The sequence below is a fragment of the Hermetia illucens genome, chromosome 4 (genome assembly GCF_905115235.1).
Source record: "Hermetia illucens chromosome 4, iHerIll2.2.curated.20191125, whole genome shotgun sequence".
Taxonomy (NCBI): domain Eukaryota; kingdom Metazoa; phylum Arthropoda; class Insecta; order Diptera; family Stratiomyidae; genus Hermetia; species Hermetia illucens.
The window spans coordinates 22,624,543-22,696,631 of NC_051852.1; positions in this window are offsets into that span (position 1 = coordinate 22,624,543).

Below are 72,089 nucleotides of genomic sequence, written 5' to 3' on the forward strand. Positions count from 1 at the left end.
GGGACGAAACGGAAATGGGAAGATCGCAGGAGCCATAAGGATGAGTAGAACTTCCTCCAAATTTTTAAAGTAGCCCTTTAAAGCTTTGTTGAAAATACAACCTGATTAAAATTGGTGTAGTGTCTGCCTGTCCATCTGCCTTGTTTATTCTTTTATAGAGGTGGGAAGCATCGAAAGCCACAGAGTGGAACTTTAACCTGGTATAAGTGCCTCTCCTCATCCGCTATGCCCCACGGAACTATTATAGCTAAGGACATTATATAGTGAAGCGGGTTAAAGCGTCACCGGCTCACTTCTACGGTAAAAGGTTGTGAGAATTGTTCATTTCCTGCCGTTTTTCGTAAGCGCTAAAACCTTCGGTGCTTCTCCTGAATACAACTTATCATACCATTAACTGAATTTCACACTTCTAGGGAAGCGCATTGCTGGTCTCTACTTGTGAGGGTCTCATCAAGAAAAGTTTAGCAAATTTTGGGCACACGAAGAGTATGTGCTTCGGATCCTCGTATTCGTTTGGACATTCAGGATAGAAGGGAGAATCGTCATGTCCAAAACGATGTAAATACCTGCGATATCCTCCGTATCCAGTCAGAAACTGAATCGTTATAGTGGCTAAGTGTAATTCAAAGTTGGGTGTTCAGAATCAGCCTATGCGTTTATCCCCCTTTGTGAGAATTATTCCAACGTTCCTGGTACACCCTCACTTTGTGAATTCTCTATCTTCTCTCTCGCTGTCGACTTCGTCATTATGCTCACTGCGTGCTTTCCAGTTGTATAATCTACTCATCTGCTCAGCTAAAATATTAATGGGCACCATTTCCGGGACTACAAAAACTGCTTCGTTTGACGTTGTTCGGTATGCGTTAACGAGCTCAGACGATATGCTCCTATACGTCTGAACATTAAGGACCTTCGTACTGCATAAAGCAAAATGGAAGAACACACCTCGCGTACAGCAAAATGGATGAACGCACTTTGGCGAGCAACATCCTCCTCGGTGGATTGGGTCCTACATTATTATTGGCCATAATTCCAGTTAACGCAGCTACAACGTTCATTGCTTTCTCACCCGCGTAGCTCAAGTGTCTCTTGAAAGTCAGTCGATGATCCATTCTAACATCGAAGTATTTGATGATGGACTTAAACTCTCTTACATGCTGTCCCGAACGGAATCCTGGAATTTCTTACAGTTTTGTGTTCCCCTAATTCTAATCCATGTGATGCCAGTAAATCCGGGTCTGGTCTGACCGATGGCTCACATGTCCAGACAGCATCGTCCAGATGGTTGTCTACTACGACAATTCCAATGTCGTCAGCATAACCAATAATGGTTGCTTCTCGCGGGAGTTTGATTCGTAGCACACTGTCATACACGTTCCAGAGTAGTGAGCCCAGCCTTGATCCTTGAGGCACTCCGCCGGTTACTATGGTGTTATAGAGGAGCGCTCTATCCACGAATTAGTCTCTGATTATTAGCTGAATATATATGGGGAACCATTCAGTTTACTTAGTGATTTTATTATATGATGCTACCTTATACTAGCAATTGCCACCTTTGCTAGATTGACCATTGCATTATTGGATCCTGGATTGTTCCGAAAGTTCATCTTCATTGCTTTTGCAAGCACGGTCTAGAAGCCGTCTGGTTGATTTTCTGAGTCTCTGCGGTTCTCGGTTCCACCATGGAACAGTTTTACCACGTTGGCCTCTGGAAATAGGAGAAGCCTCTTAAAAGCACTCTAAAAGTGCGATTCAGAGTTTTCATTTGCTCTTCTATCGACTGTTAGTCGCCTAGGGAGCCCAACTTTGCCGCTAAGAAGTTCATTGATCTTCGTCCAATCCGCTTTCCTAGTCTTCCGTCTTTGTAATTACAAGCTGTTCCCCTGCAATAGTTAGACTAAATTCTAAGTAATCATGATCTGAGAGTGAGACTTCATCTAGCACTTACCAGTTTGTAATCAACTATAACAACTTTGAAGTGCAGATTGTTAGGTCAATTACTTTACTTCTTCTTGGCCTTTTGGTCGTGATTTCCAAAATATCCTTCCTGAACTTTTACGGTTAATGCTAGGCAGAACAAAGTTTCACGTTGTCTGCTTAGTTATAGTTGGGATCAATTGCTACACAATTTTAATTTAGTTCTAAGTCTGCTTATTTTCTCGATTTAAATAAAACGATACACCGAATTTAGCTAGTCACTAATTTTAATTGAATTTTATTTAGTTACACGGTGAAGGTTGAAAGTTATTTTAATTAATCGGCCGCGTGAGAAAACGCGTATACTTCTTGGTGGTTGAGACAGAGGAGACCGGCTTATTTCCATGCAGTCTTTTCCTGTCCCAACCAACGGCACTTTCTCACCGCTAGTCCTCCACTCCCGTGGCGAGTTCTAAAAAGTGGAGAGTTCCGCGCCATCTATTTGTTCGCATTCGCAACATTCGAAATAAATTTAGAATGCTGCGAATCCTGCCGCGCCACAGCCCCACGAACGTAGGGGCGCATCCTATGTTTTCTCCTCTAGAATTGCATTTGCTACTGCCCCAACAAATATACTGAGCGTTCGCATCACAACCTATTAAAAGTTCAAGGCCACTTGATTCTGCATACACTACCAGATCCCTTAATTCTTACGTTGGCGGAGGGCACAAGGAATCATAGTTACCCTATGTAAGTAAGAAGATGCAGCTATGACGTTTCTCCTCTTACCATTAGCCTGGTATTGTAAGTTTACCCCAATAAACTCCTGGGAACAGAATTGTCTCAGCGTGGTTGCCTCTAACAATGTTGACATCAGAACGCAGGCCCTCGATTTCGAGGATGTTTCATCGAAGAAGATCCTAGTCCCTTGACTGATAGATAGGAAGAAGCTTTGGCATGCTGCAGGTTGATTTTACTAACTCTTATGTTTGTAGCCATAAGTGCAGTCTAATATGAAAAGCGCCGCTAACTGAAAAGTCTGCTGCGTTCAGTATGGATCTCACCGTGGTTACCAGCTTGTTTTCACCTTCCGCTGAAAGTTCCGCTTTTTTGCGTCCGATTTCTCTGGATATCGCCACACTTGTCCTCATTCCGTCTTTCTCTCGCCTTCTTTGGGCAGCATGTATCTGTTTTCACATACCGCGTAAGATCAGTTGTGCCCACATTACCAGCTTCCCTTTCCCTTTCTTCCGTTTTTCCGGGTACAGGCGGAGGAGGAGTTTCTGACAGGTAAGCCTGTAGTCCCTTTTCCTTTCCGGGTTAAGTTTCTTTCTAACGAGCCTTTGCTTCCTGTACTTTTCGAGTTCAGAGACCTGTTGGTTCTCCCAGGCTTCTTTTTTCCGTCTGTGAAGTCGCTTCTCCGCGCGACGGAGTTCCTGATAAGTCTCTGCGCGTGCTCGCGTTCTTTGAGGATGCAACATTTCTCGGTAAGCGACATTCTTCCGTTCCGCTACTAGCCTACATTCGTTGTCGAACCAGCCGTTCGGTTTTTTTTGGGATTGGGACCGTACCAATGATAATGTTCTTCAGGTGATTGCGAAGATCATTTGTCGATGCTTCATCTCCAAGAACTCTGTTGACTGCAGATATTGCAACATCCACTTTCCCTTTGTATGCGTTACGAAGGGCTTCAGTGTTGACTCTCACCTGATTGTCAAAGGGGGTTCTGGGTGATGTTCTTATTCGAACTCGGCGCACCATGCTAACGAGATAGTTGTTGGAGCCTATATTGCCCCCCCCCCCCCCTTTATGTTCTGGCGATCGTCAAGCCTGAAAGGCGGCGGCGTTCAATCAACACGTGGTCAATTTGTATGAAAGTGGTTCGTCTGGAGAGGCCCATGGTTGTTTATGGACCGCTTTCGGCGCAAACCTAGTATTTCCAACAACCATTTTGTGTGTCACTAATAATTGAATAATCCGCAGTCCGTTATCATTGATTTGCTTGTACAAGTCCCTGCTTGTCTGTTAAAATTACCACACCTGGGACCGGCTTCGAGGCTTCATTCTCGTGCCTCGTAGACTCTACAGTGTCGTCTGTAAGTGTGAAACTTGTATTTCTTAACTTGCCTCCCAAGCGCCCAAGCGCAGAGTGCATAGCCGATAACAGCAATTTTCATTTTTTGGCTGACTAGGAGCACATGGGTTATTGGATGGCCACCATAATATATGGTGTAGCGACTCTTTTTCAGGAAACCGGTCCCTGCCCAACGCATCTCCTGCAATGCCGTTACATCAGCCTTATACTGGGATAGGGTACCGGCTAGCTGCTAGACAGCTCCATCTCTTTATGGAGGGAGTGCACGTTTCTTGAGAAAATACGTAAATCGTTATTCTGGTTTCGTTGTCGTGTTGTTTCGTGTTCGTCGTTGTGTAGTCAATCCAGTTCGAGACTCCTTTTGTAGCTTCATAACAAGTTGTCGGCTCTATCCATCCCCCAGTCTGGAGGACCAGTTGGTACAATTTTTCCCGTTTTTAGGCGGAGGATATTCGCTTTCATCCTTTTCTGTGTGCAGGTCTTCATTGAGAAAGAGCTCCCAGTAGTCATCATGTGAAGGTGGAAATAGGGTATGACAATAGAGCGGTTGGTGTTCGCTCAGTAGCCGTTTCGCATGTTTTAGGCTCCATCGTGGGTACCAATACACGTTTCGCCCTGGGATCTATACTACCCTTTGACCACCTAATAAGAATGGAGCTAAAAATATGAAGCTTTTCTTCCATTTTGAAAAGCCAACTCTAAATCTATTTCGATTTACGGTAATCTGTCAAATAGATGGATTGTTAATTTTCATACTTTGAACTGTTCGAACTCCTTGAGACCTTTTCATTGTTGTATCGAATTGAAGTGCCATTTAATAATCCTCGTCGTTGAACCAATTTGTCCCGTAACGAATTCGATCCTAGATTTATGCATAAATAAGAGATAAAAGCTATTTATATCTCAGCCTGTTCAGATTCCTATCATCAAATCCTTTTTCCATCATTCAATTTCTTACTATTTCCATTTTAGTTTTCGCATGATTGCTTCCACCTTGAACCCAATCCGTTTGAAGTGGGCCCAACTTCTGTATTGTTGTACTATAGAGGCGAAAACAATGTACATATCTACGTGAAGGCATATATACGCAACCCTGCTTGAGTCTTGACCACTTCCCACTTACCCGGTTGGCTAGGCAGAAGGACGACGTGCCCTCAAGACATCAGTGCAGAAAGGACTATTGTTTTAGCTAAGTGGTGTCGATAATGATGCCATTAAGACGAAACTAACTCGAGCGTGAAAGAGGTTTACATTGATCCACGGCCACGATAGTTCCCGGAATGTTGGGATCCTTGTCTCATTTTTTTGTGTTGTTCATCACATCCATTTCCTTCCTGTCCGCGTGTCCTTCAAGCTTTGTACTTGTGTATGTGCGGAAGTATGTCAGATGGTGGTGATATCTGAAACGATACGAATCGATATCTCCTTGACCAACACTATGGTAAGTGCTATTCATCCCCTATTCCAATAAGTCGGGTTGTTGGCGTTAGCAATTCTGCGATGAATATTAGATTTGTTCGTTTAATTTTCACAGAAAATAAGCCAACATGGTGGGAATGTAACTGAGCGTGGGGCGTATGTGGAGACAAGGACTATCATTTGGATTCCGCAAGTACTAATCCCCTTAGGAATGGACTATTGGTTTTTATAGTAAGTGAATGGCGTGGTTCAGTAAACAGGGTCTTATTTTCATAGATTACTTTCTGGAAGCATCCTTTCAAGGACTATGAGAATATTGTTGAGAATGTACTTTGAAAGGAACTACTTCCTTTGAATGCAAGAGGGATGATTTCCCACCTTTCAATTAAAGAAATTAAGAACGATTTGATAATTTTCCACGTGAATAGGAAAATATTCGAAAGTATGCATGCAAGATTCAATAGGTTTGGGGGTGCATGAGGGATGTTTTTGGTAATACATGCACATTAATGGCGCTTTTAGTTGTAGACTTTCAGGATGTCTCCAATTGAGTTCTTTTCCATTTTAAACCTCTATAGATGGAGTCCTATTTCCTCATGAAGGCCTAATTGGAGGCGCAAAAGGCCTTTTTAAGCCTAAGTTCTGTATTCTTTACTTCCCAATTTGGATCCAGGATGACATACTTGGAAAAAATGAAAATCTTTGTCCATTTAGCCGCCGGGAATAGAATTTGGCTAACCTTGTCTTGGTGGTAAATTGCATCGAGTACCTTTTGTTTTCATTGAGTAACGTATTCTCTGTAATCTCACTCATAACAGATCTAAGCATCCCTGGTGCCAATACCACCAACTCTTTGGCATTTGCCTCCACTGTCACCTCATTCTTGTCCTGAATCCATAGAATTTCATCTATCACTACCAACCATGCCACTGGAAAGCCATCCTGGGAGTCGCTCTACTCATAGCTCTAGTCAAGGAGATACCTCCCAGATTAAATTGGATTATCTTGTTCCTCAGCATAAATACTATCCACTGCGTAAGATCTTATTGAGGTTAGACCCCCATTGATGACTTTGGTACTCTATATCCAGGAAGGCAGCTAAAGTTATATACTGTTTGTAGGATAACAGCCACTCAACCATTATCATTGGTAGCTCCTAAATTGCTAAATGCTGTAATTCTTCTGAAGAAGCTGAAGGGTTGTGAGTGAGGTTGGCCAAAGAAATATATACATTTTCCGCTCATACCTGCTCTCGTTTTACCACAGTTAAGTCGCTAGAACTCAGGTTTACACACATAAACACGTGCAGGCTACTCCTGGTAAGGATACTTGCTCAAGGACTCTCCCAATCGGTGCCCCCTGTGCTGTGGAATAAATTGTATTATTTGCTCAGAAGCCTTTTGATGGTTCCGCTTCCTCCGATCCACGACTCCTCTATTAATGGGATTTTGATGCCTTCGTCCCGAATGAAGGTCAGCCTAGGCAGACCAGGAGTAATGCTTGCATGGGGATATTGTGGGCTCCCGTCAGACCGTTGGTCTTCATTTCCCCTGACAGCTCATTGGCAACCTCGAGTGAGCTCAATTCGTCCTCTGTTTTCGCGGAGTACAACATTTTGATCTTTTCGTGCCTAACTCTTAACCCTACTCCGCAGTCCACCTGTTCCAGTTCCTCCTGGCACTCTCCATTTATGCAGGATAGGAAAGGTTTGGCTGTTCCCACAGGGCTCCTTCTCTCTGATCACTACACAGTCGTCCATAGAGGTCATGTGAAGTAGCGGCGATTGGACGAGCTTTTCCTTTTGAATGCGCATCATAGCAACCCGTTGGGGACAGTAGGTCTGTGGGAATTTCGTTATATAGAGTAATTTTAAGCATCAAGCCTTTCCAAGCCTTTCCTTGGTGACCTTAACGACCCATGAAAGAAAAAGAATCGGTGATATCCAAGGACCACGTGGAAAGAATCAAAACAAGGGTTACATACCCTCTATCCCTCCTTGCTGTCCAGGAGGTTCTCGATAATCATCATCAACACCCTGGCCTCAACGATGGTCGACACATTTGGCTTTAGTTTGTTATCCGATGAAGGGCTTTGCTGAACCTGTTATGTCAATGACTGCTCCTTTGTCTACAGAGGTTGATTGCCTTTCCAGTCCTTACAAACACTGCTCCTTGTCCTATCACATCGCGATCAACGGGAAATTGTATGCGGTATTCGAATGAGATCATCACTTAATAGTTACTTGCCCCGCGGTACTGTAGCTGAATTCTGTCCGATAAGAAAAATACGACAGTCATCGGTGCTCGACTTTTCAGTCCCCGATCAAGTCGTTTGTATTCTTCAATGGACACATGAGATCCTAACCCGAGTTATTCCTGCGTACTTATGCCGTATATTCTTTGATAAGTACCATCTCTACGTATACATCTCAAGAGGATTAGTAACTCTGGATCCGAAAAGACTAGCCAGGAAGCGGAAGTTAGGAATCTCTATTGGGCGTTGTTAAGTACCATTCGAACCAAAAAACCTCTAAGATATTTTGCTCTGAAAAGGTTATTTTCTACAAGACATACATTTAGCCACATGATAATAAAGTAAGTCACATTTCAAGTACTAGTGCACTGTCACAATGACCTTAATTAACACACGACAGGAGGTACAGTATTGTAGGATGGGAAATGAAATACGAAGCAAACTTTGTGAAGTTCCCACCCAGCACAGGCAACTCAGTTTCCGAGGTTTATAGTCTGCAACTATTTCTAACCGCCATATACAGTGTGCGGCAGCATAACTTCCTTTTTTAAAATGCGCGCCACTCAGTTACTTGATGTCATAGCGGAGCGCTAATGGTCTCGTTCAAGAGGGGATACTGTAAAGTTTTGTTCCGACACGGTTCAGTCGCCATCATGCGTTGGAATAGTGAGGAGCGTGCCTTTGCCGTTGAGATTTACTTTTCAAGCGGATGTTCGGTTATTGCAAAACAGCGTGCATTTCGTCGTGTGGGTCGGTTAACAAACAAAACATGCGCTACTGGGCTGACACCAACCCTCGAGAATTGCATCAAAAGTCTTTGCATTCACCCAAAGTCACAGTGTGGTGTGCAATTTCCTCAGCTGGAATTATTGGTCCCTGGTTTTTGAGGAAAATGAGGTTACAGTGACAGTGAATTCGGACCGGTATGTAAACATGCTACAGAATTTTTTTTCCCACGGCTAGAAAATTTGGATTTGGGGGACACTTGGTTCCAACAAGACGGTGCAACAGCACACACTTCAAGAGCATCGATGGCTGTTTTCAGGGAACACTTTCTAGAGCGCCTTATCTCAATTAGAGGCGATTTGTAATGGCCAGCACGCTCTCCCGATCTGTCCCCTTGTGATTTTTTTCTATGGGGTTTTTTGAAATCCCGTGTTTATGTGAACCGTCCAAAAACCCTACAAGATTTGAAGACCAACATCTAAGAAGAAATTGCCAACATAACACCTGCTATGCTAACAAGAGTCATGACAAACGACAAATGGGGGACGTCACCTAACAGATTTGATCTTCAAAACAATGTAAATAAAAACTTTAGACATGTACCTACATTATAAAAAATAAATAAATATTTTCCGATGCATACAATAGTTTTTATTGAGTTTTGAAAAAAGGAAGTTATGCTGCCGCACCCTGTACCATCTGAGGTAAAATAATGAGTGTAGGAGGAGCTATGGTCAAAAAAGTCAAATTCACTTTACCAAGAAGATGCTAGATGCATCTTGATAGTATAACTGCAGGGCAAGTTCAAGCGCATATTGTTTTTCGCAAACCTTAGCACCTTATTTAGCAAGACCATGTGATAAGCTACATTTTGTATGAGAGGACCGTATTCTAACGAAAATATAGACCGGGGAGTTGAAAAATGTGCACAACTCCGCGCTTCTTAGACAGTTTACTATAAAAAATTGCATGTATTCGAATGGAACCATGCTTATATCTGCCAAATCCAGTGAGTAAGTTTGACATTACCATGTTTTAGAGAGCTATATGTCGATCCACAAACTCATAGCAGCAAGATGAATAACAACGAAGCTAAGAATAGAAAAAAGGTAAAATAACAAACACGCACGACTGCATACTGAACTCAAACTAGATATGTCAAACAAACAGGAGGCTTGACGGTAAGACAGTAGCGCCCAGTCGAACAATGATCCACCGTGAGGACCATAACTGATGGAGAACGACAAACAAGAGCATAGATGAGAAAAAGCACGTTTCAGTTAGAGGTAATCGAGTTAGGAGAAAGACCCAACTCAATGGCACAAAACATGCAGATGTCAGATTCGCCCGGCGACCCTCATTGGCGGGATCACACCGTGGCGGCAAACCGGCATCTGAAAACGACCTTAAAGCGAACGGGGGTCCTAAGAGACTTAAGGAACAACATAAGACTTCACAAGCCAAGTTAACAAAGCGAATGCAGTGGAAGTCTGATTTCAAGGCGAGAATTCCTCTAGGGAACGTAAGTTATCCAAGGGTGAAAAAGACTCGGGTAGCTTAAGAGTACAGGCAGGAGGTATCTCTTGAGTTGGTACTTAAGAAAGCACTCAAAGTCTTCCCTGTTGATCATAAGAGGCGACTAAAAGAGATAGAATTTGGGAACTAGCCGCCTGAAAATTGCGAAACTTTATTGCTACCATAACATGAAGCCTGTCCCAGATATGATACCAAAATCATACTTGGAGATGAAGCATCAACAAATGATCCTCACAATCACCTGAAGAACGTTATCATTGATACGGCCACAAACATACTTGGCCCCAGCCGCAAAAGGAGTCAGAACGGTTTGACCATGAGTGTAAGCTAGCTAAGAAACGAAAGAATGGTGCGTACCGAGTCATGTTTCATTCTCAAAGAATGCGGGCACGCGCAGAGACTTATCACGAACTCCGTCGAGCGAAGAAGCGACTTCACAGACGGAACAAGGAACCCTGGGAGAACCAACAGGTCTGTGAACTTGAAAAGTACCGGGAGCAACCGCACCAGGCGCGGAAGTTTTACCAACAAGTTAGCAGGATGAAGCCTTATACACCTCGATGCTCATTCTGACAAAGAGGGAAATCTGATTTCCGACGGAATGGGCATATTGGAACGACAGGTTGAGTACTTTCATGAGCTACTGAACAACCAGAACATCGGCGAGTTGGAGGTCCCGCCAACTGAAGACGACGGACAAATACTGCCACCACCAAGTATAGAAGAAACAGTCCGTGCTATTCATCAGCTAAAAAATCATAAGTCGCCAGGAGCCGATGAAATTACAGCTGAATTAGTTAAACATGGAGGCGACCAGTTACACTAAGTGGTTCATCAACTTGTGCCCAAGGTAAAGGACTGCGAATCAATGCCTGACGACTGGCAACGAGGCATTATTTGTCTCATACATAAAAAGGGAGATATGACACAGAGCAGCAGTTATGCAGGTATCACGTCGCTGAATACCGTCTATAAGATATTCTCCGCTATCTTGCTAGGCCAGATAGCCTCATACGCCCAGAACATCATTGGCCCATACCAAAGAGGCTTCACTCCAGGCAAATTAGCAACAGATCAGACTTTCTCTGTGCAGCAAGCGATGGAAAAACTGTTGGAATATGGACATCAGTTGCACCACCTTTTCAGCGACTTTGAAGCCGTCTATGATAGCATAGCCAGGGTGAAACTGTACACGGCCATGAGAGAATTCGGTATCCCGACGAAATTGATAAGACTGACTAGGCTGACCCTGACTAATGTGTGAAGCCAGATAAAAGTAGCAGGATCACTCTCAAGGGTCGAGTTCATTTGTAAGTGATTGAAAGAAACAAGCAGCTTTGCAAATGAAGCTCTACATTGCCCAGCTCCACCGCGTAAATGAAACAATTCGATTGAAGGGGCCCGATCGACAAGGTGTATTCATATTGCTTCACGTAAATGCTAAGTCCTATGTTGTAGAAGTTGTCAAAGGGGTTTGGAAATGGCAATTCACGTTTCCTAGCGCTCTGTAATCGTTTGCTATCAAATGTACAACCCTTTATTTTTTTGATGGCTTACGCCGCGGGTTCAATCGAGGGCGAAGGAGGTTTGTGTGCTAGGTTTCGTGCCAGGTCGCCACCCGTGGCAGCGGCAGTACAACACGGCAATGCAGTCGTGGGTCATGCCTCTGATGTGTCACCACATCACTCCGCCTCCAACTGAAACTACGCGGGTTCAGCGGAGGAATCCGGGACGTGATCCCACCAATAGGGTTACCGGGCGAAGCTGACGCTTCCCATCCGCGTTTTTGGAGCATCCACTGGTTCGGAGAAGGGGTTTAGCCTCGACAAGGGGACTCATTTGGGTCCGCCCCAAACGTCGAGTTTGAAAGGGTGCAGTCAACAAAGGAGGAACGGAAGTATTTGCTGGAGAGGTTCGCGGCGAGCAGTTCACGATCTTGGACGAGTTATGTTGAGCTGCGTTGAGGTGTTCCGAAATGAAGCTCAACTGTAAGCAAGTTTGATGCACTATCTGGTGAAGAGCGGCATCTACCGTTATTTCTGAGGCATCGACGAATACAACTAAGGGTGCATCTGGCCGAGGAAATGCCAATGGTGTAGCATCAACAAGCTGTTGTTTGATCGTTTCAATCGCCTGGACGGCCTCAGTAGACCACGCAACCTCGCGGGAATTTTATGTTTTGGGCCCACACAAGTAAGCGTCGAGGATCGCTTTGTGATGGGCGCCCTTGAGCAAGAAACGACGATAGAAGTTTAACATGCCCAAGAACCACCGCGGGTCCGTCACTGTGGTTGGCAAGGGAAAGTTTTTTATCGCTTCAATCTTGTCTGGGTCTAGTTGAATTCTGTCAGGGGTAATAATGTGGCCGGGAAATGTCACCTGCTTTCGTAGGAATTCGCATTTTTCAACGTTTAGAACGAGTCCGGCCTCAAGGAGACGTTGAAAAATGCACTCGAGATGGTCCAAATATTCAAATTCGAAAGAAGAGGCGACCAAAACATCATCCATGTAAACGGTGTAGAAGTTTAAGTTCGCAGGACAGAGTGGATGAATCTCTGAAATGTCTGCGCAGCGTTACACAGAAATGTCATCCGGGTGAACTCGAAGAGTTCGAAAGGTCTGCAGATAGTTATTTTCGATATGTCTTCGGGCAGCAGGGATTCGCTGATACGCCTTGGCCAGATCCAAGGTCTTGAAAATACGGCAGTTTGTCAGCGAATGCGCGAAATCATGGATGAGTGTTCAGACGGATGGAATCTCCGCAACCAAACCAAACCAAATGGAGTGAAGATGACCAACCATTCTTGAAAGTCGTTTGGTTTCTCAGCATCTATCATACTCAGGCAATAGATTTCCATTTCTCTCAGATTTTGGGTTGAGCCAAATGAGAAGCATTACCTTTTACAAAGAAGAGGGCGTCAAATACTAACTCAACAACTTCGTTGACACCAAGCGGGCCAATTTTCATCGGAGAAGGATCAACAAATTGGTCGAAAGATGGGAGTGGGCCGTAAGCCGAATGGCTAATATATTATTAATTAAAATTTTTGGACTAACGGGGTCCCTTTTAGTCCATCTTAACGCCATTTACATTTTTATACTCCAAAGTCCTTTTCAACGTTATCTTATTTTTGGCAGCTAAGGTTTCGAAGTTTTACTGCCATTCCCATACCAGTTCAGCATGAATTTTAGCACAGTTCAGGGGAAGGCTGGGTATGTTTTTTTTTTTTTTATTTATTTATTTATTTAATGAGGACAATACACAGAAAGCAAATTTCTTATTACATATTGTCCTCAGAGGGAGGAGCAAGTAAATGGCATATTTTGCGCTTAAAGCTAGAGAGGGACATAGAGTCAAAGGAACCAAGCTGTAGGGTATTGTAGGACCGGCAAAATCTCGGGATCGGAGAGTGAAAGTAAATCTCGAGCTCGGCGAAGGGCACATCAAAAATGTCCGCATTACGTGTGTTATGAGACGAGGCGATACGGAAAGTAATATCCGAGTTGGCGGAGCAGTCCATCAAAACATTGCAGAGTTTGAAAAGAGTACACATATCAAGGAAGATACGGCGTTGCTGTAGGGAGGGGAGATTGAGGGTGCGGAGTCGTGACGGGTAATCAACCCGTGGAAGGTTCTTTTTATAAAAGAGGGACCGGGTGAATTTGCGTTGTACAGCTTCAAGAGCGCGGCCGTCACGGATGCGGCAGGGGGACCTGACTACACAGCAATATTCAAGGATGTTTCTGACAAGGGAATTGAAGAGTGTTAAGGAGGACTGGATTGAGGTAAAGTCCACCAGACAACCAACCAACCAGACATCTTGGAAGCTCTATTGATAATGTTAACGAAGTGGGAATTGAAACGAAGTTTATCGTTGAATATTACACCCAGGTCTTTGAAGGAGGTCAGTAGTGAAAGGGGTTGACCATTGAGAGAATAGGAAAAGAATGATGGATCCAGTGGCATTTGTTGACATTCAGTGTTAGCTTGTTGACCGAACACCAACGGGCTAAATTATCAAGGTTGGATTGTAAGAGAGCACAGTCCAATAGAGACGAAACAGAGGCAAACAATTTAAGGTCGTCTGCGTAAAGCAAATACGGACAGGTGAGGATGGAGGCGAGGCCATTGATAAACAACAGGAAGAGTAGGGGGCCAAGTATAGAGCCTTGCGGAGCACCAGAGCAAGGTGAGAAGGAACCAGATGAGTGACCATGAAAAGAAACTTTGCAGGAACGGTATGAGAGATAGGAGGAAAGCCAGGAGATAACTGAGGGAGGGAAGTCTGGCGAAGAAAGTTTAGAGAGGAGAATGTTATGGTCAACGGTGTCAAAGGCTTTGGAGAAATCAGTATAAACAGCATGTACCTCCTGTCGTGAATTCAAGTGTTTAGCAACAAAGTTGGTAAAGACCAGAAGATTTGAAGCCGTTGATCTATGTTTCACGAAACCATGCTGCTCTTTGACAATGAGGTGACCGAAGTGCGCGGTCAACCAGTCGTTGACGTATCTTTCTAGGATTTTGGAGCAAGAGGAGAGAAGAGAAATAGGGCGGTAGTTCACAGTAAGGGAAGGGTGTCCGCTCTTGAGGATAGGAATGATAAGGGCCTCTTTCCAGAGACGGGGAAAGTAGCATTCGTCTAGACTTTTGTTGTAGTTGGATTACGAGAGTTGCTTGCGGGAGACTAAAAGGGTTTTAAGTTAGTGCGGGCAAGGGCGGCTTCGACGCCCAAAAGGTACCTTTTACGCGCTTTTCTGACCATTGACTTCACAGTAGATCGTATAGCCTTAAAGTGAGCAAGGTCGGCGTCATTTTTAGAAGCCCGAAACTTCTTCCGCAGTGTATGTTTCAAGCGAATGTTAATATCAAGTTCCGTTGTGAAACAAGTTTGGTACGAACGTAGGCAGGGAGGGGAAGAAGGGACATAACAGGAGAGGAGATCAGAGAAGATATTGTAGTAGGTGTTAAGAGCTTGATCACACGATGAATTACTTAATATATGTACCCAGTTGAAAGACGCTTCATGATATCAGTACGGATAAATTTTGAGTTTGGCTCTTTGGTCGCCATCTGGTACTCCAGTGATGACTTTGGTTATCCAGTATGCCATACGTTGCTTCAATTCTTGTGCTTTTCCAACGGTCCTTTCTATACCGAAAACTCGTCCGCTAAAAAAGGGAATGTAAAGCTGAGCCCATACAGCTTTATCGTTTCGTTGAATGCCAGGAGATTAGTCTGAAGAATTTATCATAAGATTGTCCTAGTTTACTTTAGCTGGAAGTATCGCCTCTATGTCCACCCGAGCGAACGAAGGAATGGATTCTGAAAAGCATTCATATGAAGTACCCTTACTATCTTACTACCGTCTGTAAATCCAATGAACGCACCTCTTTTGTTCTGTTCTTGAAGAGGATGATCAGGTGACCTATCTGGACTCACTTCGACTACAAAGCTTTATCAGAGGTTCCATGATCAGGACAGCCCTACGAACATGGCATAAATTCGAGTTGGATTACCTTAATTAGGAGCTGTATCATTAGTATTTGTGCTGAGATTATAATTGGAAAGTTGGTTCTCCTCCGTGTTCGAAGATATCTACTTGGCAAGGATTCATGTTGAACTTTCGTGAAACTCCACAGATGCATAACTCAGGAAAAAAAGTTGTCTTTTCCATGTACTTTAAGAAGTGATTTCAACGTATATAATAAAACAGCAAATGCTACAAAATGAATAATCCTGTGAACCCTATCAGTTCCTCCAAATTTCAGCGAAAATTCCATTAATTAACATTAAATTTTGATAAGCACATGGCGGATTGGATAAATTTTTCAGTTTTCTATTCCAAATTCAATTCCCCCAAACCCGATTCAGTCCAACATAGCAACCAAAAATGCGCCAGCAAGAAACTCGGAAAAGTTGCTTGCTCCTTCCCCATGGGAATACTTCTTCCAAGAAAAACATTAATATAAAGGCAATAAATCAAAAATCTGGGAAATTATTGTTCATTGCCGCCGGCTAGTTTCGAAATATGTATTAAACTTTTCTTCCATCGCTATATCCTGCACAAGGTCATGAAAATCAAACAACAAGAAATCAACAAATAAATACACCACCTCCAACCCCAAACTCTATCTTTGTTCCATAGTCGGCAAAATATTAGAACCGCTATCACCCCCCACCTCTAGAGTCCTGCGAACATGACGGGGCTATAAATATATGAAGGAACCGTGCCGTTTGCCCTAAAAAGGATTATCCTCTCAACAAACTACAACATTAAATTTCCTGTTCGCAAATTGCTTGAAAATTCCGTTGAATTGTTGAAAAGAATCTTTTCGCAGTCTTTGCTGTGTTTTAGATTCGGTACTGTCTATGTCCTGGTTGTGCATGTGGGTTATCCTTATGTACATATATCATGCTGCCAGTGCACAAAAGGAAAATTCTTGAAATTGTTTCCGCATTGGAATACCGCACCGCAATTGCCTGTGTTCGGGTGTCTACGTGGAGGAACTTGGATCCTTTTCATTTTCAATCCTTTTAGGGTACCGAGCTCCAGAGTGTGTCGCTCTATGTTCGCCGCATTGGAAAAAAGATGTTACAGTCTAAGGAATCGCTTATTATTGAGGGGTGGTCTGTGGGAAATTTTTGATGGAATTTGCTTCGTCCAGCTCGTTTGGAATCCTTAGGAGTGGTCTGGAGAGGGTCTGATAGGGCAGTATAAATTCCAATTGCTAAATTATGAAGCTACGAAGATATGGCAGTTTATTTTGAAATAATGAAAGGATACAACAGTTCAGATAAAAAGGATTTATTTTCTGACTATCCTGTGCAGGACTTACTTCAGTCAGTTGGTTTGTATTTGATTGTGGATCGGGTTGAATAGTTTGGTGTCTTCTGTCGGGCTAGGGACTTTATAGTTCTATCGGTATCTCCACAAAACCTTCATCCATTGGCTCCCCTCTGCGACATCCGAAAAGAACACCAGAAAGGTAGGTATCATCTCGACATGTACACTTACGTATATCACCTGACATATTTCATACTGACTGCCTTCCTGAACGTCCCGAATAATTCCCCATCATAAACAAAGCAGCAAGTCAGCCAGAAACAAACGTTGCCCGAATGGAATTTATTACCCAGAACATCCAGAGGATGATCGAACTCTTCAGGAAATCCCACAATAAGGATTCACGAAATGAACCTACTTCATCCTGAAGCTTGCGTACAGTCTTTCCGCAACGCAGTGGAAGGACCACAATCGAAACACGAACGCTCATATGCACGAATGAAGAGCGGAAAGACATACCATCGCCCGGGAAAACAAAACGTTGAATGATTATCCTTAGAGCTGAATCAACAGAAATTTATTGCTTTAACCCTAAGCAGGATTTTAGGATTATCCTTGGTAAAGAGAAACGTGAATGGCAATCATCACTCTGACCGGCTGATAGTTTATCTTGTGTACAGTGGCTGGATCTTCCCAAGGGCTTTTGTGTGCAACCTCTCTATGATGTTCTTAAGTATCCTAAGCCCCGAGCCATCAACACCACTAGTTCTGCTCATCCTGTGGAAGCTTTTGACTTTTCAGCCGGAGTTAAAGTAGGAATTGTTCTTTAGTACGGACGAAAGTAACACTATTAGTGTAGCGTGCCGTGTGATGGGGGTACTAATGAGGAAAAGGATGCTCCCAGACTGAATGAATCTGACTCTCGTTACGAGCAAAGCACTCGCTTTTCTGGATGGCAAAGTAATGAAGGTAGTGTTCTGCCAACTTTCCGCATTCAAATGGAAGTTATCCTGTTATGGGCTATAGGAAGGAGATTGAATTCTTCTTTTAGGTGGAAATCCAAGAGAAGAGCAAAGGATGAAAAAGTTGAAATGTTGATTCTCTGATTTTGTCCTTACTCATAGGGAGGTTCGATAGTCAACAACCATATATAATTTCCAAACTCAAATTTTTATAATTAACACCATCAATTTCGTTGTTTTATATGTGATTACATTAAAACAGATGGCAAGGAGGCTGGTAATACCAACCTCAGGTTTGAAAACTTTCTTAAGTCCTTTATTTAAAAATTGTGGCTTTGAACCAAAAGGATCTTGCCATAATAGGTTTCACTATAGCGACTGTAACTATTTTACCAAAGTACACTACTACACTTACAGCAGAGTGACATATAGTACAGACATATAGTTTAAATTGAAGGCATCTGGCAGCACTATAACTTTTGACAGAACTGTCAAATCGACTAATCAAATACCGCGTTACAAACGTCAGTCTTAGGAGATTTTTCGCCATGGACAGATACACTCCAAAAGAACGTGCTGAAATTGTACAGCTATACATTCAAAATAACTTCTCAATTGTGCAAACACAACGTGAATATCGAAAAATAAAGAAAGTGAAAACTGCACCGACTGACGTTACCATACGACGTTTTTACGCGAAGTTTATTGATCACGGCAATCTTAATGATGCAAGCCACGCGTCCAGAATGCGCACATCACGCTCCGATGAAAACATCGCGCTCGTTCAAGCCAGTGTTGATACCACTCCAACAACTTCGACCAAACGCCGTTCTAAGGAATTGAAGTTATTTCCGTACAAAATTCAAATGGCACACAAATTAAACCCAGCCGACTATGTGCGTCGTGTCAATTATGGCAAATGGGTTGTGGAAATGGCTCGAAATCAAAGTGACTTTTGGCAAAAAATCATTATGTCGGATGAGGCACATTTCTCATTGTCTGGAGGTGTAAATAAACAGAATTGTCGATTCTATGCCACTGAAAACCCACAAATAATTCATGAAAAGCCTCTTTACGAACAAAAAGTCACAGTTTGGTGCGGCATTTGTGCAACAAGGATCATTGGGCCGCACTTTTTTGAAAATGGTGCTGGTGCTACCGAAACCGTCAATGGCGACCGTTATCGAGCTATGATAACCGATTTTATGATGCCGATTGTTCGTGAAAATGATCTGGAGGACTTCTGGTTCCAACCAGATGGCGCCACATGCCATACATCTCGTGCTACAATGGATTTATTGCGCCCATTGTTTCCTGGTCGCATAATATCGACAAATGGTGATTTTGACTGGCCACCGCGCTCTCCAGATTTAACGCCACCGGACTTTTATTTGTGGGGCTATTTAAAATCCAAAGTATACGTTGGAAAGCCTGAGACTCTGGCTCAACTTAAGGACAACATGCGAAACGAAATCGCCGCCATTACGCCTGAAACGTTGGCCAAAGTGATGCAAAACGCCGAAAAAAGGACCAATTTGTCCATCAAGTCCAAAGGCCAACATTTAAGCGATATCATCTTCAAAAAGTAGTTAAAACAAATCTCCCTGAAGCAAAAAAAATGACTACGTAAAAAAATTGAAAATATTTGGTCTTTTATTTATATTTTTTTTAAAAAAACATCCCTTCAATTTAAATGCCAGGGTTGCATCCTGATACGTCTGGAGAGAGATCCCCCGTGTTTAAATAAAGTTTTTGATGAATACCGTCCCACCATCCACAGACTGAAAACCTGAATGCTCACTTAGCTCACAGAGTTGGACGAGAAAACAGTGCCTCCCATCATGCTTACAATTCAGCCAATCAGCCGCGCAGTTTACCTCCCGTTTGTCTCATTTTCCTAAGATTGTTGCTACTTAGTAACGCAAGTTGCCGTTTTTCAGGGCAAATCACTTCCCTTCCGCTTGTATGCTTCTTAGCAAGAAGGGCGATTACCATCACAGCCAGTTCAGCGACAATGCGCTAGATAGGCTTCACCAGTAACGCTCCTCGCGTCTGTACTTGTGGAAGGTGCTTACGAGATACCTGCTTGTCAAGAGCAGCTAGCATTGTACTCATCAGAAGATGTCGCCTGTAGGGCCCACAAGGTTTTCCATTAGTCGACTTAAGGCCTAAACTTTAACTGCAATCTTCCTCGCTGCTACTTTGATTTGCTCGGAAAAGCTTATTTTTAAAGTCAAGTGTTGGTCTAAGATACTTAACTCGTCATCAATCGATACGGAATGCAGGGTCGGGATTCTCTTTTTAGTCAGGATGGCAACTTCCGATTTTTCCTGTGCAAAGTTGAAACCATGAACAGTTATCCACCCGCTTACACGTCGCATCAACGTTCACCTGGCCTGCTGGACAGTGAGTCCTCTGACAAGTGCTGCAACGTCGTCTACTTAGCCGACCAGGCGCGACTCTTTTGGCACGTAGGAAGCATTCCAGAGGTTTGGTCCTAGGATAGATCTCTGCGCTACTCCCTACGTGACCTCCATCCTCCTCTCACCCTCTAGCGTCTCATAGAGTATCGAGCTTTGTAAACGTCGGCTGTCGTTATAAGGTTTATAACCGAATTTACGACAGTGTCAGCTGCAGCGTCATTACTCCAGGAATGCTACCCTGCGTTGCCCCATATACTCCAAGAACTTCTACAAATCCCCCGGTGTCCACATTTGACACGCCCCACGCACAGAAAGAGCGCCGGGGTGGTGCATTAACCATTTCGAAGACAATAAATTGCTGGTCACTTGCCGAGAAGACTTCCAACTCCACCGGTGAGCAGTGATTCCCAGGCAAAGGTTACGTCGGGAATGTCCCCTCGCAGCTTGGCGCCAGAACGTTGGAGTGGATCCGGCGTTCAAAAATACGAGTCCTGTTTTTGCTATAATTTCAAGAATTTGTTTCCCTCTGGAGTCTGAGTGAGGCATGCACTATCCAGATGCCCTGGCGTTGAAGTCACCAACAAACAGGATCCGCTCCTCCTTGCCCAAGATAGTGTACTGTAGACCAACGAGCTTTCGTTGAAAATCTTGCAGCGTCTCATTCGGTATTAGATAGACGTTGAAAAACGTTGCTCCTAAACATCGAATCCGCACAAAACCGTTCCCTCAGCCTTGGGAAAGAAACTTAAGGAGGGTGTCGTCCCGAACCCAGATGACAGCGCTAATATTTCGGGGTGAAATGAAGCTGGGTTTTTGTTTCGGTTCTGTTCACTGATGAGTTCAAGGTTTTGATATAATGGGTCACACTCGCATATTCGCCTTTTGCGGATTTTCTCTTGACGGCCTACATGGCCGTATCTGCGGCATGTTGTGCTTCTGTCAGGACTCCGGCAGACGAAAGTTCATAATCCAAACCACTGCCACATTTGGCGGGGGCGCCCGAATTCCTGTCAAACATATTACCAAACCATTTCTGATTTTCCCTCCGTTAAGAAGTTTACTAGCGTATTGCTTGGCAACTTTCACCACAGCGAGTTTTTGGCCTAGCGGGTTCACAAAGGTGATACCAATTCTGGCATTGGTAACCTCCAGCCGTTCGCGCTCGATGGCTACTTCTCCCTTTTTTTTCTGTGAGGCAGTCAAGATTTCAAATTTATAGAGAGTACATAGGGTCTAGGCTAGAATCCAAATCTTTCTCTCCCAGTAACCTTTTGACCGGCTAACCTTTCTTTGTTGTCTTCGGGCCTCTTTAGACGTGGATTCTACCTCATTTCGTGTTCTGAATCGAAGACACTTCTGTTCCGTTAGATTTGGGCTTGATCCGAAAATGCATTTCGCCTAGGACTTCCGTAAGGTCTTGTCTTCCATCGGTTTAATAAGCAGAGCTGGCGGTCTAGTTCTCCTTCGACTTTCAGCCTTTTCTATTGATGCTCCTTCATTCGAGTCCGCATTAGTTTTGGACAGAGGTTTTTCTCACCCGGCGTATTGCTGGCACAATCCTTCTTTTTAGCCCCGGAGAGTACCTGGGTGAACAAGGGGCTGTCTGTGATCTGTTTTGCACGTGAGGTGCTCCGGGTGGGGGCGCGCAACACGGCGAGAATTTTTCAAATAGAGCCATTGTGCAAAGGCCATACCTTCAAACTTCCTAAAGTATTCGATCCCAATGAATAAGGAAGAAGCTCTTTAACAGCCGTTAACACTAATGGTGTAACTTTTAACTTTGCAGGAAGCGATCCATTCAGTATCTGAGAACTGAGGAAAAGAAATTATGTAAAGGAAGACTTCAATACCTTAAGGAATTTTAGTTTATCGAAAGACTCTCCGTACATGTAAAAGGGTTGTGTGCATTTTTGATCACCTATTGTCCCTTGGGCCATCAAATGACATTTGATATTTGTTGAAACGTGAAGTCGATTGTAAGTGACCAAAAAGCTGGCCGAAATAATAGTGGCTTGATTCACTTAAAACGGGGGGAGGAGAGGGATTTGAAAGCCTCGCTTGTGAACGGGAAAAAGGCTCCACAAAAAGGAAAATTGAGGGTTGAAATGTGCACAGTGAAGTCAAGGACCCATCCTCAAAGCCACTTAACTGAAAAATCTGAAAAAAGATCGCAATAAGGCATTAAAATATTGTCTAGTATCAGCGGTCTCTTAATTATGAGCTGTCTTTCCTCGAGTCAGTACCCAACTATCCTGTATTAGGCCTGTCGCCCGTCAGTGGATAATCCGTGGATCTTTAAATCCCTGCCTTGGAAAACCACCCAAAGCATACCGTATAAATATCAAAGGGGACTCCGAATTATTGTCCGGTACTGATTTGAAGTTACCCAGCAGTAAAGAAAGAATTGTGAGGGAGGTTTGCATAAAATGGCAATTATTTCCAAGGAATAGATTCTTCTTGCTGCCGAAATATATCGCAATTGTCAATAAATTTTTTTTCTTCAATAATTTACCCGTTCCAGTTTTCATTGTTCCATTGCTACGGATATATATGTGTTCCAATGCGGGTGCGATCCTATCGCACTATGTACACCCTTTAAATTTGTACATGTAACAGACTGAAGTGTCAAAAGGATCTTGTATATTCCTGGGCCTTCTTGGCACATTTGTTTGCAAGCGCGGTCGACGGTACTCTTCAGTGGATCTGCAAGGCCAAATTCTATCACTTTTTCTTTTGAATTTTGGGATAACTCCGCGCTTGTGGTTGACCATAGTCAACTTGGATGATCATTTAATCTATCCTCTATATCTTCTTTCTTCACAACCTTTTCCTCACCCCCGGGATTCGTTCAAATAAAGTAAATAATAAAATATTATTATGTCTTATAAATTTACTATAAACTCCCTTTAAATTTATCTTTGATGCGATACTGGAAACTTTGGTGCAAATCCCACCATTATTAATGAAGTTGTAGTGGTCAAAGTTTCGGGTAAGTTTATCATACTCTTAGGCCAAATCACATCATATAAAATGAATAGTGCCACATGCCTCATGCATGCACACTAGGAGCTATGAACATACAAATAGACGACGCCCAGATAGTGAACAAAAAAGCTTCAAGTGCTCACCTGAATGATGGACAATAATTCCATCCCTCTTCTCCAATAGGGCTTAAGATCGTCAAGAAATTGTCTTGTTACAGTTTCTAGAGATTAAGTTTCGCCTGAAGATGGACCTAAAAGTTAATCAGGGTGAATGCATGTGGCCTCAAAATTGCTTTCATAATCAAGCCAAAGACCAAAATTTTCTAAGATCAAACCCTTTAATTTCTTGAAGCAAAAATTTAATCTAAACGACAATAACTTTAAACCGCACTAAGGAGAAATCTGCTACCACCTTCAAAGAAAATGGCTAAACTGTATTCCCACTTTTCAAATTGCTGCACAATTCTTCCTTAATTGCATATTTATCAAGCATAAATGAAAGCACAGAACCCCAGGATATAACTTCATTATATTCTATGGACGAATGCAAATTGCGGTTGAAGTCTCCTGCTGGATCCCGATGGTTAGGACGCTGACATCAAAGCTGAGAAATGATAATGCAATTAAGTGTTTCAATTATCGCGAGTTATGTAAATTGATAGTCGGTGGCATTATGCATAGGTGTGCAATTTTCACTCGCTTTTGATCAGTGCAATTAGGCGAATCTGAAAACTAAATAACGGAAATTGGGATGCTTGCTTTCTCATAATAGACAGATGATGGTCAACCAGTTTTCGAGGCTCATCTTTGTTATGTATTATCTTCATTAACGCATTGCTAAATTATGATAAATAAATCAATCAGAAAGCAAATAGCACCCCCGGCGGGAAAGAATTCTCCGCTATCTTGGTAGACTGGATACGACCAAAACTTTATCGGCCTTTATCAAAGAGCGTTTCCCTCAATTAAATCAACAATTCATGTAGGGTTGTCAGCCCTACTCCCAACCTGAATGCCAGTGCTTGCAACATTTGGGCGTCCACGTGGGGTAGCAAAGAAGCAAGTTCAAGTAGCACAGCATGAGAGAAGTTTTTGCGCACTTGAAAATAGTTCTGACAAACGAAGGTGGGGTAAACACCTTCCGGAATAGGGAGTCTTGCCCAGATATAAACCTGACGTTTATCAGCCGTACACTGGCGTGCTGAATGTCCTAGTGCGTCGGCGAGGACCCACAGTGATTACCAGACATCTGGTTTGAACTACGAGAGGAGCCACAGGGTAGAGAACCACCATGATCAAAAACGGGAATATTTTGGATGAGCAGACCTTCATAGAAGCGTGGATAAATCAAAGCATTCGACGCGCACATGCCTAGTAGATGCATGTTCCCTAGCAGAAGGCTCCATTACTGGTGGAATGGTAAATTGGCCAACCTTCGATCAGTCTGCTACCGAAACCGTAGGAAAAAGCCTATAGAAACATGTTGAGGTCGGTCATCTTATAGGTAGTTGATGCGGCCTACCCTCTTGTTGAAAATCATCCAGAGATTATTTCTCTAGCAAGAGAGGAGCAGAAACAGCTTTCAGCGCGATGTGGAAAGGGTAGTACCAGCAAATATTACGTGGTGGTGTCCCCCAATTCGGTTAACCGAAACCTAATACGGAAATCCGTAGTAAAGATTGGTATTCTCGCCTATCTCACTATAATTGTGGATAGCTCTTTATATGAAAAGCAGTTCCGATAAGACTTCGGAGGCGGATTCCAGGAACAAGTTGTCCCCGCGAGTGTCTCAAAGGACTTCAAACTTAGCCCACCGCTATAGAACATCATGTATAAAGATGTACTTATTCTTATGGTTTCAGAGAGTACTATGGTGGTGGGTTACGCTACAGACATAGCATTCATAGCTAGTCTGGCTCTGTCAGAAATGATGGTGAAAGTGTAGGATGGCGACGGTATCCTTCTAAGTTGCTTGTGGGTTCGATCTTGCTTAATGCAGGTCCAGCTTGAGGAAAGGCATAGTATATCTCATGTAATGCCCATGAACTGAGTGGAGTGTTCGTCAAGGCAGTTCTGTCTTTAGAACTGTCTCAAATGATGTAACGTTCGTAATCCTAGATGTGATACCGGTTAACATCTTGGCAGATTAGAAGACAAGCAAATACAATGTTAAGCCAATCACTTTTTTATCACAGGCGAGTGTAAAAAGGTAGAGATGCACAGCTCTCGGGCATGTAAAAAGCAATGGGGATGGTCGGGAATGAGTCCGTGGAGATACACGTTGATCTTCACCATCAAGGAGTCGTTGCAGAGACGGCACCATGGGATTAATTGTAGTTTAAAGTGGGCACGTTACGTGATTGCCCAAACTGTTGTGGAGTCTCAGAGTTCCCAGAGCACGTATTCCTCCGCTCTTTAAGATTGATGGGGAAAAAGGAGGAACCTAGAGGAAACTCTAGAAGAAGTTCAGGTGCTGGTAGCAGAAAATCAGATCCACAGAATTCTAGCATGGTAGAAGGATTAGTATGAGATTGCGGGGATGTACGACCACTGGAGGAGGGAGGGTCCAGAAAATGCCAGTTGTGACAACAGATATCGTTCATCGCCACAGTACCCCTCTGCCAATGGTGGAACCATAGTCTGTGCTACGTGAAACTGGCTTCGTTGAGAGCCACGTCGCTATACATTGGGTGGGAGATTTTGGTTTTCCGTGCCAGCAGTAACCGTATTCAAATCTTCGATGTCAGGTGCTGGTCGCAACATTTTAAAATATCGACAAAGTTCTTGGCCGAAAGCAACTTCTTCGATTGGGTCGTTGGGCGAGAAGAACCACTCTGTAGTCTTCTCGGCGGTGTTGCGTACTAATCGATGTGACAGTCCGCACACGTACGTGAATTTGGGCGTGATGATAAGTGGATCTCTTCCGGTGGAAGCATTACAATGGACTTCGATGGTCACGCCTCATATTCGATTGAAACTCTCATGATTTCGAGGCTTGAAAAAGTGTCAGCAACGATGCTACCTCTGCTAGGGACATGTTGAATAGCCATCTTGAACTGGCCTACGTAGTCGAGATGCCAAGCTTGACGGGGTCAAGCCTTTTCGTGTTTTGGCTTGAAGGTGAATGTGAGCGACTAGTGGCGGATGAACATTGTAAATTCATGGGGTTCAACCATGCCTTCGCGGTCGAATGTGCTGTCATTTTGCTCTGCAGGCCTAAGTTTGCGTGATGAAAAACCTAGCGATTGCCAGGAGTTAACATTTTTCTATTCCATCGCCCGGTCGGACGTGTTGCACATGAGATAAAAACGAGCGCCAGCACGTGGGTCTAAAGGGAGCTAAAATCCTCGCACAGTGGGGTTTGCATTTCCTAAAAGGTGAGTATACCGACGAACTGGCGTAGTTGCTTCGCCATCTTGCATTCCACCTTATTATTATACCTTATTTTTTGATGGAGTGAGGAAGATGTTACCGAGGAAGAACACTTTGTCCTGACCAAACTCGCACTTTGAAGGATTCTCGACGACGATATACTTCTGGAGGTTTTTGAATACGATTTTGAGGTGTTTGAGGCGTTGCTTTTCATCCTTCTATGCAATCATAATATTATCTACATAAGCGTAGATCTCCTCCTCGTCGTTCATCACCACAAGATCAATAGCATAATCGGATCTATCTAGAACAAACTGCGTAAAATAGAGGAGACCAGAAAAATGAAGTTATGGATGCTCCATATAGAAGAAATATAATAATAAAGAGAATGAGCTAACTGCCCCGCGATGTACGAGTTGGAGGTTTTAATGGGTAAAGTCCCGCACACTAGCCTGTCCAGGCAAATGTATTTTAAAGATTTTTACCTTTACCTCGAAAATATAGATAGGTGGACCGACAGACAGACAGTAAGCTGATCTTGTTTAACACGCAAGCTTGAAAAGCTTAATATGGCATATTGTAGCTTGAAATTTTGTTTCTGGTTTACTGGATAAATAGATCAGTTAGGTCTCCTCACACACAAACTACCTTCTAAAACATCCCCTGAAATATCTAGGATTCTAGCCCGGAGCCGTTTGACACATTACCTCGAACCAGGCCTATTCAGTATAGGAGCAAATCCTCGTGGATTCAAGGAGCCTCAGTTAGCCTGGTATCTCTTCTATCCGTCTTCCTCTTCGTCGCCTTAAAAATGCCTTCAGTGTAACGTACCGCCCGACTTCTCGCTCTGTAGCCTGGTCTCAGATATGATGTCTGGGAATGCAAGACAACCTTGCATCGAGGGGTGATGGTGATGGCGCTACCACTTTCTGCACAAGAAAAAGGTGTGGCAGGCATCTTCCATCATATCCTAGTAATAAAAGCAGTCGGATGTCCGCAATTTCCCCATTGTGTGCAAGTAAGATTGAAAATACTCATGTCCGCTAAGCAGTTGGGTTGGGTAATAGTCAACTTCACCGTACTATTGATTAAGCTACTACCACAGATCCGACATTGGACATTAGCTAACAAGTCGAAAACATGCAAACCGCAGCCTTGTTTGCAGTGTGGGGAATCTGCTCGAAGAAGCTCATGTTCGTGCCTATGATTATGCCGAGGATTTCACCACCAGCTTTGACAAGACCATGGTTTCACCAACTGAAGATGGAGGACTGTGGGAAGCATCTCTTTGGTCAAAACAACGACTTTGGCTTTTTCCAGAGCTAGGAAGAATCCATGTTCAGTCATCCAATCGCTTACTCGCCGCATCAACATTCAAAGTGTGCGCTGAGTTTGCTCAACCGTGGGTGCGATAACCAGTGCCGGAACGTCATCCGCGTATTCAGCCAGATGTGATTCTTCACGCATCTCGAGTTGTAAAAGTCTTTCGTATAAGGCTTTCCGAAGGTCCGGACTAAGGATAGATCCCACATCCGACCCGCTGTCACCTCCATTCTGCGCTGTCCCTCCTGGGTCTCGTAGAGTAGGGTACGATCCTTTGAATAGACCTTCAATATCCGCAACAGGTAGCCTGGAGTACGGAAACGACTTTCTGGTGCCTCAAGCATGTGGCACCACCACACGGAATTGAAAGCGTTTCTTGCGTCTACGGTCTCAAGGAGTACTGTGGTGGCGGTACCAGAGTAGCGTAATTCATCCACAAGCGAAATTCATCCGCCTGAGTGGCTCACCTACCTGTTGGTAGCGAGTTGACGACCACGAGGTCGGAAGAGCAACCAAAGAGGATTAGTTTGTGGTGACAAGAAGAAAAAAGTTGAATGTCGATTGAATAACTTTTTGTTTTGGAAATATAAATATTGATGTTTTTGGAAATTGGATTGATTGTGAATGTGAAAGGATTAATATGAATAGTAGTGTGTTATTTCAGCAAACTAAGTAGCACCACAATTGATGACCTCGGACGACGAAACCAATCCAACGGTACAGAACCCAGATACTACAAATCTGATCCTCAGTCCTTCCGAGAAAACCACAGTACCAGGAATTAATGTGATTGCATTTGTTGCTGAAGCTACATTGAACCAAGAGGCAGCACCAGTTTCAACATCAAATTCCTTGCCCTTAAGTACGGCTGCTCTTTCCATGCCCAGTCCAGCGAGCTCCACTACTGCAAGTAATTTTGTTCAAACAAATAACAATAACCTCAACCTCAAAGTTCAGACCATACCACCAATCCCAGCTAGTGTGCTTACACCATTCTTCCAGCAGATTACAAAGTTAAGTGTAAATTCCTTCAAAAGTAGGTGAATTTATTAGGCCACATGATTTCCCTTGAGGGAATTCAACCAGATCCAGATAAGGTTCAGGCTATTACCGACTTCCCACAATATATAACGGTCAAGGATCTGCAAAGGTTTTTGGGCATATTAAACTTCTTCCGTCGTATCTTGCCAAAAGTCGCACAACATCGAGCGACCTACCTACCTACTTGCCTAGACCCGAAGACCAAAGACTCACGTGTTATTGCGTGATTTACGGAGGCCGTTTAGGCTTTTGAGCTAGACAGCTAGCTGACGCTATACTCCTGTCATTTCCTCAAACAGATGCACCCTTAGCCGTATTTGTCAATGCATTCATCAAAAGGTGAACCAGATCTGGCAGCCGTTGAGCTTCTTTTCCAAGAAATTGAATACAGCTTAATAGAACTACAGCACCTAAGATCGGCTATTAGCCGCGTGCATGGCAATAAATTACTTTCGATGCTCCCTAAAAAGTAGGCCGTTCACAGTGTTCACGGACCACAAGAGAAGCCCGTCAAAGCGTCCCATCGCCAACTCCAGCACCTGAGCTTGATAAACCAGTTTTCTTCGGACATTCAGCACGTTTTTGGCAAAGATAATGTAGTTGCAGACGCTTTGCCACGCGTTTAAGAGCTTAAGATCACTGCTACGGTCGATTTTTCGGCAATCGCCGAGGCACAGAAGGATGATGCAGTGCTTCAGAGCCTCAGAGACATCTCCAAATACAAATTTCGATTATTTCCCCTTTTCGGCAATACCAGTAGGGGGTACCATTCGTTGACAGCAGCGACTGCGTACCTGAGCCAGTTTCACTGCTTGGATCACCTTCTTAATGGCATTAATTGCACTTTTGGAAAGACATTTCGGTCTAAGTTTCCTTCTAATACCTTTCTGACCTCACAAATTATGGCCTGTGGATGTTGACGCAAGGGGGAGACCCTCAATCTTATTGGCACTTGAAGGAAAAGAACTACCGAATAAAGGGGCGATCCGTGGTGGATCTTCCATCCGACAATTAAGTTAGGAGCTGAGTTTTCCGGTTCCACAAGCGCAGTGGAGCCGTTCAGGTTTTCAACTCACCATGATAACTTCGCGTTCGCTGTCATGATGTTTCACGATTTCCCAGACATTCACAGACAGGTCCACTCTGGTACTGGTCCAAATGCACCAGGCTCTAAAGATAAGTCAATTTTGGAGATATACCTTTCGTAAGGCTAATATGAGACTATCCCTCAACTTATACAGTGTATTTCCTCGTCCCAGGACTATTTTCAAAATTGTTCTGGCAGATTCTCTGTAGAATATGGGCCGGGCCGTATACTGCATTTAAGGAAGAAATCTAATGAACTGAAGAACGGTAAAAGGAAAGCCACCTATGATTGTGACAAAAAAGGCCATTTTTTAAAGGATCCTCCAAGGATTAAATTCACTCCAAATTCGTCTGCTTTCTTTCAAAGTTCCATTTTTGTAGAAACGTTGGATACCTTGGTAACTAGAAATGGCATTTTTTCACTACCTAGTGTTTACTATTTCACAGCAAAACAGGATGATAAAAATAGGATCATTTTTGGAAGATGAAACGAAAAGCCTACATGTCTATTCTGGTATACATAGCTTCGTTGAAAACCCACTTAGAAATCAGCAGGATACACTACACTTGCAAACCTGTATCTAGCGGAACGTGATTCCAAATCTACCAAGAAACTTCCAAAAATAAAACCACCCAATTTAAAAAATACAACCAATTTCAAAAAGAAATCCTGGAAGAATCTGAAAATTCAAACAGAATTCCAACTTCAATAAAATTCCCAAACATAAAAATAAAGGACGAGTGAGTGTATTCGGTGAAAAGTTACACTTTATTCGGAGAAACGTGAAAAGATTCCCAAACCATTTCACTTTTTTCTGTCTGTGGGGGTAGCACCAATTTTCCAACTATGGCACGGCGTAGTTCAGAAGTTTAGTTTCTTTGATGTTTTTCCGGTGAAAACGAACTAATGTCTTCATGCATTTCAAATAACATTTTCTTTACCAGGAAATACCCAATTCAGTTTTATTTCGAATAAGAAATTCAAGATTTTATTCATTCAGTGGTGACGGTGGGTGGACCCACTTAACATATTTCCAATTTGGGAACTGGAAGTCTTGCGAAAGTATTGATTCATAAAAAGACAGGAAGCCAATTGCGTAGAATCATAAGGATCTGGAGAGAGCACACTATAGATCAAGTGTAGTGATGGAAATCAGTGCCGGTTAAAAACGTTTAGCATATTCAGAAAAAAGATACAATTGTTCTGTGAAAATATATCTAAGCTCAACTCAACTTCAGGAACTCCATCTTCAAGTTAAGCGGGTACACTCTCTGTTTGCATTTTATATAAATTTCATGGGTACTCCATGAACACGCTTTTGTCTGCCCATCGACAACTTAAAATCCTCGTGAAATCTTTTATCGGACACTATCCGAAAAGTTTGGTACATAAAGCTTAAGGAGTCACTTTATATCTGCACTCTCCTTTCAGTAGACTTTATTTATGCACATAATCTTGATCAGCAACTGCACAGGAACACTTTTTTAGTGACCAGGATTGAAACTTTTACTTAACTTCTTATAAGGATAATATTTGAATGGAGCGGGCGAGTTAACCTGTGCAACATTATCAGATATTAAAAGTATCTGGAATATTTCTTGGGAAATTTTATTTAGTTGATCCTTTTTATAGAGGGCGGGATAAACGAAGGATGATTTTTGAAGCTTCTTCGCTTGGCTCCGCTGATGTTATGGAGGAGAACAATTCAGCAAGGATAGGACCACGTAATATTTACGAGGGACAAAGTGCAGAAAGAGGACGGAATTTGAAGACTTGAAGTTCATTCCGCGTTCAATATGCGCTTTTGACTTCGATTGTAATGGAAACTAAGATCTAAGTTAGATTAGTCCCAGGTTATTTTAAAGCACAATAAATGGGATAAAAATCTGACAATTTGTTAGCCTGCAAGTCATATTTTAGGGACAAGCGAAACACTGGAAAGATGCTAATATGATACTGGAACAGATGCTAACATGACCTCAAACCTAATTAGAATGACGCATGCCGCCGAGCGCTGCACGATCAAGGGGAAGCTGAGTCTGTAGTATGTGGATTTTGAAATTCAGGGTAAGTGTCTTAGCCTGGGGACTGCGCTAGCCAAGATATAGATTCAAATTAAAAAAAAATTTAAAATCGGACCACAATAAAAGAGGAAGTGTTGATGTCAGTCACGAAGTACTGCCATCCAGCTATGCAACAATAGCTGTCGAGGGTAATATCAAAGGTGCTGAAACCAGCAGCAGGGATCTCCGGGAACGAGGTGACAAACGGACTAGTAGTTTCCAACGTAGAATCCACTGGACATAGCGAGCACCAGCCATAGTATTTTTTCCATCTACGTCGGGTGTCCCCCAAAGAACGAGGACTGTCAAGGATACCAACAGCCGGAAGTCAGTAAAGAAAGGAAAGTCTGCTGGAATTCGGCTCAAGAGCCAGTATCAGAAGGCCATCCATATTTTAAACGAGATCGCGACGAGTAAGAAGGTTAATATTTTCGACTCGTTAAATAAGAGTCGATTGCTGGGGAATATAATAACAAACACTTGAAATACGAGCAGAAGGCGAAACCTACCAACTGAAAGTGTAATCGACCTTAGGATAAGGTCGAGCAGGAAAGCAAGATGACCAGTGTTTGCAAGGGCTCGGAAGGCAAGCAACCTCTGCCGACATCGAAGCAGAAACGGTCGACTGACGGAGCGCATTGCGAAAGCCTTCAACGATACGACGATGAGCCACTTATAGGTGGTTCTGGCGAATGGTAACTCGGCTAGCAGCTATCCGGCGTTAACGCCCCCTCAGCCGTAGGTAGCACACTGCCGTCATCCATGGGGTGAAGCGAGCCTAGCTCTGCCAAAGTATATCAGGAGCCGGCCCCTTCGCGGCCAGGGTCGATTCGGTATTAGTAATAGACTGCATTGTCTCGAAAGAGGGCTGATCTGTGCGTTAGTTCCAGTATCAGCTAAGCGTAGGTCATGCCTGAGGAAACTGGGGTAGGAACTTTGTCCAAGAAGGTACACCCGTACCTGACTATTGGGCCCACTCCCCTGCATACGATGCGCGGATGAGATTCACCTGGAGAACAAAGACAAAAAACTCGACGAAATATCATCATCAGCGAAAGAGGTTGCGAGGGCTGAAACACTCGATATGACACAGGGGCACCCAAGGAAGTCTTACAAAATAACGCGGCTGCCGGTGCGGGAACGGCAATTTCAATATGCTGTAGTGTCCCTGTTCTGTAAAAAACCCCAGTCAAAATCGCTACACCTGAGCAGGTGGATTCGGATATGAACCGAGTGGAAGTACAGTCGACCATCCTAGCTAAAACTGAGAAGGAAAAGCTCAACAGAAAATGCACGGCAGTGGTGAAACGTATGCGTTCGGCAAAGTTCCTCCAGAAGAACGGCAGCAAAAACGTCAAAAACTTCCTAGAGGAATTATTTGACCGGATCTCCTTCTACAGGTGAACATTGACGACAGCGGAAGACGGGTGAACAACGGAAACAGCCGCACATTCCGCTGAGAACGTTGTGAGGCCAAAACGGATCGCCCACTGCGAAGCGAACTAGAAAAAAGTGGAACAATGAAGACGCATTTGAAGGTCCCAGGAAAAGAATGCAAAGAAGAACAAAAGAGAAGAACACACGACGGCTTTCGAGACTCGTCTGTCCAAAGACAAGCTCCAAATAGGAAACCAGTATCAGAAAAGACGAAGAAACGAGGAAGGGTTAGACTGTCGGCTCTGCTCACCGAGCAGACGAAAGGGAAGACATTTGTCCTCAGTGAAATTCGCTAAAAGACCAAACCCGAAGACAATGGAGCAGTAGCTTCTTTCATACGGAAAAGGAAGAATGACGAAATCCACGTTGAATTAGGCCAGGAAATAGGAGGATAGCATTCCGCAGATGCTGTCAGGTAGGTCAGCAAGCGAAAACTTGTAACGAAATCCAAAATTGCATTCGCTGCAAGGATCGTGGCGCGTCTGGCAAAGGCGTCGCACACTAGGGCTAGGGCGCAACTAGTATAATCCGCATCCTACAAATTAACATGCACTGGAATGCAACAGCTCTCAAGTTGCCAACGCAGTTCACTGCGAAGGATGAAATCGGATAAGGTTTTTTGGCGTTTACCTAACGCAGAATGAGATGATGCTAGACTTTCGGCGCTGGCTTGATGCACTGAAGGACGCCGTTTTTGGGCACGGAGCGGCGAATTCTGGTAGCAAGTTACTTTAATATTAAGCACCAAGGTGGTAATGATGAGACACTGTCGTAAATTCAGCGATGAATCTGATAACGACAACCTATCGGGTCTTCTATGTACTCGTGGACCGTTCCGACCAAAAAGTTCGCACAGTATAGATCAGTAAACACGAAACTTTGCAGTGCGATAAATTAAAGCAAAGCTGGCGATTGTCAGAACGTAGTCAACGACCCGTGGTGACTTGCCTATGAACTTGTCATGCGGAAAATCGCGGTTCTACTGAAATTCCGTATACTAAGTACCGACCAAATGGACCACATTGTACGGGCATTATTCCCCAGACATCCCGCACAGGTTGATGTCAACAGTGCGGAGAGCGTCGAGGACTGTCCCTTTTCACAATGAAAGTTCTCACCATGAAATAAATGAAAGCGCCAATTGCTGACAGTATCCCGACAGAAGTCTGGGAACTGGTGTTCCACCAACGGCCAGACTTTCTGCTCGGGGTGTTTAACGCTTGCCTGAAGCAAGGCATTTTTGCTTCCCGCAGCAGCAATGGACAGGGTTGCGGAAGCATAGTGAGGATGACTATTTCCTTACCCAATTTCTAACAGGGCATGGAGGTTTTCAGTCTTGGCTGCACAAGATTGGAAAGGTACGATCAACTGATTGTATGCTCCGCAATGGAGTGGTGGACTACATCGATCATACTTTATTCCCTTGTGGAAGGTGGGATAGCTTTCGTGAGCAGTTTTATGCAGGGAGTTCTCTTGGGACAACATTGTCAGAGAGATGCTGAGAAGCGCTGTGGATGAAATCGTCTTGCGCATTACGTTTGGGCTCTTCTTGTTGCGAAGAAGATTGTGCTCGACCCATGGAAGGAATGGATGGCAAGGGGTTCCCTGAATTAGCAACTGCCTTCCCCCTATCTCCTCACCTTGGCGAAAGGAATTCCCTACCCTTAAGGCTCTCTGGCCCTGGAGAGCGAGGAGGCCACCCCAAAGTAATGTGTAAAACGGTTTCAGGCTAGCTCTCTGACTGTAGTCTCATGGCGGACCGCATACCGCATACGTATGAAAGCGTTCACGTACTCTACTCCAAAAAAAAACCTGCGATATAGCAAAATAACATACGAGGAACAGTTCTGCAGGGACTTTCTTGATTTGTATGTCGCTAGGGCCAGTGATCCCTGAGAAGGCGTGAAGCTCATGAAGCCGAAAATCAAAATATTTCATTTCGTAAAAATGTATGAAGACTTGGACCCAGTCAATGCCAACAAGCAAGCAAATAATCCAATTAATTTCATTGCCTCAGAGACACTAATTGGGGCAGGTCTAAACCATGTATCCTCGTAAGGAAGCTCATGTTCGCTTTTCTGTATCCAGACTTGAACTCCTGCAACCTAACCGTGATCGAACTGGAGTAAGTGTGAACGGAGAATATGTATATGTCGTCGGATTACCTGCTTCGCGACCGATTAATCCCACCAGAAGAATTACAACACCTGATGCCTACCATTGCGATTAGGAAAGCACTCTCTGATTTTGGTATTAACAGAAACTGATCGGTGTGTGGCAGCAGCGGTAGCTCAATCTTCCACTTTCCCCGTAGGTAATAGGTCACAGTAGAAATTTCTTATCCTTTCAAGGGCTATAGGAGGTACAATTGGAGGAAGATTAGTCAAGTCATTAAGATCAAAAATTGATGATTGATGATCTCACAGGTAACATTACTAGAACAGACGAACTGGGGCCAAAGAACCAAGCTCTGGTGAACGGTATTGAATTCGCCCTTGGAGTCTCGTTCTTTGCAAAATATAGCACAGATATTGCCAGCATGGTGGAAAGAAGATCATTCCACCTTATGAAGCCGGCCACGGGATTCTTGAACATCTAAAGAAGATAAGTCCCAATCTCCCCCCATCAAAACTATCAGGCAGAGGTTCTGGCTACTCAAGAAGCACCAGCGAGGAGAGCAGTGGGTTAGAACTCTGCTCGGAAGTTGCGCAGCCCCTGCCCAACGAGGTTCACGAACTGATTGTCAGCGAGGCTAGGAAGAGCTTATCCGGCTCTTGACGCCATAATGCCAGTCATTATTCAGAAGCAATAAAAAGGGTTATGTTATGGTTCGTAGGGATTTATCAGAGATGTATTTCGTTTCGATATGTACCGCAATCCTGGGGATATGAGCGTGTGGTTTTCTTCCTGAAAGCGCAACGGACATTCGGCCAATATGTCTCACAGTTTTCGTGTTGAAAGTCCCAGTGCGCCCTGCATATCCACTTAGAGGCGATCGTAGACACGGCATCCTTCTCCAAATCTTGGCACCGCCACCTCAAAGAAAAATAGGCACAGACAGTGTTTCACGGGGGACGTTGGACTGTTTGCCTTTCAGGATATAAAGGCAGCATTCAACCACATGAGCACCAGAGTCAACAAGGAGGGTTAGTGAGATCGTACGCAATGCTTAGTATCCATGCTAAGAAGTAAGATAATTCAATTTGAACTGAAAAGTAGCCATTTGACCGGAGGTGGAAGTAGATTGACGTCCCAAGGTGGCTCTATCTCTTCGGTTTTCTGGTTGATATTGATAGATGAAATTCTACGGATGCTAGACAGGAGCGGGGTGAAGGTGGTCGTATAATCTGATGACTTGGTGATATTGGCGTCAGAGATGAAGAGCGCATTAAGAAAGGTGTTCCTGTGAGTACAATTGGCATAAATCCAACAAAAACGCAGCTGATGCCACTTGTCACTAAGACAATGGTTTCCGGATTCCAGCTGCTTTCCTGTAATATAAAGCATCTGGGTAAGATCCTGGAGCCTACCTTAAATTGGACACTGCGCAGACTAAGGGCTATGAAGTCCTGTGTAGCTTTCTACGCTTGTAAGAAGACCTTCGGCCGAGGAGCCTATTAAATAGGTTGTATCGTACAATGCGGTCAGAAAATGGGAATTCGAATATTAAAAAAATTAAGCTCTATGGTCATAATAACATCCTAAACGTGGTATCACGAGAACTGTGGGCTGCTACGCATGCAAGTCGAGCTTCATTAGAAACTTTGTGATGGTCTTTTCAACCAATGCAGTGTGTAAAACCAGCGATAGGTTGCTAGAATATAACGAAGAAGTAGTTATTGAAGGAGTGAGAATTGTCTGCAGCCGAGTGAGGGAGTATTCTCGGCTATGCACAGTGCGGCCGGGCCGTGGGGTTTTCCGGGATTCGCCTGTGTTACAAGCAGAGGTACTAGATATATTAGAAGCGTTTCGATATTTCAGGGATGATCCGAGATTCACACACAACGTTATTATTCTGACTAACAGTCAAGCTGCCATTGAGACTTTGTACTCAATGGGGACATCAGGAGGACATAAGGGTGCTGGGCAGTTTGAGCGATACACTGAAGGTCGCCCTTCGCTGGGTTTCTCGTCTAGGCGAAAATAGAGGAGCATTTGCAGGCTGTCGGATTGGTCAAATGAGTCTCGGTTCTTGGCAGTACCCTAAAAGGCGTAGACGGTATCCTATTGGCGGCTGTGAAGAGTGAAATCTACTCAATCTATTTAACAGCAGTTGCCTTCAGATGATGAAGGTTCACCGCTTGCGCTAAACCAAGGGTGATCTGGTCCTCCTGCAACAAGCCTAAATAGCGAGAGTTTTAGTGTTGGTCAAATGCACACAGGACGATGGCAGTTTGCTTAGGGGACTGGCCTGTAGGGTACAATGCCACCAGATTCGCATAGCCTACATTCAGTATTAGCAAAGCTGCGAAGGGGAAGGGAAATCTGCAGACACGTCCTTTGTGACTACCAACTCTAGTTAGAGCCAGGCTGCAGAGCTTAGGTAAACAATTCTTTGGGAATCTCAAAGGCAGCTGCATTCTGCTCCCCTTGCCTTTTCCATGGCAGTCACCGTATTTGGAGTTTGGGGAGTCAAAACAAAGTACCCACTATCCAAACCTCTCTGAACGAATCGAGCACCTGCTGCTGGGTTGGTTGATAATATTCGAAAGAGGAGCAGGAGGGTATTGGTTAGCTTCAACATAAATGGTGAACAAACACACCTTAGTGAAGGGTTTGGGAGGGAGATTTGGTATGTTACCACGTTAAACAGAGTAAACTTTATCTTTATTCCGGGGGTGGTCATATACGCGGGAGGGGTGATGGCACTTTTGCTTAATCAGCTGTGGAGCCACCATAAAACCCACTTGTCAGAGCAATTCTGTTTTAAGCTACGCACGGAGTGGGGGGCGGGGTGCATTAAATAACGTCTGATTTATCTCTGAACTGAAATTTATTCCACAATATTGTGTTTCGTCACGGAAGCGAAAACATCCAACACAATAACCATGATTAACAACAAAAGGAATTCAACAATTTCAATTTCAACATTCCACAACCACCCGGAACTGCGTTCACCCCTTACGTCATCCGTGAGCTATTTTATAAATTTTTCTGCTCCATTTTCAATAATGGCAGAAAAATCCTTACTAGTTTTTCCATCCCCGACAAAACGCCAACGGATTTTTTATCAGTTTTTCATCCCAAGTGGAGCAAAATATCCGGTGAAAAGCATCAGCAAGGATCATTATTGGTACTCCTTATGAGGCTGCAGAACAATGAGTACCATTTGCATGAGTTGATGCGCACGTATGAAAGCGCCTGATTACTATTTTGTTTAAATCCTGATATGGAAAGGCGAACGTACGCCGATTATTTGGAAATTGTATCCTTATGTTCACTTCACTCCTCTTACGTTAATCGTGAGGAAATTATTTCATGGAAATGTAATCTGTTTTCCGGGTTTTAACACTAAATTATGGGAGAAATCTTTTCAGGGATGAAAATCAGTGAAAGAGATTGGTTCTGTTAATATTGGACCGCGATTCGTTTGAGGGATGCGTTTGTGGTGGGGAATGGATTCCATCATGTTTTTGGAGATAGTTGATATGCTCTTGATGGATGGTGGATGAGGAGTCTGAAAATAACGGCTTAAATGTAATTTTAATTGAATTAATTGCCCTCACTATTTACCTACCAATTACGGTTGTTTCGCGGGTATGTTCTGATTTATATTCCAGAAATATATTTTTCAATGGAAAAGAAAAAGGAACTCATTAACATTATAAGGGGATTTGTGTTGAAGATATATTACCTTTAAACTAAAGGGGGCTTAACCAGAAATGGCGTTAACTTTTTATGACGTTAGACGCAAAGTCAATGGTTTAACGTCTTGTGCATAGACGCTGTGATTATAAGCCAGAAACGTAATTACGCCTTTGGGAAAACACCATAAACTTACTTGTTAATGAAAAAGACAACGGGCCGCTGTTATATTTTGGATGTAGATGACGTTAACTAATATGGAATGGAGTACATTTTCAAATAAAGGAAATGTGTCAAGCTAACCCTCTCACGACGTCACAAACATTCTGCTCAAACCGTAGATCATCACAGGGTAGCGGAGTTCCTGAGACAAGTTCGGTGTAACTTGACTGAGCAAACGCGGTGGTTATGATCGTAATATATGTATTTTTGTAATGGAAAATCACAAAAGATGTATACTGTCATACATGTCGGCGAGTATTGTACAGCTCCAACCCTCGCAATGGCTCGAAATATGCACATTACTTTTTCAACCCCATACTTATGAGACCCAGATTCTGGAGTATTTACCTTTTCCGCTAGATAGTGATTCAAGAGTTTCTGAACTTTCAAAATCTGCTTCGCGGTGGGGGCCCTCGATTCAGCTCCGAATATCTCTTATAATTCTGTGTGTCCTTCTGTGTGGACTTTCTCTGACTCGTTCCACCTTTGCTGCCCCTCGGGGATAGCTGTACTCCGCGCGGACTGAGGGTGGCAGGTAAAAAGTTCTCCGGTAAGATACGTTCGATCATAAAGTCATTGTCTTTCTCTAACCAGAATGTCAATTGGGATCATCCCTGCTATCATGCAGGACGCTTCCCCGGATATTGTAGTGCAGTTAAGCGATATGCAGCTTCTATTTTGTCATCTATTTACTTCCTTTTCCAGGGTATCTGCTCACAATGGGGCTGCATACAGTAGGATCGAGTTGATCACCATTGAAACAAAGAGGCGACGACTAGGCCTTGGAGATCCACATTCGCTAACATCCTCGCTAGTAGTGTTCCCGTGTTATATGCCCAGTTGTTCCACTCTCCACATGCAATTTGAAACTTAACCGTTGGTCGGTCATTACGCCTAAACACTTGAGTGAAGTCTGTGAATGTATTATCTGTGTCCCAACTTTGATTTTCATGGATGCACTCTTCCTTTGCTTAGTGATAAGGACCACTTTCGTGTTATGTTCTACGAGCGATAGGCTTGCATTCTCCAGCCAGGACTTAATGTCGTAAACTGTTTCATTGGTGAAAATTCAACGGCACGGCACGGCCACGCTGGTAGGGAGATCTAACGTCAGCACTCCGTTATGCATAGTTATCCACAAGAGCTACCCTAGGACGGATCATTGTGGAATTCCGCATGCTGTTTGGTATGATTTAACTTCTTCATCTGAATCGCAGCATAGAAGCTTCTCAATTAAAAAGTCGCCAATAATTAGCGGTAGGTACTTGGGCCCTCCGAATTTAGTTAGTGCCTCTAGGATTTTGGTCCATCTGGTGGAATTGAAGGCATTCCTTCACGTCAAGCGTTTTCACTGCACAACATTTGTCCTCTTCGAGGGCGGCTTTAGCTATGTTAGCCACTAGGTAAACTGCATCGGTCGTAGATCTTTTCTTTCGAAATCCAATTTGGTTTTTAGAGAGACCACATGACCATTTCTGTCTGTCTACCTATCTGTCTGTCTATCTGTTTTTTTTTGTAAAGCGGGGGGAATCTTCAAAAGACTCTGGCCTTCGCACGACAGAGTATGGGATTTTTACTCACTAAAACTAATTGTCCAATTTGAACCTGTAGAGGTCTGGCGCTATTTCCCATACCCTGTCAGAAACTGGGTGAGATTATAATGAATCTCCCTATGTTGCCTCTGCAGCCACTTCTTGATAGTAGGGATCAGCCAGTATGTCAACCGGCTCTTTTTCGAGTGCTCCTGCCATGTATTTGCATATTGTACGTGTTGTTTAAAACTTAACTTCGTATCTATCATCACTCCAAAGTATTTGATGGTCGGTTTAGAAGTGACGATTTAATTGCCGATTCTGGTGCTTTGCGATGAAGACCATTTCCGTTTTCCCCCGCAAGTGCCAGTTCAGCGCCCCCTAATCAGGTGTTAATTGCTTCGCAAGAGTATAACTCAGCTTCTTCGAGATGCTTTGCGACCACAACCAATGTTATACCGTCGGCATAGCCTACCACGGTAGCCTCCTCCGGAACCGGAAGTACTTCATTGTACATGATGTTCAACAGTAGTGAACCATGTACGGAGCTCTGTGCGACACCCACGGCGACAACGTACTCCTTCGGTGTCATACCAGAGCGTCCGTTACTGCGGGTAGCTATTGAGCTGTGAGTAAAGGTCTGTCGGTTTTCCTCTTTTTTTTTGAGGAGGTGAAAATCTTCAAAAGGCACTAGTCTGGGCACACTCGTCAGTATGGGAGTTTTACCCACTACAACCACCCCCGACTCCCTCCCTGCCCGCGGAACCACCATAAGGTATTACATTACATTAAGCGGAGTCAGTTCATTTTAGCTTTTTCTCTCTTCTCTGCCTTCCGCAGTTTGTTTTGGATAGATGCGATCATGGAGTGCACTGTATCTCGATTCTCTTGATGCGCTACCCATACTGCTGATTTGAAAGGCTGCTTTGGCTCTCAACAGCCAGGAGAAATCTATTATAGATTACTCGCTCTAACATTTTCCCCACAGAAGATATGTGGGTTTCTATGAGGATGGTTCACCTGGAGGTTTACCAGACTTAGGCAGAAGTATTAACTTCTGCTGCTTCCATGCCGTTGGAAGTATGCCCTCAAGCATTCACGCTTCGAGCAACCCAGCGGTCTTGATTCCACGGGAAGCTTAAGGGCCTTATTCGGTACTCCATCTAGGTCCAGCGCTTTATTGTCTCCTATTCTACCGCAGATCTCCAACAGCTCGTCTCTGGTGACTGGCTGAATTGCCGTCACATTTAGAGGTGCCTGGAGTATGTCGGCGCCCTCCTTTTGTTGGGGGAATAACTCCTAGATGATTTTCAGCTAGAGGGTAGGACACGTGATCTGTTCTGTCCCATCACGATCATATAAGCACTTCCCCATGGGGAAGAGAGACAACTCAACTATTTTGATCCCAAGCTAGGTGAAGGATAATTCCTCCGGATCAGGGCTCTGCTGTCGCGCATCTTGGACATATCACCGTTATCACCGTTTTCTTCGTCCAACGATCTGCCTTCAATTAATATTTGTTTGGTCTTGTTACCGGTGTTCCCGGTAAGGTGGTCCTACGCTTGAATACCTTCCCCTCAAAATTATTTGTAACATTATATGCGACGGTAGCCAAGTTGTCCACCATCGACGCACTGTGATCGAGGCATATCAACGACGAGCTCACTTACTCACTCCCAAAAGGTCGCCTTTACTGGGGTCGCGTGTTTTTATTTATTTATTTATTTAGCGGGCATCAAACAGAGTGAACTCCAATTACTGATTGCCCTCAGGAGGAGGAGAAAGCAATAATCTTATCCTATGCGTAAAACTACTTAAAGTAGAGAAGCTAAAAAGATCAAGCTGTTGTGCGTTGTAATTTTGGCAAAGCCTAGGAATCAGGGAATGGAAGTAGACTTCGAGCTGCACGAAGGGCACATTGAAAATGTCTGCGTTACTTGTGTTATAAGACGCAGAACGGCAGGTGATGTCGTTAGCGACGGAGCAGCCACCAGACCCGAGGAAAGTTTAAAAAAGGTGCATAAATCCAAATAGAATCTACGCTGTTTTAGGAAGGGAAGGTTCAGAAAGCGGAGGCGGAAAAGGTAGTCCACAGGAGCGAAGCCTTTCTTAAAGAAGAGGGAATGGGTAAATTTACGTTGCACATTTTCAAGGACAAGATAATCACAGTTATGGGAAGGTGACCAGATCACGAAGCGGTACTCGAGGGTATTCCTCACGAGGCAATGGAAGAGAGCTAAGGAGGCTTGAATGGAGTCAAAATCAGAGGAGGAGCGAGGTATAAAGCCTGACAATTTTGCTGCTCGATTGGTGACTTCGAGGCAATGGGTGTCAAAGTGGAGTTTATTGTGAAAAGTGACTCCGAGGTCATGAGTGTAATTTAAGCAAGATAAGGAATGTCCGTTAAGAGACTAGTAGAAAGAAGTGGGTGAGGATCTTTGGGAGTAGGACATAGAGCGACATTTTCTGACGTTTAGCGTTAAAACATTAGTCGAACACCAAGGAACCAGAGTGACTAGGTTAGATTGAAGGGAAACGCAGTCCTTAGGTGACGATATAGCGGCAAACAGCTTAAGGTCGTCGGCATAGAGCAAAGAGGAACAAATAAGGAGAGGGGAACGTTGATAAAAAATAACAAAGGGCCCATAATCCCTCTGGGACGCTAGAAGAGGAGGAAAAGGAGCGGACAGTGCAGCCGTCAAAAGAGACTCGGTAGGATCGGTTGGAAAGGTAAGAGGCAAGCCATAAAACAAGTGGTATGGAAACGCTTAGAAACGAGAGTTTGGATAGAAGTAAATATCTTGTGATTTACAGTGTCGAAGGTTTTAGCGAAATCAGTGTAAATGGTATGCATTTCTTGTCGTGAATTTAGATATTTAGCAACAAAGGTGGTAAAGTCAAGCAGGTTGGAGGCAGTGGAGTAATGGCAATTCGGCACAGTTTGTCTGTCTGGCGCATGCATTTTTCTATTCATAAACTGATGGTAGCCAAGGTGGGTTTAGTGCGGTTTTCTTTCCTTTTGTTTTTTAAAGAAAATTTCCTAAACAACTTCTAGATGCTTCGCGAAATTTAAAGTTGCGTCGCTTCTCGACGTATACAATCATTTCTGTATTTAATTTTGCGGTATTGCAACCTTACTAACTCCACGGAGCGAAATCACATAACATATAGCATGATTCTACCAAGTTTGGTGGAAATCGCACTAGATTTTGAATGTCAGTATCACGCGAAAGTTGATGTTCTCACAGATTATGTGCATATATTACGTGCTAGGTACTAATAGGACAAGCGTTCACTTAAATTTTTTTATAAAAGAAAATAAACAAAATCTTTTATACCTCAAGCGTCAGCTTCTGGTTTCCCGACTTGTTTATATTCAAGCGAAGCATTGAAAATACACAGGTTGTGGTACCGAAGGAAATTTTCCTTGTCGTTGGTAGTGTTTATTATCTCCCTGAAACCAAGGGGCTTCCGGCACCGGTGGATTGGACATGGCCGATAACCTGGACCCCAAGAGGGGTGATTTTCTTATGGAGTGCCTGCAGCCAGGCTTCCATAATTGGCCTAGCATTCCCTGAGGAGTGCTAGGGCAATCGCATTGCCTACGAATGGGTTCATGCACCTCCCTTGTGCGTCACTTGTTCTTCTGGTACTGCTTCATCTCTAACTCTATCGTATTCCATTCCCCTGATGTTAATTGGTCTATCTGCTGGGCCTCGATCCTCGGAATTGCCGCTCTCGAAGTTCCTTCCTTTCTGGTGTAGGATTTTCCCAACCCTCCCACCTCAGGGGTGTCCTCCGAAACCCAAAAAAATTTCCTGATTGACCTTCAAGAATAACTATCTTTAGTGTGGTAATCCATGGATCAATGGATCATGGTCCTGAAGCGTGTTAAAGACATTCATTCAAAATCATGACGGCACACTACGATATACTGTCGGAGGTAATGTGGTTAGCATTGCGCTTGCCCGAGGTTACTACCTTGATTTGAGCCAGTTACTCACTCACAGTTGAGTAGATTGGTATCTGAAATCCAGTCACGCTAACAAATTCCTCTGACCCTAGTGAGATTTGAACCAAGACCTTCCGCTATGATAGACCACCGCTCAAACCACACTCCATCCGGACACACTGATAGAACCTTCCTGGGCAATTAACGTCGCATGAATCTGACTGGTTAATTCATTAGCGCAAATTCATTTTCCCGGAAATATCCATATAATTTGGTGGGTTCTGCGCCAGGAGTTTCTTATGGTCTTCAAGAAACTCAGTTCAAGCTTGTTGGGTTCTCAGCGATGTGGCCTTAAATCTGTCTTAACTACGCTTTTTGTGTAACAATTTGCAGGGAGACGCCCTTATTTTTTCTATTTTGATCAATTTTTTCCGTTGGGTGTCAGTTATCCTTTGGATTTCCTCCAGATCATGGAATCAAATGAATGGAGATGGTAGCCTTTCTCAAACAGTAAATCTGGAAAATTGTTAATGCATTGACACACCCCCAAAAAGGGTTCAGCAGGCAATGCATCACGTTGCTTGATTTTTGCTCCCATCGATTAAAATGATACCCGTTTATCCTGATTATCAGCTTCTGTAACCTCTCGTTATACACGAGAATTCCCAAGAAGAGAGAAACTATTGGCATGTGGCCCGCGGGCCTGCAATACAAAAATTGCAAAATATTTCCGTTCTGAAAAGCTTCAATCACAAAATACCAGCACAAATATTTCCATTCAATTTTGAAAAATTTCCAAAGAATTATTCCACTAAAATTCAATAAGATAAATAGTGATGAAAAATGAATGAAATATTTATATCCTGCTATGAGCTAACCAGGACCACAGCACTTTGTCCATCCCCTACAATCGGCTAAAAATATTTTTCTGTTCCCGCCCTTCAAAACAGCAACAGCACCTCATGACCCTAATTCAGTCCCAGCTTTCTTAGGAGCCATATAACATATCCCTGAGATGATCCCAAGAGAATCCTTTTCTTGATTGTTGACTTCATGCTCATCTCTGTCGTCGTCCTTCTTGCATTCATCCCGAATATTGTTGTACATTATTCATAAACCGAGGGTAGCCATGGTTGGTTTGGTGATGTTTTTGTCCTTTTGCTTTTTTTTAAAGAAAATTTCCTAAACATCATGAGGTGCTTGAAGAAATCTAAAGTAGCGTTGCTTGGCAAGGAATACAATTGTTTCTGTATTCCATTTTCCGGTATTGAAACCTTACTAGCTCCATGGAGCGGAATTATATGAAGCTAGAGCTTTGGTTTGAAATCCCTAATTCTGAGTAATGTTTCAGCTTCTATCATAGACAGAAGTCGTCCTCAATCATACCTTACAACTCAAAGCCAGTTTCTTTTTCACATCCTCTAATATTCGTCCTTGTAGTCCTCAATTTGAATTTTATTCCTGCGCTCAAATCCATCCTCCTTCCCCTGTCCCCTGTTCAAAAACCTCCAAAGGTAGAGAGGCCATGCGTTTTATAATAATCTCATCCTACCCTGGCAGTTGCTTCCGACATGGGATAGGTCATGACGAAGCAAAGTGTCCTGAATTCCTATGATGTCCTGCGGGAAAATGGTATGTATTCAGTATATACGACCGGAACACGGTGAAAAAATGCCAGAACAAACTTTCTACATTGACATGCTTCGGTCGAGGAACAGAAGAGCTGATATTGGGATAAAGCTAAACACAAACACCGCTGCCATTATCCCTGTTGGGGAAAACTCTTGTTAGGACTACCAATTCTGCAATGCGTGACCTCCATTACTTATCGTGCAAGTCAATGTTAGCTTTTATAGCTGGCTGGGAGCTGCTTAGTTACTTAGTTGTCTATGTGAGGGTATAAATGGGTTATGAAAATTCAGACGCCAATGTGATTTGTTCCTGGCATAGAGAATTTTGGTATTGCTTCAGGAATATTAATTGGATGGTAGATGTTTGCTCTTGGGTAGTTTGATAGGCATAAGTGTGGAGCCCATGTCGGTTTGTCCTTGCTCCAATTTCCTTGTAATCTGCTGAACAGGAAAAATTGTGCTTCGCTAGCTGAAAATCTACTCGAAACGGGGTATGTTAATTTGATTGGGTAATATTGAAGTTTGGGTTGGAAAATTGCCTGCAAGGATTGATTAACAACTTAAACTGTAGGAATTTTTCATGGAATTTAGGTTGACCTTTGGCTTGTCATTAGGTACGCAACAGAATTACGCTTCAGAAAGATAGAGCTGATTGAATAGATGGATTTATGGATGCACTAACTTGATAAGAGCTAATGCAATCTCAAACTGACTGGTTAAATTTTAATCCCGGATCATAGATTGAGCTCCGTATTGGACCTGGCGGATGATAGAATGGATGGGTATTTATTATCAATCGCAGGAAAAACAACACTGTCAAAATCTGGCTTGGTAATCACGAGGTCGTTTCAAAATCGATCGTTAGATATCTGCTTCAAGAGGCACCTGGACTGTGTGCGAAGAGTCATCTCTAGCAAGGATGGTACTTTATATTTCATGATCAAAATCTAGTGGCTGGCTACTTATCACAGGAGTGGTGAAATCTATCCTGCTATACTCAGTTCCAATCTGGGCTGGACCACTGGGCAACACGGTAAATCAAAGAAAGATAAGTTCGGCATGACGGCCCATTGCACTGAGGGTGTGCAGTGCATATAGGAAAGTATCTGGTGAGGTAGTGCATGTCATCGCGGGGATGAATGATGCATACTACTGGGGAAGGAGAGCGAATCCATTCAAAGTGACTGCGGGCTTCCGAAAACTTATTCGGAAGGAGCTGTACAAAAGATGGCTGTAACGGTTGGATAATTCAGAAAAAAAGCCGCTGGACCCAGACGGTGATCCCGTGTTCCCATCTAACAGAGTTCCTTGCAAGTCGCAGTGGATGCAGGAAGTACTTGCTTCACGCCGGATTGGATGAGTCCCCAAACTGTGCTGATTGCGTCGTTACTCCAGACGACCCAGAGCATATTATATTCCATTGTACAAGATTCGTAATTAAGAGAAGGAGGTTAACCAATGCCCTCAATGTAATTACCGGACCAGATAATTTCGTGAAGGAAATGCTGCAGTCGGAAGCAAATTAGAGTGCGATAAACGCAACAATAACTGCAATACAGAGAAAACTGGAGGAACTGGATTGAACCAGGAAAGCGCGACGGGCACGTTGCTTAGTCCTGCTTGTGTAAACCAGAGCCCTCGCCGCGAAGAAATAGTTCACGTTGGTTCACCTGGTGAAGCAGCATCTTTTTGAGATTTCCACCTCCACCCATAAAGAAAGGATTCTTAGAATGATATGATGATACCGAATAAATGGCTCAATGGGAAGTCTAAGCCAGCGACACTTTTTCTTCTATTTCGTCGTATGTTTGCAGGATGGTATGCTGCATAATTAGCCCCTGAAAAGATCGTGAGATCGTAGCCACGAACTGACCAAAACGAGAGCTACTTCACTCTTCAAAATAAGCCACCTTGCTCTCCTGTTCGAGCTGGGCACCAACTCATGTCAATCGTAACGAATAATGCAACGATCCAGCTTACGATTACAACCTGCATCAATAGTCCATGGAACTGAGAACATGAATTTCAGCGGGTGAAGCACGAATTGTAGAAGTTCCGCTTTATTTTTAGACGAAATATTATAGGAAAAAGGGCAAGATTGCGTGTTGACAATTATTCAGGTTTGACTGCTCGCTCCTAGGGAACCTTTTGGTTATATGATGGATTAGTTTTTTTCCGACGACACAGGACACTTCAAAATATATTCTTCCCGGCAAAGTATTACGTTCCAGTGGCTCTAGTAAAATTTTAGCCCCAATTATTGAAAATTAAGCCATACATTTCAGGCCAATAGGGGAGAATCTTTCAGCGAGTATGATCTAAGGAGTAGTAGAAGTTATTGAATATTGTAACGACAATTACCTTGCGGAAAATATGTGTAACAGGACACCAAAATTGCACACTAGTAGGGTGAAACTTAGAATGATTGACAGCAGATGACCGAATGTCAGTAAGCAGGTCCTATCAAAAGGGCAAAGTGGCTTTCTAGCGAAGTATGCCTTAACGAATATTCCGCGGGGTACAGAAGAGAGTCAGTCCCAGTCGGTTGTAAACTTTTCCAGTCAACAAAGAATAAGAACAATAAAATAACAATGCTGACACTCGCAGATTCTGTTTGGCGGAAATAAACAAAAATCAAAAATAACCCGGATCACCTTCACCGTCGTGATGCGCAAGAAATGCCACAAGATCGGCCACAACCCTCCCATCGATTCCGACGCCCGAGTCCCACATGTCTTCGACTCCGATGAGATGGCTAATGGTCCACCGATCGCTGTATAAGAACTAGCTTCATCCTTTCTTCCCAAAAAACCAGAAGCCGAATACTTCGATATTTCCATACAACTTCCCCGTCTCAGGGTGCACAGACCCCAATCCAACCGGCAAAGACGCAGCACGTAGGGTGGCACGACCATTCTCGGTTCTGAGAAACTTCTGTCCTCACAGCTTTTCCCATCCCCCGACACTTTCAATTCTATAGAAATTATCCTCATTTCATCCCTAACCCCGTCTTCCACTGTCCTCGTAGCAATTCATCTATTGGCGCGATTAGTCTTTGAGTTCGATGCACGGGCGAACCCGAACCTCTCCACTAATTTCTCAACAACTAGCACCCCATCATCAACCTTTAGCATTTCAGCCCTCTCCACTCCACTCCACAAGGTTCACCCACTCTACCTGCATCATTTCCTCATCAGTAATAATATTATTTCCATCCCTAACCCGATCACTTTACCTTTCCTTTAATCCGTCGCAGACATCAACAAACATGATGCCATAATCCTCGACATCCAACTCTTCGAGAGCGCCATACGCACTACCTCCAGTCCCTGACTTGGCGAAAGTCAACTAGAAACTTATAAATGCAGCCCTCCAATCCATGTTTTAGTCTCTCCCACTCAACTCTAATAGCCAAGCCTCCAACAATATCATCGACCTAACGTTCGTCAATACACTGAAACAATTCAGCAAGTATGTGACGAACTGGTCTCAACTGGGATAACTGGGCAGGATAGCAGGAATTGTAAATGCGGGACTAGAAAGGTTTGAGATTTCCGCACTACACTGCTAAGATATTCGTGGACTTACCTATTAAGGATTTGATCGAGGAACGCAGAGTTTTGAAAGAAACACTAAGTCAGCGTGAGCTCTAGAGGACAGAGACTTCTTCCTCGCAGTGTGTTTTTAAAGAAGTTTTTTGTGGACTTCAGTGGTGAACGAGGCAGGGTAAGAGCACAAGTACTTAGGAGAGGAGGATGACGTAACAGGGACGAAAATCAGATATAGTGGTATCAAAGGTGTGGAGTGGTTGTTAATGGAGAGATGAGGGAAACCCCGTTGATTGACGCGAGGGCTGAATTCAGACCCTCGAAGTTCGCCTTACGAAAGTTAAACTTGGTAAGCTTGCACGCGACAGGGGAGTGGAGTCGGGATATCTGACCCCAAACTCGACAGAATGGTGGGCGTCGATAGCAACGTAAAAGGGAGCATGAAGGGATTAGGAAAGGCAACGAACAAAAAAATTAGAGAGGACATGATTAAGAGTGCGATGTAGGTGGTTTCTAGATAGGCTAAATTCGAGGGCGACACAGGTGCATATGAAAGTGTATAAAGGAAGGGAAGTGTTGGTAGAGTCATTAAGGAAGGAGAGAAGGCTGGGGTAGTAGGCCAGGAGAGCATAGGAAGATTGAAGTCGCCACAGAGGATGGAAGAAAGTGAAGTTTGATAATCTGCGGAAGAAATCCTCGTACAAAGAAGGGGGCTGTGGCAGGGAAAATATACACAGAATATGGTAATGGAGCATACGTTTGGCGGAATGACTCGTACGGTGACAGAATTGTAGGTAGGTCATCGCGACAGTCTTCCACACCGATGGCGCAGAAACAGACGCGGGCTCTAGAGCCGAAGTATACACCTCCAATAAAAACCAGATGTGGGCTTTTCTTTTGGGACAATATTCGACGGTTTTTCAAGCCGAAGTACATGCGATCCTAAGGCCGCAAGCTGGGTGACTCATGAGCGGTTGAAGGGCAAGCGCATCGTAATCTGCAGTGCTAACGAGGCTTCATTCCATTGTGATGAGAGATGCAGAAACCTTTTGAGCTTTCTTTCGGGATTCAATACGGTGGAACTACTCTGAGTACCTGGTCACTGTGGCGTAGAGGGAAATGAAATCTCGGATGCTTTACCAAAAGAGGGTCCAATCTCCCCCATGTTAGAACCAGAACCAGCAATTAGAGTATCAGTGGCATTGGTTAAAGCTGTTTTCAAAACCTGAGAACAAGCTTCCCACAATGACAGGCGAATAGGAATAGAATACGAATTATTCAGGATGATACGCGTCCCTCCTGCAGTGAGGAAAATGATTCCAGGGAGCATTTTCTATGTGAATGCATCAGACATCTGATCTTCAGTGCCGATCTTCTCCAGTTACAACGCGTAGCATCACATCTACTAACGGAAATCATGCGATACGTTAACGAATCGGGATATTCTGTTAGACGAAGGAGTCGAGTACAATGGGCCACGGCCTGAATGCTCAGAGGCTATAGCGCCTTCTCCACCACAAACACCCATTCACAGGCACCTCTGCCGGTTGTGTTGCCAAGCGCAGTGCAGTCTCTGTCACAACGGAAGACAGAGTAACCTTCGAGGAGCTCCGAACCTAAAATCCTGTCATCCAACCAGGTTTCAGAAATGCAGATGACATTATGCTGAAATACTGATGTAGACAGCTTTAAACCCGAGAGCTTGGTTGTGAAAATTATTTAAGTTCCACGAGGCACTTGGAAGATTTTCACGAAGTTCAGTTCTCTGGTAAGGCTTAACCAAGGCTCTTTGTGGCCAAAAGGAAGATTGGACGACAGCATCGATCTCATGGGGATACGTAACTTTGAAGGAACCTATCACTCGATCAGGAGAGCCATCCTTCGTCAGTTTCACACATAAGAGAGGTGAACGAGTTGAGCTGAGTTTCGGAAGTGATGGAGTACGCTAGCCTCGTCACGAACAGTGGTTTCGATGGCGAGGAAACGTTCAGAAGGGGGCCGCTCGGTGGGGGGGGGGACTAGAGATCGGGACGACCGCAGGTGTGGCTGGCGTCGATGATGCGTAGGAGGAAGCATGCGGTGATGTTATGTTGATACAGCGACAGTAGGATAATCGTCTGAGCTGCATAATGCCGATGCTGAGTAGGAAAGATGTCCTTCGCATGGAAGGCGGTAAGTTGGCTTGCGGACATCGTCCGGCTGATGCGACCTTTTATGGACGCACTGGAAGAGTGCGTGGCAGACAATGGTGGGGATTAGTCGACTGGGGCGATTTAGGTATGGCGCCAGTATTGTTTGCCGCAGTTGCCAGTAGGATATTAGCAGAGCCAGGGTAACAACGTCTCAGAAGCCGAGGCTACGCTGGCGCTTGATGCAGCAGCTTGAGGAAGCAGATTAGATGGTGATTTTGAAACTGCATGTTGAATCGACGCTAAAGTCGTTTTAGATAGCATAGTACCGCAGCACGCATTGCGATAATAGGTAACTTTCGGTGTAAATTTTGCGCGAACACAGAGGGAATCCCCAACGATTTCGCGTGGAACGTCATACCACAGTACCCATGGCAGTGCAAAAGCTTGGAGCGAATAGATTTCAGCTCCTTGCGAATAGCACCCAGAGTGCGATAAATTGACGAGGAATTTGCCATAATATAATAGGTATGAAAATGGGTTGAATGCCCTTAACCACGGGAAGCTAACGATGGTAAAAGTTATTCCAGAAGCAGAAAAAATGCTATTTGTGGCCACAGGAGTTGCAAATTCGTATTGAAAACTCCCTAAATCGTTCAGGGTTTTAGAGTGTCACGCTAGGAGTAAAATATATTTTTGCATAATCATTGTATTATTGATAAAGCAAGTATTTCCTTTTCTTAAGAGTTGTTGCGAAATTAAGAGAGGTGTTCTCACGCCTGTATCTGACATCACCTTCGCCTCCACTGTGAGCCTCAAGTTAATGGTTCTACCATGTCAAAATTGTTCTTTCCAGTCACGTCTTCTAACACTGCAGACATTTGTGCCTAGCTCCTCTAATATCCGCTACAAAACTCAATATCATCCGCCGATTAACTCGTCGGAAAACGAACAAGGAGCTGCGCTGAGTCTAAATTCACTGCTGAAAAGATTGGTTAAGGTGTGGCGAGGTAATCGAAATTAAGTCAATTAGTAAATCAGTCACATCGATAGCATCAGCCTCTTCTGCCAGAACATTAGCTGAACTCTATTTGATGTCTTCAGCCCTTCCAGAAACCTTATGTACTCGCAACGCTTCCCGAATTAACAGCAAGTCGCGCTGATAGAGTTGGCAGTCGCTCCACTTCCCAAGCGCTGTAGTGGAATTTCCGCGGTTGAGTGTTTCACGGGAAAAACCTCTAAGAAAATATCCTGCTCCGTCGCTAATAAAGTTTTCCTGATACTATGTGGTAAAAGTTTATGTTAGTGTCGGATGAAAATTGGGAACGTGATTTTAATTATAAATGATTTGGAATTAATGGCAGAAGGTGGTGGTTGGAGGTGCTTTCAGCTGGTTCCTATTGTGCCTTCATCAGACCAGGAACGAAGTAATTCTTCTCGGGAATGACAGTCAGTTTGGGAAAGTTTTACATAGTCATTAATTAGTTTGGAAAGGCTGGCGAGACATTTTATGTAGTAGTGACCGAGTCATGGTTTGGTTGTAGACAAAATTGAGTCTTAGTGGAGGAGAAGAATCTGAAAATAGCGCAATTAATCCTGAAGAGCCTGTAGGTCAAACTTGTCCAAAAGTCTAAAAGTAGCAAACCTGGATTGTAAGATGGCATTATGATATTAAAGGGAAGTTGAACACACTTTTCGTACTGAGCATTTTCCGCTAAATGTTGTAAGAAGTACATCATTCAGAGGATACTGACTGACAGTTTCTTAGCACTAAATCTGTCACACATAGAAAAAATCTTTCGTGAATAAAAATATACATTTTAACTGAGCAGTATGCCATTGATACAATCTTCTTTTTCTTAGATAATAATCAGGACAGATGACAAAAGCTGGGAAGAGAGTGTTCCGTGGTGTTTTTGGGGGCCCCGATTTTCCGCAGAGTTTTCACCCCGGCCACGATTTTTTTCCTTACGACCCTGGTATTTGCTCTCAATGTAGGACGTGGTCTAGCATATCCTATGTTACTATTCTGAAATCGCCCGGAACCTTCTTCCTGACAAATTTCTTCAGTCCTTCAGAGTAGGACGTTTTATAACTGGAAATACACAGATAATTCCTGCCTATGTCAATTTTTCCAAAATTTCAGATAAAAGTTGTTCAAGGATCGCAGAGAGAAATTCCTTGAGAAAACTCTGAATCTGAGGGAATCATCACTCTCCTATCTTTTTTTCGACAAGCCTGCCTGCAACTCCACGTATTCGTCGTTGAGTCGAAGTGTTCGAAAGCCATGGGCATTTGGTGGTATTTCCTTTGCCTGCGTTCGATTATTGAGAAAAAACCTTGATAAAAAGGGAAATGGGGTAATTCCTCCTTACTTCGGTCGGGGGTCTGACGTGGTGATTAGGCCGGGATCCCACAATGGACAACACGGCGTTGATTCTGCATCTAAATGCAAAGATGACCTGGAGGTTTGCTATTTCTCCATAATCTAGAGCGAGCTGTTCAGTAGGTTCGCGTAGGCAGCGGTTGCAAGGAACTTCTATATCACTGGCTTCTACTACGAAATTACAATAGTGCAAAGATTCCCCCTATGTGACTGTGCAGTGAGTTTCAGACCAGTGTCGTTTTATTATATCCATTACTCTCGCGACGATTACCTACCTTGTCATGATGAGGGAGCTCAGTAAGGAAAATGCGTGAAGCTGAAGGTGTGACAGCTAAGGTTATCGAAACCGATGAGTGGGTCTTGCATGATGACACCAATTCATCCAACATCGAGCAGTGCGAACAGCTTAGAAAGAAACTTTTCCAAGGTACAAGGACTGCATCCTCGCAATGAACATGAACGAGTGACTCAGACGGTGCTGAAGGGTCCATGACTGAACCTTAAAAAGATAGCTGAACTGGCATCGTTCAAAAAGTGCATTCTCTGGCCTCCAGAGGCAGACCCTAATGGTGCTGGAGCTCCTGAACAACTTAGTGTTACAAAAGTAAAGGCATGGAATTAATAGCAGGATGGGATGTCAACAACTACCATCTTTACTGCTCGAAAGAAAAGGATAAGATCAGCTAAACGATCATCATGGAGACGTTTTTGCGAAGAAACTAACTCTCTTTAGGCAATCTCAAGGTTGAAGCGGATCCCGGTCGAGTACAGAGCGGGAAGTACACAGTACAAATTTGCTTGAAGTGCACTTCCCAGGCAGCATCCAAAATCTCATCTCCAAGCATCAACTGATAGACTGAATTCTGGGATGCAAAGTAGTATCATTGGAGCAAGTTTACGGGAACAGATGGCATCATTCCTGCCCTAGTAATAGAAGGAATGTTTACCCCGGACCTAAATATTTGTCAATGAGACGCTTACATTCCAATTTATTGGAGCAAAGTCAATATTTGCTATTTATCCTTTGATAGGGTAGAGTAGATTTCACTGCATGACGGGCCAGTAATGTGTGACCTATGCACTGTCACCGCCGACTTCCGCTCAAAACGCGTACGGGTGCCAGGCCTGTGCACCTCCCAACTTCTCTGTTTGAGATAGTATCAGGTCAACGTGGCAGACAGGTTTTCGCGAATGCTTGGAGCTTTTGAGTAACAGTGAAGTTTACTTTCACACCTATAGCAGGACAGAAACACCACTAGCACAGAACACTCCCAGCTTCATCGTACTGTTGAGTTGAGATAACTACATTTCTAGATTTTAGACAAGGCATCAAAAGCGGATCTGGCGCGGTTATTGCGTTAGGCAACATTTAGCTCGGTGTCACCAAAAACCACTCTTCCAAGATATTCAACTTCATCGACGCCTTCAATACTCTACCCATTAATGCAGATGGGGATGGGGGGTGTCCTCCGGTTAAGACAGCATGAAAAACGTCACCGACAACAAGAAGAAATAACCTCAAAATTCTTTGAGACGTTTTGAGCGCGCGTGATCCGCGCGATGATCAGCAGGGTATTGATGTTGTCGATACAGGAGGATCTGGAGCGGAAACCAGCCTCCTCCTTATCGATCTAGCTTTCGAAGTGTTCTTTAATGCGCTACAGGATAAGTTTAGTTATTGTCCTTGCGACGGCAGGGAGCAAACAGATACTCCCACAACTGTCATATTGAAAACGGGTGCTCGTCTTTGGAATTTTAATGATCATCCAATTCTTCCACTCTCTGGCAAATGTCACGGATTCCCAAGATTTCCGTACGAGTGGAAGAAGCAGAGCTGCGGTAACTGTAAGTGCAGCAAGAAATAACTTAGGCGGGGACCGTCGAGTCTAGCGGATTTACTTCGTTAAGTTGCATTGATGGCCGAGATGGTTCGTGCTGCTTGGAGGAATAGTCCGTATTTGCATGTTACGGTCACTAAGCATTTCATCCACAAGGGGTGGAACTTCACCAAGTATGATACGTTAAGAACCGTAGTGAAATGTTTTTCACGTGCCTTCAGTAGTTCGTCATCGTGAATGAGAAGTCGACCGTTGACGTCCTACACAGGAGGTTTGCGACCACATTCAAGCTCTTTCGTGATGCGGTATACATGGTATACGATCGTAAGCCACCACCAGATGGTGGTCTCTTTCGAGGCGAATATCTGCGTCTCTCTTGGTATGCATATTCAAGAGACAAATCCTAAATCTACTGCTGATCACGAATTCGTCGGTCTGATTGGTCGTGCAATGTCGGTTCGTTGAAACCTAACTAACCTTATGGCAGTCTCTGTGCTTCAATACCAATGAGCAGACGGTGTAGTTGTTACAGCCGCCAACATCCGTGTTTACCCATCACCTTTAGGATACCTCTACTGCACTACGTGTAACTGCTCGTAATAAGCATCCTTTTCTACTATATCGGAAGTCTCCGTTGGTGCGTAGCATTGTACAATTGTGATGTTCTTCAACGTGGATCGGAATCAGAAGCCTATCAGAAACCGGTTCCCATGTCATAGCCGTTAGTAGCAACCCGAAAATAGTTTCGCGTCTGCCACCACTTGGCTTTCCAGTGTAGGAAAGCCCAAGGAATACTTTCTAGAGTCACCATCTTATTTACATTAGAATGCCCATCATTCTAGGGACTCTCGATACCGTTATCGAGGAGCATGGGCATATTCCAGAAACCGATTATATGTTAGCCTGTTTTTTTATAGCCAGGGTTCGTAGCTCTAAGGTCCGCCCCTATCCACGGTAGCAGTAAAGTTTCGAAAGTGGCGGGTTGCTAGCCCACAGATTTCTATCCCCTTTAATCACCTTTAACCACGCGACCTTCATATTACGACAGATTATCAGCTCCCTACAAAACAGCAATTTCCCTGCTTCGTGTGACCTTAGACGTAGGAAACGCTTTCAATTCTGCGAGGTGACGCCGCATGGTCAAGGCACTGGAAAATTGTATCCATACTCCAGGCTACCTAATTCGGATGTCGTGGGACTATTTAAAGAACCGTGCCATACTCTACGAGATCCGAGAAGGATAGCGCAGAATAAAGGTAACATCAGGGGTGGTTCAGGTTTCCATCCTTTGTCTGGATCTTTGGAACGCCTTATACGGTAGTCTTCTACGACTTGGGATGTTTCATAAATGGCATCTGGTCGGGTACGCGGATGACGTTGCGCACGCAGCAACTTCAGCGCACAATGGGAATGGTGATGCGGCGAGTATACGGATGGAGAAAACGGAGGTCATTGTGCTGACCAAGGAGGGGGTTCCCATAGTCCTGTCTATTCGAGTTGGTGGAACCATGGTCTTCTCGAAGCCGGCGGTGAAATACCTGCTGATAAGATTCAGCGGATTTGCAACATCGTCGACAAGGCTGCGGCTGGAATGTTTACCATTTGCCGGTTGATGTGCAACGTCGGAGGTCCCTTATCCAGCAGGTGTCGCTTGCTGATGAGCGCGGTTCAGTCCGTCTTCGTTTACGGCTTCGAAGTATGGGTTGACTGCCTCAGTGAGAAAAAAAAACGAGGGGATCTGGCTGCTGTCATGATGATAGCGGGAGTTATTCCGATTGCTCTCCATGCTGCAGGGCGAAGGTTCATATACCTCAGAAAAGGTGAGGGAAATGAGGAAGCTGTTGCTTGTGTAGAGAGGGAGCCCGTACTTTCTGCGTATAGCAGCAATCTTGCGAAAGAGAATCGAAAGGTAGATGGATGGGGTATCCTATGAAAAACGTGCGTTCGTGGTTTAATCGAAAGCACGGAGATGTTGACTATTACCTAACCCAACTGCTCAGCGGACGCGGGTATTTTCAATCTTACCTGAACACAATCGGGAAATCAGGGTCGAATGCATTTATTGCAAGGATGTGATGGATGATACCTGCCATACTTTTTCTTCTGCAGAAGGCGGGAGTACCATCGTCATCACTTTTCAATGGGAGGGTGTCGAGTATTCTCGGACATCATAATTGAGGGAACGCTGCAGAGCGAGGACACGTGGAGCCGAGAGGTACGTTACAATCAAGGGATTTTTAAGGCGAAAAAGAGGGAGATGGATAGGAGAGGTGCCAGGGTAGCTGAGGCTCCCTGAATTCACGGTGTTTTGCTCCTATACGGAATAGGCCTGAACTGAGGTACCGTTTGACACACGGTTCCGGGTCAGAGTCCTAGACGCTCTAAGGGGAGTATTTTAGCCGGACATTTACAGAAATGGGGGAGGGATATCTTTTCTAAGTGTTTCGCAAACGTCACTTCTTTTCGACATCACATAGTCATCAGCAGTTCTCACTGTAGTAGGTCGGTTGACCTAGTAATCGACATGCTTCGAAAGTAGCTTCGGAAGTCCCATAATGACAAGCGAGTGGTCTGCAAAAAAGAACATGCCACGGCTGTCTCGTTATCAGCTAGCTCATGCTTCACATTTCAGTAAAATCATTGAGGTCCACGATTTTTCATCGGATTGTTAGGCAATAAGTCTACCATCCAGAGGCGACGATGTCTTGTCTAGGGTCCCGGGCTAGCGCGTCACATAACTACCGTGTTTCAGGAGTAATCATACCGGATCTGCAATGCGTGTCCCTAGCATTGAAGTCATCAGCGTTAAGAAGTCTATTCCCCAGAGTGTTGACAAATTCTTAAACTTTGGAGATTACAGTGATAGTTACCGCGATGACCCAGTTGAAATCGTCAATATATAATGACCCCAGTGGCTTAAAATGATTTTGCTCTTTAAAGCCTTCTAGAAATAAACCTGATATTGAAGGACATCATTGTTGAACTGTAACGACCCATGACTGCAAATAATCATAATTTGAGGGGGAATCATTTCACCTATCAAGGAATTTGGTTTAATCACTATATTGAATTTATATTCCACAGCAGATTATCCTCACCTGGAACCATTCAAGCTAATTCAAACCAATTTGAACTTTCAGTTTGTCGCCCACAAAACACTCACATTTTACAAAGGCTTTCGACCAATTTCGCAGCATCCTGAATCTCCTTTTTCAACTAGGCACTCCTAACCAATGCTTAATTATCCCAAAACTGGTACTGATTTCACTTTTCACCAAAGAGAGAAACTTTCACAAGTAGTTCCGAATGCCGTCCCCGACAGGACATCATGGATAAAAAGCAAAAATGTCACGGCAAAGTCTCAGCGCTTTGTGGTGGGGGCTACGATGAAAATCCTCGGTAACGGTTGAGCAAAGTTTAAAATTGAGTTGTCAGCTCAGGTTCAGGTGTTAAAGTTTTCAAGGAACGGATTCGTCTCTACATTGATGCGTGTTTTTTTTCTTCTTTTCGGTAAAGTTAGTTTTTCTCCTTCATTTCCGTCTTTCCGCTGTCCTACTTGTTCTCCTGAACTCTTGCTTTCAAGTATTTATTTTCCTGCTCAACGCGTCCTGAATTTTGATCCCATTAGAAGTTCCGGATACTTCCGTGAATTCTGACATAGTTTCTTAGCAAGTCATTACACAGTTTTGAAATTATTATTTTCTTCATGTTTTCCAGCTCTCTTCACTTCGTCCTAGTCTGATCTACGAGGTCCTGCCCAGTAGCCCTTGGCGGATTTGCTTCCAATGAATGAATTTTTTTTTTGCGCTGTTTTTTCGCAGTTGGATGGTGCCGGGAAGAGCTGGTGAAAGTTCAGAAAAGGATGCTGATAAAAGTGTACTTTTCAGGATTTTTAATGGGGATTTTCATTGAAGTTTAATACTATGCACAAGGCATATAGCGCTGAAAGTTACGGAGATCGTGGAAAGAAGGCTCACAAGAAGGATATTGGTAAGTTTTAGTGCGACAGTTTTTGAGACCTAGATTTTTGTTTTTTTGCAAGAACTTGTAATTTTTTTGTCTTCTTCTTCTCGGTATGCCTTCAAGCTATGTATAAAAAGGACGCTCACCCTTTTATAGTATTTAAGCTTTAATGTGGCTACTACTGACGTTGCACGAAATGACGACATTTAAAGCGCTTTTCCACTTGAAAGCCTCACTAAAGTCCAGTATAATTCTCGATTATCCGACAAGAACTTGAATAAGGACCTTAGGCCTCAAGCTCGGAAACTAATTTATCCCGAAATCGGTTCGAATTCCTCTTGGATTTCCAGAATATCACCTTCATTGGCTCGCATTACCTCTGATTCAATTAGATAATAAATACAGCCGCAAGCATTCACACGCTACTCCGGACGAGTTAAGCAGTGTAGAACCGAGTATGAGCTCCGAACAGCTAAGTAATATATGCACAAGGATAATGGATGTCGAAATCAATTTAGCCTGACCTAGATATTCCGGTTGTCTGTTCAGAGGGAATTCCATTAATTATTCTCTGTCTTCCTCCACGGAAGCCACGGATTCATCGGCACTCACCGCCACTTATATCTAGTGCTTCCTACTTGTAGTTGATATTTAAAGATACGTTGGTAACGTTCAAATGCATCGATTTCAGTCGATTCGTCCTGTTCACTTGTCATGTGGTCTACAGTCAATTTAAGTTATTTAGGATAGCACGCCCCTTTCGGGATTGAATTGAACACTCAACCTTTATTGATTTCCATGGTGTCCTTACGACCCAGATGGATTGAAATGCAGAGAAAATTATTTCTGACAGATATACTGCATTAATTGATGATACCTTGAGGTTTTTCGTCATATTCAAGGATTGCGTTATGCTAATTTCAGCTGCTTAGTAGGAGAGTACAGAACGGAGGAAAGATTAATGGAAAGTTGTCTGTGCATGGCCGCAGGACATGATCTGGCAGTCGATTTGCATAATCAACAAATAGGACTTGAATTGGAATTGTGGAGTATTTTGCCCGATTTTCGAGAAATGAGCACCGGATCAGGCAGCTCGTTATGCTTACAGGCCAGTGCCCCTTTTTGGTAAGATATCATTTTGATTTGTTCTTGGTACCGCTCGTGGCTTTCTATTGGGTTTCCATGTAGGATAACCTCATTTGTATTCCACGCTGTGTGTTTGCCTTTGGGGGGATGCGGATTCAGAGCCGTAGAAGTTGAATTGTTCGTAATTTACAGTCTAAGTGCAAGTGTTAAACCAATAAATATTTGGAAGTAATCTTTCGGATGACAACCCAATGGAAGAGGTAATTGGCATTGAGATATCATCTTAAGTTGGTATAAATAATTCACTCCTAAATAAGGGTAGATTTCATTTAAATAGTAGAGAACCATTGCCAGAAGTTATGGAGTCCACGAGAGTCCATAACTTGACATATAAGGATCTCCCGCTAATCAGATTTAAGGGCCGAACTCGTCAAATTTAAGGACCCGAACTTGAGTGAAATACCAGGATCTTTAACGTATTTGAAAGTGGAAAGCGTATGTCCTACTTCCATTTGCCTAGCCTAAAAAATCTAGACATTTCAAAGGGTAGTTGGGTGAAAACAAGCATTATGTAATGGCTGATACTACTGACTTAGTTACACCATTTGAAATACCTCCTTAGAATGGATGGATATGGCTTATTGCGTTCTTCACCAATAGTCCCTAAAACTCCTCTTTTTGTCTTTAGGCTAAGGACATAATATATTAAGTGCATATGAGCGGGCTCTTCTTTATTTCTCAAGTAAGGAAAAGAAAGATGAAAGGAAGGAGAACCTGAAAGTCAGCTCTACTCATTAATACGACGGAATGCAAGACCTGTAAGGAAATTCTCAGCGAGGTCCACTATAAATCCACCCCAGTGAAGTGAAAGTGGTTTCTATACGAAAAACGCGGAGCCACGGAATTCTCGTTGAGTTAAGTCCTAGCACAACCGATAAGGGGACGTTTTGTGAGGCGGCGAAAAAGATATTGAAAGAAAAGGCTCTGGTTTATAGCCTAGAACCCATGTGTTCTTTGCCAATCGGAAATCTTATTTGCATTACAGAAAAGGCCGAATTGAAGTAGGTCATCAAGCATGAACATCCAGAAGTAATTAATGGCCGAATAGGCGTTACTTCTGCAGAACTGTGATTGAATTTGCCGAATAAGGCGTGAGGGAGATTTTTCTAAGGGAGAAAATCAGAATTGGTGGGATTGTATGTAAGATGTGAAAACGGAGAAAACCCCTTCCCAAGTTTCACGGAGGTTTAAACTATGGACACATGACTACAAACTGTCAGGGGTATTTTTTTTTTGGTAGTAGGGTAGGTGAATGCGTTTACGCACAGAGTTTTGGACTCCCGGAGCAGTACGCTGCCGGATTACCGACTAAACACCTCCCTGTCATCAGAGAACTAGCCTGGAACCGTTTGACACATTACTTCGGGCTAGCCCTCCCGCTCTCCCGACTTTGGGAGCCTTCAAGTCACGGAATTCCTTTCATTAACGGAAAGGGAGTAAGGGAGTTGTCAGTTCAGGGAACCCCTTACAGTCCGATCCCTCCACTGGTCGAGTTTAATCGTCTGCCACTACATTACAAAACACACAATCAGGAGACCGCGCCTTTATAATCTGACTGAAAACTTCCATGCCCACTTAGAAGTTGGGTAAGGAAGTAATCAATCTCACCGTGCGTTCGGTTCAACCACGGGTTTAAATTGTTGATGAGCCGCGCAGTCCATCCGCCCCTTGGCTGATTTTGCCAAGAAAGTTGCCACTCAGTAAGGGTGCGTTGACGTTCTTCACGGGCAACCACCTCCCTTAAGTTCTCCCCCTTACGGCAGTAGATAGCTTTGCGCTCCTTGGCAAGGAGGGCAACGGGGATTATCCCGCGATCACCATCACAGCTGGTTTGAAGAAACTCATCTTCGAGTCGAGCATTAAACCAAGTTATTTAACCGCTGGTTTTGATTCTATACTCAACTCGCTGATCGATATGGGACGCCGGGTTGGGATTCTCTTTCTGGTCAAGATCACTACTTCGGTTTTTTCCAGCGCAAGGCTGAAACCGCGTGCAGCCATACATCTGCTTACTAGTGGCGTCAATAGCTCTGCTTTGCGCCTGTTCAACACTACGTTCGGTAACAAGTGCCGCAACGTCGCGACCAGACGCGATTCTTCCGGCATATCGAGCCTCAGTAGACTATCATAAGAAGCGTTCCATAGGTCTGGCCCTAGGATGGATCACTGTGCTACTACCGACGTGATTTCTATCTCATAGAACAGGGAGCAGTCTTCAAGATAATCGCTCAATATCCGCAAGAGATAGCTTGGCACGTGAAATTAGTTTTCAAATGTGCCTAGCATATCTGTCCATCTTACGGAATTGAAGGCATTTCTGACATCAAGCGTTATGAGGGGCATTATCTGGCGAGACCGGCGGCTGTGTGCCTCGGCTCGATGAACCGCATCTATGACCTCCATAATAGCAGCCACTGTGGATCTTCCTGTTTTGAACCCGAACTGCCTTAGGGATAAGTCCCCGGCAGCGCGGATTGCTTCAGCGAGTCTACTCCTGAAAAGCTTCTCGAGTATTTTCTCGGCCGTGCCAAGGATACGCAGCGGTCGGAATGCAGACGGGAGCTCCGGGTTTCCTTTGTCCTTGATGATCAGCGCGAGTCTGGCCACCTTCCAGCGACAAGGAAAAATGTCCTCCTTCAAGCGAGTGTTTAGCGCCTGAAGCAGCAAGTCAGGCCGTTGCCGGAACACCAGTCTGTAAACTTCCGCCGGGATGCCATCAGGACCTGGCGCCTTCTTGTTTTTCACAGTGAGAACCGCTTCTTCGAGCTCTTTCATTGTGAAAATGGGGCATTTCTCGACGCTTTCCGGGCTATTGACATGAACCCGTACAGGATGTCTGGGGAACAATGCCCGCATAATGCGGTCCATCTGGTCAGTACTTAGTATGCAAGTCACCACGGGTTCTCAACCACCTCGTTGACCCAGCCGCGAGCTTTGCTGTTTTGATAGCGCTGCGGAGTTTCTTTTTGCTGATCTATATTGTACCTTTATGGCGCATGCCTCTTCATTGGCGTGGAAACGTTGTGCTAGACGGCGGAGCTTATGACGCTCCCTCTGTAGGTCGGCAATTTCTGCCGTCCACCAGTACATAGAAAGCTTGTCGCGCCTGGGGCCTCTCCGGTATGGAAGCCTCATACGCCGTCATAATCAGGTTCATCACTGAATTTACGACGGTGTCAGCTGTGACACTTTTACCTACCGGAGCGCCCTCCATCGCGGCACTGCCTGCGACATTCCACAGGCAGGGGGATTGTTGCGTTTATGCTCGCCGGCAAGTACCGTCAACCACTTCGAACGCGATGTATTGGTGATCACTTGCCGAGAAGTCTTCTAACACCCATCATCCGTCCACCGATGATGCCAGAGATTCCGACGCAAAAGTGATGCCAGGACTGCTTCCTTCACAGCCTGGGTGCTAAAACGTTGGCGTGGATTCGGTGTTTAAAACTATGAGCCCGGTTCTTGCCGCCATTTCCAGAATCCGTTTCCACCTGGAGTCTGACTGAGCCATACCTCATTCTATGGCCTGGCATTAAAATCACCGCCTACCACGATTCGTCCTTCCGTGCTCAAAACGGCCTCCTCCACAGCATCAAGCCGGCAGCGAAAGTCCGGCATCGTCTTGTTCGGCGTCAATCCAAAGGTAAAAAACGTTATCCCTAAACACCGGATCCGGACAAACCCGTTTCCTCGGCTTTCGGCAAGAACACGAAGTCGACCGTCATCCCGAACCCAGGCCGGATCCTTGTTTCGGTATTGCTCGCTAATTGGCACTAGATCAGCGTTTACTTCTGCAGCGAACTGAGCTAGTAGCTGGTGAGCGGTTGGACTACGGAGCATGTTAAAAATGCGGATCATGCCGTTTGCACCCTAGCCCTTTCCAATTGCGCCCTGAAGATTGGATACCGTCCCGAGCCCGCAGTGTGTGGGACGCTCTTGCCAGACGCGCCACGATCCCTGCAGAGAATGCAGCTCCCGCTTTCATTGCAGGTCTTCGCTTGATGACTCACTTGGCTGCATCTCCGGAATGCTGTCTTCCTGTCCGGTCCCTTGCAAGCTGCTGACGTCTGTTCATAGCCTAGACAACTGTGGCACTTGGTGGGGACTATCTGCATTCGCACCCTGCATACTACTCATGCACCTCCCGCTGCTAAGGAGTTTCCTCGAAGATTGCTTGGGGACTTCCACCACGGCGAGCTTTTGACCTACCCGAGCATTGGTTACCTCTGGACATTCACGCTTTATCGCTTCCTCCACTTCGATCTTTTCTGTGAGGCATTCAAGATCTCGGATTTCTAGAGAGAATATGGGCTCCAGGCTGCAAACAAGAGCCTTCTCCCCAAATAATCCCTTGACCGCTTCGCCCTTTTGTTAGTCGTCTTTGGGCCTAGTTCGTAGAGAACTCCGCTACTCCTCGTTTTCCGTATGAAAGACACCTCTGCTCCGCTGTTTTTGAGTTTCATCCTGTAGCGGATTTCACTAAGGACTTCCCTAAATGTCGTGCCTGTCAGGGGTAAAATAGGCCTGTTTGGGCATTAAGAAGCAGAAATTGGGGGTGACTTTAGTGTCAGGGAAATTGATTTGTGCATGCCTGATACAGACTTCGGAAGAAAAGAATTCCTCGAAATGGCGTTGAGAATAGAGCTAGTAGTTTTAAGCGGGGTTCATGCCAGAATTCCGGTGCCTAGGCTGCGAAAGAAGCATTCGCGACTTAACCATTACGACAGAATTGCAACATGCCTCGACGTCAGTGGCGTGGCGAGTTATAGACGACAGTTGGACAAGCGACCATCAATACATCGAGTGTGAAATGGATGACTTCATCTATTGGCATGTGCCAGCCTGACTATGTTCTAGCTGGTGGAACATAGCAAACGCTGGGAGATTCGCCAATGTGCTTGAAATAAGCAGAGACTCCTCGCCGCATTCAACGCTTATCTTAAAGGGGGGGGCGGCATTTTTCTTGCTGCTAGAAGGTAACGAGGTTTGTGCTGATCAACAAAGCCAAAGGCGACCCTGATCTGCTGTCTACATACCGAAGACTCTATATGCTTGGCATAGCCCGAAAAGCTAATATAAACTATTATATAAGACTCTCTGGAGTAATACTCGCTGCCGGGAGCTTATCCTCAAGGCAGTTAGGTTTTGGAGAAGGGCGGTCCACAGTGGATGTTGTTATGGAGGTCGTGAATGAGGTTCAACGAATTGAGGCGTACAGCCGTCGATCCCGACGCTCGGAAAACTCGATGTCGATTTCGTAAAAAGCGCAGATATGCTAGGCACATAGAAAATAGTCTCTTTGTGCTGGGCTACCTCTTGCGGGTATTGGAGGATTATCTAAGAGACAGTTCGCTACTCTATGGAACACTGGAGGGCTAGAGGATAATGGAAGTCAGGTCGCAAATAGCACAGAGATCCACCCTAGGGCAGTATCTTTGGAACGCTTCTTCCAATAATCTATTAAGACTCTATTTGTCGTACCTGGTCGATTTAGTAGATGATGATGCACCACGTGTTTCTGGGTGGACTGTTGGTGCGAAACAGACTTAGAATAATGATACCACGAATGAGCGGATGAATGACTGCTCATGTATTCAGCCTTGCGCTGGAAAAAACTGAAGAAGTCATTTTGGCGAAACGGAGAATCAAGACCTCACGTCCGGTGGCAATCTACGAAACGACTATAGTCAAAGGAATCGGCTAATCAGTTTGGATTGACGTTCGCTTGCCCTGGACGTGTACATATGGTGAACGCCTTCCGCAACCGCTGAGACAGGAAGCTTTGTGGGTTGCGTTCATCTAACATCCTCGAGCCGGCTCTGACAGTGAATTCAGAAGTGATCCCTGCCTTCCTTGTTGACGAACCCAAAATGGTATACAACTGCAAGAAAGGGAACTTAAGTGAAATAGTTGTTCATGAAGAATGGCGTAATACACCAAACGATTGACAACTCTTTTGCGAAAACGAATCGAAAAAAGGATGGACTACGTGGAAAATTAAGCAGAGGGGTAAACTGAAAACATGGTTAGATTGATTAATTCCTTAACATGCTTTTAAGTAAGCATGGAAGTTTTCAGTCTTGCCTACACAAAATTAGGTAGGCACGATTTCCTCACTGATTTTTGAAGGGGTGGCGAACGACGCGAATTATTGCAGCAGGTCGTCTCTCATATTGTTTTGATATATCTCGATTTCAGTACTGTCATTTGGTTTAGATACATCTGTATACCCCCGACATGTAGTTGCCAAGGTGGAAGGTAGGTGATGTGGCTTATTGGCTTTTTAAACTTAGCCTAGGTTTGATCTCGGCCTAACCTTCCTAGAAAGCAGTCGGTATTTAGCTTATTGCAATATTAGCTGCGTAGGTTTTACTTAAATGTTATTTTTAAGATAGAATGCCGCTGCAAGAGAATGGGGGGGAGGGAGGTGAATCCATCTGGATCGGTTGATTAATATGGCTCAAATGAGTTTGCCGCCTATTTCATCCCATTCAATACCATGATTAAATTTGTGAGTTTCTAGACAAGTCTATTCGGCGTTTTCTTTAGACGTGTTTCATCCAACTGTACTTTGCTCCTCATATATATGTTCGTCTCACAAGGGGACTACCTGAAAGTGCCTTCCAGGAAGTAGCCTTTCCACTTCTATATAGGATCACCTGAATAAATCCCATTTGGGTAATTCTTCGGTTATATTTCTCCCGCGATCCTGTCCTCTTCGATACCGCAAGGCTGCGCTTTGTATGCTGGCCCTTTTTTGTCAGCCTGCAGTTATTTGGATACCAAGTGCTGATCTTCTTTCTGTCTCCTATTCCAATTGACAAGTCCCGCTTGTAGCACCTCCCGTTGGTATTACTTGGGTTGTAACAAACAATTTCTGGATTATAAATTTTCGGTGCCCCTGTCATGCATTATAATTATATCTAATAGTATACTGATTTCGGTACTCAACTCTTCCATTCCAGTAAAACATTGTAAAGAAAGTGGTCATTTTTGAATTTCAAATTTGGTGAATATGAATGTTTGCGGCTTGTCGGAAAATATGTCATATATAAACTTATTTCCCATTCTCCTGAGTCCGGTAACCTTCCAGTTCCTGCATTAGTATCATGTCCAACCATCAGGCTTTCCTAGCACAAAGGGTACATCGTCCCCATGACGTTTAAAACTAATTACGTTCTCTCTCCAGCGTCAGCGTCTGTACTACCTCCCTAGTTTCGCTAACTTGAGAATGGCAGCCAACCCACAAGTTATTAACAAAAGTCTGACAAAGGTCAACAGCGAACAGTCTCAAAAATAGAAGAAGTGGTGAAAAGTGATTGTATAGGTCTGCCAGCATCTGAGTGCAACTATGCTGAAGTAGTTCGTCAACACGTGCTTGCATGCTTCGGTGCTAGTCAAACTCGGAGATGTTGGTTGCCCCTCTGGACACTTCCCTTTCTATAACGGCAACCAAATGCTTTATGCGTCCCTAATATGATATTTTGGGATCTCGCTTGAATTTAAAAATGGAAAATTCATGATATTTTCCAAGCAACAAATAAAGTTAGCAAATTCATGGACCCCGAGGCTCGATAGAGGGGGGGGTCTTCATTCCTTCGCTTTTCCGGCTATACCCTCAAAGGTTTTTTTGTCTGAGTTCGTGGGGCCCTCACTAACTGTTGGTTGAGTGGCAACTTCTCCTTTCTTCTTCGTCAGGACGGAAGGAGAGGAGAGATGCAATTTGGGTAGAGTTAGAAGCAGTTGGTACATTCTGCATTCTTTGATTCATTCTTTGGATTATCACGATCCTTTTTAATTGTTCAATTTTATTTTCTGATATGAAAGAGAGTTCTTTAGATGAAGTGTGGTGCATACCATACTTTTATCGCCGTGACCCTCGGGCTTTTCGGGGTTTGGGTTTCCAGGGAACCACGATTAGAGGCGGTGGCAAGTGGCCACAAGGAAATATACCGTTGGTTAGTGATACATTGATTCGAGCGAGACTAACTGCACTTCGATCTTCGATTTCGCACATACGGAGAGGAATTATGGATTTTTTGACAGACCGTTAATTATTATGGCCACTTTAATTAACACTCACGATCATTACAACTCTTCTGACTAAACAGCTGTGCGAGAATTGAGGCTTAGTGAAAGAGTCACAAGTCTACACCTCAGACAGAATTGATATTTGCTCCCTCTTTCGTTTTTTCGTTCTCATCATTTCTTCCGGGTTCCGGGTTCATTTCATCACCAGGTTCATTTTCAGGGTGGTTTATGCTTTCTTGTAGATCTACTAGTCCCTACCTCCAGGACGTTTTCACTCATACGCCATCTGAAGGGAGTTAGAAATCACCAGCCGGCATAGTCTTTTATTTCAACCTTCCCCTTTTCACTTCGTTCGGAATTTCGTTATCAACTCCGGTATTCGGCAGGAAATATGGTCGCCTATGTGGTTAAATAGGTTCCCATTCCTTCCTTCCTTCCACAGCTCTCTTTCGTATCCGAGATCCAGACGACTTCTTGCTGAATATAGCTAGCCCCCCGTTTCGGAAATGGTTACGTCGGTGGATTTGCCTGTAGAGTTTGGGTTCAACAGTTTGTGACCACAGTAGACATGCAACACCTTACTCTAGAAAACCACCCAGAACCCAGAGAACCCCAATTGCGACGGCATTTACTCCTCGTGCCATTGACCCATCAGCATGAGTGGCATATCACCATGGGCTAGGGTTTTTTGTTCAGTACCTAGTTTAAAGGTAGTTCCTGGCTTCCCAAGAATTAGGGCCTAATTAACCCCCTTACCACGACAAGATAGGTAATCGTAAGAAGGCCTTCTTTAGATACTGATTTGCATATTATTTACTTTCAGCCCATACAGTCTGGCCAAAAGCTAACCACCACCGATTTCTCCACATGTTTTATTACCTTATCTAGATAGTAAAAGGGTGTATAAGAAAATTTGACGGTAAATATTTAAGCTGGCTGATTTTGAAGTCTTACTATTGTAGAATCAACAAACGAAGAATGTTGAGTTAAAAACGATTGAAAATAAATAAAATTTATATATCAGAGCTACTAAAAGGACCATGTGGGTTGGCTTTGAAGAACCACAAGGACAAAGTTGTCTTAAAATTAGAAAAAGTAACGAAAGTTTTCCGTATAGGTCCAACAGCGCTTCAGTCCACCTCCACTGAAATGGGCGAAGTTAGCTTACTTTAGGTTGGTCTCCCTTCCTCTATGCGCAGCGATCGTAACTACACCTTCTTTATCTTTTCCGCTTTTCGTATTTTACTTTGGATCATTATGATCATGGATCGCGTGACCGGTGAAAAACTGGGTGAGATTATAATTGATCTCTCTTTGTTTTCTCTCCAGCCACTTCCTGGTGTCAGGGGTCAACCTGGGTGTCCTTTTGGAGTGGTCTCATCGCCGTTGCCATCTGCAATCTCTATTTTTCGGGTTTATCGCTTTCGATAAAATAGAGATGAATTTGATATTATATGTGCTTGTCATCTCATCTGCCAACATGTCAATCGGTACCATTCCTCAGACGACAGACGCGGTATCCGAGGCGGTCCGGAAGGCGGTATATACCCTTAGTGCTGTTTTTCTGTAGATCGCACTCACTTTATGTGTGCCAAACTGGGATAACATACAGCAAGATAAAACTCACCACCCTGGTTACAAGCTGCCTGCAAGGATGTCGCGGCCTTCCTGCACGCGGTCATCGTTCTTGCCGGAGCCATATTAACGATGAATGCCTTTTCGCAAATAAACTTCACGTACTACTTGAAAGTGTTCTTAGCATTTATCAGAAGTGCCAAGAATTTACTGGCTGGCTTGGAAGTGATGATAAGACTCTAAGACTCTAAGACTCTAATTCTAATGGGAGCGAGATTTCTCTTGCAGCGCTTGGTGATGAGAACAACTTTCGTCTTCCGCTTGCTAACCAAACCCTTAACAGCACTGATTGTTTCGCATGAATACAACTCAGCACATTCGAGATGCTTTGCAACCACAACCTGTGTGTCGTCCTCCGGGACTGAAAAATTAAGAACATCGTTGTACATGACACTCGCGGAGACAACATATTCCTGTGGGCCATTATCAGTGTCCGTTTTCAAAAATAGCTGCCCATAATGGCAGCGAGATAGGTGCGAACACCAATCGTCGCCAGGAACTTTTGCTCTCTTCTGCTCCAATTGGTTGAATTAAATGTATTTTTTACATTCAATATTTTTAAGAATTGCATTTTCGGCCAAGTCAGTAATCAATTTGATGACATCAATGGTCGATTTGGCTTTATGAAACCCATACTGTCGATCTGACAGGTCACCTTGGCTCTCAACGACCGGGAGCAATCTATTAAAGATTATCTGCTCCAACATTTTCTCCATAGTGTCTAGAAAACTATAGGACGATGGCTTACTCGGAGGTTTGCCAGTCTTAGGCAACAGTACCATGCTGCAGGGAATATCCCTTCGAACATGCACGATTCGATGAACTCGGTGAACATTTCCGGTCTAGAT